We start from the raw sequence: 72,089 nt of genomic DNA, 5'->3' as shown, positions 1-72,089 counted from the left end.
TATTTTAACGATAGTATTAATATCTGTATAATAATTTATAATTCCATTTTATATAGAGTATTAGCGCAAATGTTTACGTAGGTACATATAAGCGTATAACATAGTCACATTTTACTAAATTTAAAAACTTCTTATTTTAAAAAAAAAACTGGTAGAGTGTGCGGATTTGTCCACCAAGGCTAATTAGTAATTACAATAACATGATACAAAAAAAAAGAAAGCCATTAGATTACATTTTTGTCATAAAATATAAAAAAAATCACTAAAGGAAGCGTGGTATATATACATTATACACATACAGTTTTTAAAACGTGTACATATTTTATGCCTTAATTATTATTTTAATTGAACGGTCCCAAACGACGTGATTTGTAGTTATTATTTTTCCACTTCGTGACGTTATGTCGTTATGATAATTTACAGTATAGGTTAATAAAATTCAATCTACCTAGTAGTTATATAATAGTGGATGACAACTATGGGCATTATTTTAATAATAAAAAAAAAACGAAAAAATCATGGACGTTTATTATGCTCTGTAGGTACCACACAAAACGAAATTTGTTATTTTTAATTAAGCAGGAATAGTTTGAGTATATTTTATAGAGTGGGCAACGAGGCACGGACATATTATGAACGGGTCACCTTTTAGATTTTCTTGGCGCATTGTGAAAAATATAGTGGGAGGCGTCAACAGTAATCGTAAATCTTTTTAGGCTACTTAATTACCTGTTTATTTTTAAAACTGGTCAAGATTAGTTTTGTCTCTTTGAATTTTAAAAAACGTAATTGAGCTCGAAAACTGGTCTATGAAAGTGTTTAGTCAATCACTGCACGGGACCAAGGTTAGAATTTTTATTAAAGTTTTCAAAGAACTAGTCATCAACGGATTAAATACACACGGCATGCTTTATAAATTATAACGAACATAACTATATTAACTTCTCAGATCGTATTTGTATAAATAGATTTATCTATATAAATTATTTTAATGTTCAAAGCCTTTAACATGTAAATTCTTATTTATATAAATTTGAATTGCGTATCGATTACGAAATATATTTTACGAATCTACGTAAAAAATATTAGTGTCTAAATTAATCATGTATACAAATAAACCTGTGCCTAATATAAAATATACATTTTATCATTTTCGATTATAAAACTGCATAGGTAGGTACAACAGTTTTAATAAATTATTATATATGACGTATGTCTGCGTCTTGCACTGAATACAATAATTATTATGATTCAGATTTCAGTTGAATTCCATTTCATAATTAGAACGAATTGAACATATGAAGTATGAACACACCTTCAATACATTTTTTCTGAAATTTGCTTTGTACGATTTATGTTCGACTTAAACTTAAGTTTGATATATTCACAAGCAACATGAGCCATACGACAGTTTATACATTATAAATTATAATGTAATAATAATTATACTGAGCGATGTAAAATTTAAGTCCTACAGATTTTTTTGTGTATACAGATATTTAAACGCACGCGCAGTAGATTGTTTTCAAAAGTTTACTTTCCCATCTTCCATATAGACTTCATGCTGATTGTTAATATGATAATTTTGATTTTATAAAGACAATAGTTCATTTCTATTGCAGAGGTGGTTTCTTGGAATTTCGTGATGGGTGGGCCCATCAATATTACCATCATATATTTTATGAGAATCGCTTAATTTTTATCAACTCTAACGAAACCTTTTCTCGGCAAATAAAATCTCGATTCTCAAAAAGTATAATTATTGAATGAAATGCATAATTAAATATTAATATACATACCTGCTGGTAATGAAAGTATGAATACAATATTTTGCAATAGCTTCAGATTGTTGATCTACTTGTCATACTTGCGCTTGAAATTTAATCATCTACATAGACTATATCTAATGATAGAAAATATTTTTGTAATAATTTATTGAAGTAAAAAACGCATATAGAATACATCTATTTAATATTTGAACAGAAAACCCGCATACTATGTAAAAGTGCCATTTGATGAAGAAAAAAGTATTATAATATGATATGAATACTATTATACTATGTTATACTTATCAAGTGCCTACTTAAACATAAACAAACAGCTGTGGTATTATTATTTTAATTTATTTTTATAGTATAAAAGGTATTGAAAATCAAATTGTTTGTAATTAATTTAACTTAAATATTAGTAGTAAAATTATAATAAATCTATAATATATATATAATATACAAGTAATATTCCATTGAAAACTGTTAATCAAACATTTAAAAACTTAATATTTTCTTTCGTTCAAAATTAAAAAATTTGTGAATTAAAATATAACTAAATAAATCACGTTATTTAACATAAATAATAAACATTTGGAAAAAAGTATATTACGTTATAGTATGCTCGTAGCATCGTAAAAGGTTAGGTTGGATACAATACTTTTTAGGTAATTAACCTAAGATATATCTAATGTATTTACAACTTTTTTTTTTATTATGATTAACTTATTTTTCTAAAATATATGTATATTAAAAAGTATACCTATGAAGTATACTATACAGTTAAAATACTCAATTACTGTATTTATACAATATATAGGTATAATGGAAAACAAATTAATATTTTAATATATTTTATTTGTCATTTATTAATTAAATTTGTAATTAATATAACTTACTCCGAAATAATTATTTAAATACTAAATTGTGGATTGTCCAGATAGAATAGTAGCGAATGTTTTAGTTACAAATAACTCAGTTACTGCTGAGCTCTGATAATACAGTCTATACTAAATACTATTGTTTTTTCATTTTATTGACTATAATTTCTGCAATTGACTTAAAAACAGTTAACAGCAATCATGAAACTAATACTCTCATTACTATGTAATAATAATATAAATAAACTATGAATATATTTGCGTAAACGTACCGTACCAGGTATGTAGATAGAATTTTTCAATAGGAACCCCTCCTAAATGTTCTTAAATTACATTTTAACTGGTCTTCAGTAATATAAATACGGTAATATAATATTATAATAATATATACTTATAATGTCAATTATTGTTTATATAGTATGAGATTATAAGTAATATTCTTTTTATACATAGACATTAAAATTCCATAAATTCTTGCATACATAGTTACTATTTCAAAATAATGCCATACAAATACTAATAATCAATAGTCGTCATAACCCACTTAATATATCTAAAAATGTTCTACCACTCTCCCTAACTATCCAATTCTATAACTTAAAGTAAAAATGACTAAAAGACTTCCTTAATTAAATCATTCTAACTAGGCAAACAAATAAATTCGAAAAACATATCTGAAAGTCATTAGACCAGCCCCTTTAACCAATCCTTACATTATACTTGTACCTATAGTACATACAATATGTAAATATTATTAAATGTATTTTCTTAATAAATAAAAAAAAACTATTAACAGTAATAACTCTATAGATGTAAACATTGAGTGAACATTTTATATGTATTGAAAAAAAAGGAAAAATAATTGTTCAATATATACCGAAATATCTGTAGGTGTCATTGTATTGAACAAAAATCAATTATATAAGTATATAATATACAAAGTGATTCATTTATAGAACAGTACTCATTATTTTATACATCATAGTATACTCCAAAAAATATTATGCTTCAGAATATTAAATTTAAAAATGTATTTTGTTATTCAAAAAGTAAGGAATTAAAAAAATTATAACGAAAACAAATATAAAAATATAATATAATTTATATAATAAAAAAAATGGTTTTATCTTGACTAGAAATTATGTAAGAAAAATATTTTCAAAAATTCTAATAAATTTTGAAATAATAAGTGTTAAACGATAAAAAAATGCGCTGAATAATATATCAATAAAATCATTAAATGCATTGAAATAATTTAGTATAATATATGTATTAATATTGAGGAATAAAACTATCAGGTGTTGAACGGAATACAAAATTCACGCGATCTGTCAAAAAGAGTTTAAATATTACATATAAGACCTATACATATATTTAACTCAACTAAAGATAAATAATTGTTATACGATGATATATTGTTTAACATAATAATTGTATTGTTTCATCAATATAAAAAAATGCATTAAATTCGACGAAAATAGAAATGTATAAAATTATGTGTGATATAAGTACCTAGTGTATAATTTCAATCAGATTAAATTCTAATAATATATGCTTAAGACATTTTTGTAAACTCATATTTGCATATAAGTTAATATATAGCCATATTAATATAGTAATTTACATAGCCAACCATTGTGAACTTATTACTTTATTTCTTTATTATACTTTTTTTTTTAACTTATCAACTTATTTTGTTGATAAAATAAATTTGACTAATATCTAATGTGCATTTCTATAGTATATGAATTTAAATACGTCACGGAGAACATATATTTGAAACTGGAATATTTCAAATTTCTAAAATTGTCAACAAATAAATTTAAATATATTTTACATTTAAAATTAAATATTTACACTATTAAAAAGTATTTTAAATTGGGTATTCGGAGTTTGTAAAATAATTCTATTAACAATTTTATACTGCGATTTGTACAATTGATCAAATTAACATAAATTGTTTGGTAATGAGTTTATAATATTTATTTATGTAATAATATAATATATTAAACGTAAAATCTTTAAAATATATAAAAAGGCAGTGAATTAAAACAATAAGAGCCAATATCGATAACAGATATTTATATAAACTATATACAGTCATACATGAAAAGGGAAAGGCCACTGAACGCTTATATTACTAATTTATGTTTATATTCAAAAATAAATTCCGTGAGCTGAACGGTACGGTGAAATAGACGGTTTAATCAAAGAGAACTTAAAAATTAACACTTCAGCAATAAATCGTTTTCATAATATACATCTGGATCAAATTAACTTCCTACACATATTATTGGATATACAGTATACCTTACTTTTTAACGCCATAAGGATTTATGTGTAATTTTACGAGTATAACCTGATAATTTGAACAGTATTTTAGATGTAAAACTACTAGTATAATATATTAATATATATAATAATAAAAAAAAAGTAGGTTGCTTTAGTAGGCACTTAATAGAAATAATAATAATAAATATAATAACAACGTTCCTATAAGATACGATGAGATCTATAAGCAAATACTAAGTTGCGCAGTAAGATCATTATAGATAATTCAATTACACATACTCAAAGAACTCTAGTTAATTAATTAACGACATTATATGCTATTTAAACGAGTAAAAAAGACACTATTGAAGCATTGAACAAAACGCTATTATTGTTGATAATAATAGTAGTGTATTGATGATATCAAAATAGTTACAGCAAAATAAACATTAACGATCATAAAGGCCACCCAGTGCAACAGAAAAAATCACTATTGGACTCATTTCAAAGCTATATTTTGTCTATTGAATTTGACTAGATGCAGTATAAAAGAAACTGAGAGTAAAATTAAAGGCCATCAAATATGAAACATCGTTAAAGTCTCCCTAGCGTAGCGTCGAAATATTAATGTCTACGTATCTTTAAAAAATCATGTCAATAGCAAAGACCAACGAGTGTAAGAAAAACACATGATATAATGTATGTAAATGTGTAATACTATGTCAATAAACTATAAAGTTGTCGTCGAGTTCATAAGTAAACTTATATAATATAATATATTATATTAAATATAGTGTATCCGGTATACAGGTGTATTTGAAAGTATTGTGATTAATTTAAAAACTTTTGACGTTTACAGCACCGATCGTTTGACATAAAATAATGACTGTTAATACACGTTATATACCACGAAACTATAGAAAAAAAAAGAAATGCCAAATCGATAAATAAAAATAGTATACTAAACAAACACGAGATTTTGGACGTACCTACCTATATTTGTATATATTATACGTACAGCGGACAGATCTTCACTATACATTGCAAGTTAATAATCAGATATTAAGAAAAAGAGAACAATTCGTTGCGTGTTTTGTTATGCAATGTTAAGAATTCGTTTTAACCTCTGTACCAATTCCAAATTTATTTTCTCGGGGACATTAGTAATCAAATATAGGTATATAGATATACCTACGTATATAAACATAAAGGTTATTCCAGCTCACGAATCCACGGCCGACAATAGCGACGATCCGCGTAAATATAATTATATACTTGAAAAAAAGCACACAAAATTACGTTAACCCGTGAGCACTGTTTTTTTTTCCTTTCCAATCGCCTGGTTTTTTGTAATAATTCCAATAAACGCCGCCGTGACATAAATGTGTGGCACGCGCTCGTACATAAATCTGTAGGTATAAGGTATGCGTGTATTATATATATAATATGTATAGGTAAGTAATGTAATTTTCAATTCTAAACCCCACGGGCACAGGTGGACGAGATAATATTGGACGTATACGAGGTATAATACGAGAGGTGTGTATATAAAAAAACCAAAAAAAAAAAAAACCGAAAACGTCACGCGATCGTTTCACATATACATAATAATAATATGATACACAATATTGAATATATACATATTGTATATATATTATTATATATATATAAATATATATATATATATTGTAGGAGGACCGTATCATAAAATTATATAATAATATACGATATAATATTATTATATTATGTTTATATGTATACATAATATACATTTTTTATATTTCTATATATATGTAGGTACGTACGGTGTATTTGACGTCTGATGTTAAGTGTCGCGGGCACGCACCGACCACGACGACGTGGTATATATATAATAGCATTAACACGGCAGTCTTTTATTTTCGTTTTTTATACTTATTATTTTTATTTATATACATATGCACATACGTATATATTTTATTTTTGGGCCCACGCGCGACCGTTTTTTTTTATAGTATCCAACAGATAACTTCCCATTACGTGCGACGGACGACCAGACGGCCCGGCGGCGGCATTTTATATTTTTATTTCGTTTTTATTATTATTATTATTTTCTCTCCGCCACCGCCACTGATTTTACTACCAATAATTCCACCTCGCGGCTGCCTAACTGTCTGCCCGCTCTCAAACGCGCCACCGCAATATATAAATGCGCGCATTATATATTTACGCATGGGTCTTGTTTTCTACACGATCATAGCAGCCTCTGGGTTCGATCACTTAGGACCACGACCGTTTATAACAACATTTATGTAAATATCGCACAATACGAAAATTATTATTATATTATTATTGGCGCGTGTTTCGTCTCCTCCCTCTGTCCCTCACCAATACTCTGTTCGCCACATACCTACATAATATAACAAATGCCACAGTAAATCTATAGACGTCTGACGTGTTTAACTATAATATTATACATTATAATATAATTCACACGAAATTGCGTTTTAATAATATGTACAATATACGCGTGCGAAAATAATATCTCCTCGATATACTTTCAAATCATATATTATTAACCACTTGACAGCTACTTTAAAAAAAAATTTAAATATACGATTATTGTTATTACATATAGTCATATAGGTGTTCCTATAATTTTCAACACAATCCAAATACCAACTATACTAAATGTTTTCCTCTTGCGTATGTTATACCTACTAAGTTTCAAATTCCTTAGTCCGTCAAATTTACTACTATATATGTAGTATTTACCTACCTATATTATATTTTCTTATTAAAGTCACGTAATATTATGAAGGAAATATATAAATCTCCAATAGTTAAAAAATCATATCACAATCGTTCTTTATTGTCTATATTGTTGTATTTTTTTATTATTATTATACTTAGATAAAATCAACTAATATAAGTACAATAAAATAAATTACCTACATATTGTATAAATGAAATTAATTAATTAATTAACCCCATTAAATTTAGCTTGTGACCGAGCAGTAAATTAGTTTATTACGTAATTTTAACAGCAAACTAAAATCAATGTATTGATATTATACGATATTATATAATATTTATTACAACGATATATTTTGAAGGTTTTGATAACCCATTGCTAACGTGCGTGATATAAAAATATACAACAGGCAACAATATATAATATTGTTAACAAGTTTATTAAAGCAACGAAAAAGAGGCAAAATGTATTCGAGGCTGCGAAGTATAAATTTAAAAATTATAATTTATTTATCAATGTTAGAATATATGAAAAAAAGGTTATCTTGACGAGTTTTTTGTAGGAAAAAAGGTTTTTATTTTACCTATAAATTATAAACATTTGTAGGACTTTAAGCAACCTATGAAATTTGGGAAACCCATTTGTTGTATTCTTATATAACGATTTTAAATTATTTTTACACAACCCCTACCCCAATTTTTTAAAACAAACTAAAAACTAAATTATAATACATTTTACAAGTATACAATGCTCATAGCATAATTTAGTAAATTGTTATTCATTATGTTAAATTTAAGAATAATATATTTTGGATGCATATATGCAATACTAAACATTATAGTTGACATTTATACAACTATAATTGATGTATATTTACACAACTTCATTAGTTTGTATAATAGATACATTTCTAATTGAAAAAGCAATAAAACAGTTTTATCTATATTCGGACAGTTTTATTATTATTTAATTGATTATTTACTGCATATATACCTATTCCTCATTTTGCTTTAGTTTGTACAGTTTTCCACGTGTCACTGTAGAATAGACAATAGTTATGTGTCATTTGCATAATAACTATTAATCTATCTATATAAAAATTACCTATACTGTTTGTATATAAAATTAACAAAAACCTACCTAGAACACTCCCTTCTTGTGGTATTTTATACATACATTAATGAGTGCCTCATTTTACAGTAATAATCAGTCAAATATTTTCTAAATAAGATCTAATCCAATTTTAGCTTTCGTTATTAATTTATGATTTTTAAAGTGTACGTGTATCTAATCTAGTAATCCACCTATTGTTTTATTTTTTTTCAGCTATTTCGTAATACTTTTAATTAACACAGCTTATATTGAGAATAAACATTTAAACTTTATTTTTTATACATTATACACATTTCAAAAAAAGCACATTTGTATGCAATGTATGTGGAGATTAGATGTAATATCTTTATCAATATTAATATAATGACAGTGTATATAACACCAATTATTTTCTATTTCATATTAAAAACATCAACAAATTGAATATGTACCGCTACAATTAATGCAACACACCGTTCGGAAAATGTAACCAGCTTTAAAACCACAACGTTAGCTAATTTATTATCGTATGTATCATTTTAACGGTATTTAGGTGTTTATAATATTTATAGTTATAATGTATTTTAAAATGGTAAAATGCAAATATCTACAGAATAAAAAACATTGGGCATTTCGAACGATTCCACCACATTGGTCATTACTGATTTAAAATGTTGTAATCCATAAATTCATATTATGAGTTTTATGAACTGACGTCGGACATTTACTTTTGGCACCAGAACATAGACCAACCGGTAATCTATGCAATCAATAGTATATAGACGCACGAAATATGTTTATACAGGTTTAACCATTTAACGTGATTATTTAAAACGTATTGAAACCATCCATAATATACTATAATATTACACATAGCCATATAGGCAATTAAAGACAAAGTATTTGCCGTTTACGATGTGTATTTCTTAAACCAATGATTAAAGTGATTAACTTACTTGGACAACAAACAAACGGATGGCCAGGCAACGATAATAAACAAAAATATACTATATTTTTGTTATTGAATAATATTTATCACAACAATAGTTTTTTCTTACACGCGCGAATGTGTACAGTTATGTACACGTACTTACTAATTTCAAGGCTATACGTATAGTTCATCAGAAAATTCAACAATATTAACAATAATAAATAATAATGTAAACGGTTTAAATAGAAGTTTTATTATTGTCCATATTTCGTTTATTATACTTAACTACGAACCACCTAATTATCTAAGTGTATAGGGCTGTTTATCAGAGGTTATTAACTTACACCGAAATGAAAAAAAGTTTGATTTTAAGCGAAAACGATGCATGCCCCCTTATAAATTATAAGTTTAACTTATAACTTAAAACGACTCTATCTTGGAATGCACATAAAATATGAATATCTCGTATATGAATATATGATATTATACTTAATATGTATGCAATTGAAATTGTATAAATGATAATAAGATATTATTTTAACATGGTGTAATAAAATACTACACCCATGAAATTTCGCATCATTTAAACTGTACAAATTACACGTCTCTGTCATTTTCAATCGAAGACCAGAACAAAAAAAAACATGACCAATAATACAGTTAATTCCCGGAAAAAAAATGTAAGCAAATCACAAATCATTGTTCGATAAAAAAAAATGTTAATGAACTATTTAAATCTATTGATTATCGGATACGTACAATAATTGTGTCAAATTCTATGACACGCATATCCTCGTATTAATCACTATTCTCTAAGTTTTCAATACTATTGTTTCCTCATTCGACTTCTGAGAATTGTGATAATTATATATATTGCGGTTTCACTGTCTCTCTGCGGTGTGTCTTGGCTGTTGTATATTATTGTATGTTACTATATTATGTGTATGTCGCCATATGGACAGGGCGGAGAGTTTCTCTCGTCTCGCTACGCTCTCGCGAGACTTTACAGGTTTCATTAAGGTTTTTTCACTGATTTGAGCCGCACATCTGCGTTTATATTATAGATATTATTATTAAAAATAAATAATTTATTCGACTTTAGATCAAAGGCATAGCCAATTAGACAGTTCTTGCGTATAGTTTCAACAGGTGGATCACCGATATACTCCGGTACAGTGACATCATTACACCACTATGTATTATTCGCACCGAACATCAGGTTTTACAGGAAAATATGATAATAACTCACGATTTCACGTCCTCTTCACTATACCCCCACCCCAACACTACTTACCACCGCTCGACTGCATCACGTGCTTCGCAATAAAAACAACAGTCCACCATCATTGATCATTATCGACGGACCCAACACTGCAGCTGAGTATATTATTTGACTACTTCATTATTGCAGACATTCAGTAATTTACTGCAGACGTACAACAAAACTAAATGTCATCTCGATTTGACCTAATGACCGGAACTTCGATAAAGCAATATAAACATCCTGGTTGATACGGGTAAATGTTACAAGCGAATCCCCGATAAACCTGGACAAAACCTACAAACAATGGATTGACGGGAAATCCTAAAGTCCAACTTTTAACCAATGTGATCTATCTACGTAAATTAATTCGTTTTATCTTCGATAAATTAAATGTGTAGGACTCAAAATGTCACGGCTCAGCTATATAATGCGTGAAGCAATAAAAAAACTAACTATTATATTTCGTTGTTTTATTTAACCTATTTAAGTTTGATAAATCGGTATTTGAATTTGATAATTGAAGATATAAAAAAAAATACTATATATTTATAACTTATGAGTATATTAATCATCGCACGTATAAATTATTATATCCTTAGAAAAAATGCTTTTTTTAATTAATATTCGAAGGAAGTATAAGTTTTTCCCGCAGTAAATATCAATAGGTAATTTATATTCATATGAGAAGTACATAGTTTTCACCTCAGTTAATCTTATTTTACAAAATTAAACAGTTAAATATCTGTTTTAGAAATTACTCTATTCATACGAATCCACATGGCACATGGCCACGTTTGGTTATAATATTAGAATATCCATTTTCAATAATGGATGAATTAATAATATTTTATCGGTTCTATATACTTTATCCAATGTTTGGCGGCATGTCAAAGAATAATATTTAACTTGTGATTCAATATAACCTATGTATAGTATTTTTAAATTTAATTTAAATAAACAAATAATAGTATTAGTATTGAATTTACTAAAAAAATAAATATATTCAAATCAAAAAATAATACCTAAGTAAAATTCGTTTTAAAACGTCAATAATTTAATATACATACAGTTGAATAAAATCGTAGTTGCGGCAGTAAAATCAAGAGCACTTTTTATTTTTTAATGTTAATTTATATCAAATCAGCATGCGACCATGATAAATTATAAACAAAAGTAGAATTTTAAAAGCTTAAAATTGTTTGAATAAAATCAGCATAAAATGAATGAAGAATAGGTTACATATTATTATAATAATATCAATAATTGATATTACCGACTAACCGAGACAAAAATAAATACTCAATGTAATTATTTAATAGCCATATTGACATATTGTTTACATTCAACAAACAATTAAAATTATTGAAGTTCAATTGCAGAGATTCTGTCAATATTTTAAATAATGATTGGCACTTGGTAGTAATTTCGACTACAGCTGCAATTTTCATGAATATTAATACTTAATAATATTAAATTTAATATGGAATATGAACAGTGCCTTCTGCAAGGAGCATTATATAGGCAAATAGGCAATCATCACATATTGAAAAATGTAGAGCTTATAAAATAATATATAAGCTCTAAATTTCGTACTTATAAGTATGAGTATATCACCATGATAGTGTATGATAGGCATTACCACTGATTATAATTTTGAATTATTACTTCTCATACAATCAGTTGTACTAGCGTTTCCCACTTGGCCTCATACAGTCATACATATACCTATAATCCGTATAGGTGTTATATGTATTATATCGAAGAGAAAATAAATATTCAAAGATTTTAATGGTATATATCGGACAAAATAGAAATACGGTTCCAGATACGCGTATGATAATATTATTATATACATTTTGTAATAATCGCGGAACAACGATCGCCGCGCGCCGGCGCCGCCATATGACAGTAAAAACAATATAATAATATAATATTATTATCGTTGGCGTTTATTCAAACGTCGATTGGCGATAATTAGTCTGAATTCGTATGTAGGTATAATATAATATGTTAACGAAACGTTTATGTGTACGCGCAGCTCGTCGACGACACATACACTCACAGTGTATTTATATATATATATGTGTATATAAAATATAAATAGGTAATGTGCACACTTAACCTCGGTATCTGCACTTTGTCACAACTGTCAACTATACACGTATATATGTATACGATTCTCACCAGGGAATCATGAAACTGGTTGGTCGCGATTTCGTTCTTAGATTACACCGCGTATATGCAATGTCCGTTCGTCCAACGATAGTGTTAGGGGACCTCACATTCCGTTTTTTTTTTATATTTTAAATTCCGTTTTTTTCTTTCGTTTACGGTGACCACCGGACCACGCGAGCGTATTCAAAATGTAAATATCCCATATACTTATATTATTATAATAATTTGATGTGTTTAATATTATTGTCTATCTACCTAAATTATAAGTTTTACCTAAGTTTTTATTTTATAGATAATTAAATAATTTGTCTCCACGCATGAGTTGGGTGTATATGTCATATACTATTAATATACAGAATGATCACCACCATGCTTACTTCTATTTTTTAATATAATAATGAATTTATTCAAATTTCTTATTTTTAGAATTTCTCAAATATACTTAAAGACTAATTTTAAATTTCTTAAGATTTTATGTACCACTTATAAGAAGTGTTTTGTGGCGAATGGCAATACAAACTTCCGTTTTTCAAATGAAAACCCTTCTTTTTTTACTGTAAATTATGTAGTGGATAATTTTATTGTTTTAAATATTTCTTAAAAATTGTATAACGAAAACTTAAAATAAATATAATATTGAATCTAATTCTAATATTTATTATAAATTATAAATATTGATAGATTAATATAAAATTATAAAATTTCCAAATTATTTCATATCTTCCGAACCCCTTATATTATATATTATATTATCATAATATTTTATTTGTTAAATAACTCAATTGTATTATAAACCTGTACTTTAACCTATAAAGCGTTAACTTAAATATATAAATTAATAAATTATCATGGACCAATTATTTTTATTACTTAAAGTTAAATAACTCAAAAACTACTCATTGGAAATTTGATTTTGATACATCGGCATTTTCAGAAGAACTATCTTTATATTTAATTGAAAAGATTTGAAAAATAGAAGTTTCTATCTATGCCAGACACTCTATAATACAAATAATTTTAAAAATTTTAAAAATTAGATTTTAAATAACTGCATGCAGTTTTGCAATATTGCAATATTGAAGAAAAAATGGGATGAGCATGATTGGTGTATCACCCTGTATACGTACCGTCGTTATTTTATTAATATTATACAGGTATGTATTGTTTTAATATAGATAAATAGAGATTAACCACCTATATATACGAAATGATACTGAAAAAATATTATAACGATGATAATGAAAACACGCGATTATTACGGCACCGGTATTTTACAATGATTTTCTGTCTTAAACACATATACATTATACATAGCCATACATAGGTATAACCTACGTATATTTATAAGGTTTGCGAAAAATTACAGTGATTACACTTTTATGGATAATACCTATTTAATATTATGTATTATACGTTCACAGTGGAAATAGGTTTTTAAAAACCACTCGTGCAAAACACGGGCCATATAGAAATTGCCGGGTAAAAAAAATCGGTGTACACATATTAATTATAGGTGTGTGCGAAGGAGCGTTCTCGGTGCGGTCATCGTCGTCGTGACGGTCGTCGGTCATTCACAAAACGAATATAACATATTATAAGACATTATAATGGATCGTTAAACGAACACATCAACGAGCGCTTTTCTCGATCCCGTCCCCGTGGACTCGTATATATATATATGAATATAATATATATACATCTGAGTTACACGTACAGAATATTATGATATACATATTATATAATCGCAGACGTTAACGACTTGTGGACGAGTTGATATCGGGTTGATACTTAATTTCAAACTCTATAAATTACGCGTAGTTGTAGGTAGGTATACTCGTACGTACTTCAAATTCCCTCCTGCAGTCGATGAGGTTCTTAAGAGAAAAAAATATTCATTAGGTATGGTATACGGTATACGTGACTTGGTCTAGACCTAGTGTGGGCGAACGGCGGACGGACACGTACGTATACATCTATCCTATTGGTGTTTTTCTCTTTTAATTTTATCGTGTACGTACATCATGTACACAGTTAATTAATACGTATATAATATAATATAATATGGCCGTGTACGAGCGGATAGGTGTAAACGACGCGCGCGCGACTGTACGATTGTGGTGGTGATGATGTGGTTGTATTTACAAGTATATAAATTATAAAATACATACATATTATATATGTGCATGTACCCAACCTATATCTGTAAATTAATTGAGTGGAAAAGAAAAACGATTAACGAGCGCGGGCTGTCGCGTCTGTCGATTATTATTATTAATATTAATAATAATAATATTACTATAATCGTCGGTGTCCTATGGTTACATGTTGCCTGCAGTGTACGCGCCCCGAAAATATAATATTATACACTAATCAAACGGCGGGAGGATTAAGTTGATTTTAAAAGGCCAATGTTTTTGGAATGTTTACAATAATTATTCACGATTGTATTATACACCGCCATCACTGCTGTGTATAATGTGTACACAGTACACATCTAAACCAGAAAACCAGTATCATAATAAAGTATACACAGTAAGTATATCTACGTTTGTTTTAAGTGTACGCCCGGGGGGTCGGATAATATGTGGTGTGGAGTTGTGACAAGAAATAAGTATTTCTTTTATATTTCTCAGAGACATCGCGCGCGCAACAGAAATAAGAAAAAATATCATTTCCTAAATGAATAATTAAATAGATACACATATATGTATATTATAATATAATATATTATACACACGCCGTATCTGATACGTCGACGATGCTCCGAAACAAAAACTATGACAATAATCATGCATTTGAGATAGAAAAACGAGTGACCGACGTCGTATATAATATTACGTAAGTAAACCTAATGCTGCAACAGAATAAAAACTTTCGACCGATTCGATATACGCCTACACAGATATTTTTCAAGCACTAATGTGTAAATATTATAGGTACCTTATAATAAGAGTAGAATTTAGATTTATTAACGATATAAAATTTATGTCAATGATATGATTTTGTTAATTGGTACCTATAATGCGTATAGACAGTAATTTTTTTATAATATCCAAATGTCTAGGACGACATTATTACGATGAAATTAAAATTTTTTTGAGAATATGGTTTATGAAAACCTTTACAGATGGAGAATACCTATAGCTATGAAATCATTAATTATTAAGGACATAATATTCACATTATATATACCTAACTTAACTGAAAACACAAATCAAAACGTACATTATTTTTGCCTAATTATAACTTTTGAAAGAAATACAAAAAAATAGTGCATAATATAAACATCTTGCGTCACGGTATATTCAAAACCATACATTTTCAGTTCATAGAATCAATAATTTTATATTGCGGCTTATTCCGTGACTTCGTGACGTTTATAACATAGCTCAACTCCCCCCTCTCAAAAAAAAAACTAAAAACAATTTAGCGGCAACAGACAATTGAAAGGTAGTAGCTTTCCGATTCTGGATCTAAATCCCCTTACACCTCAATTTCAAGACTCTTTTTATGTATCTGTTGTATCTGAATGTCATATTAGAACATTTAAGCATATTAAAAGCATGATGTATATGTATAACTATATCAGACTTCGATATAAGTATTGATCATTAATGTGTAATTATGTATATTAATATTAAACGTACCTAATATATATTAATATTATTAATTATTATGTATTTAAGTATATGCGTAATTAACACTAAACTGATTATTTTTAATTTATTTTCGATATCGTTTTGAATTAAATATATACCTACTCGCGCTCAGTGGCGTATTAAGAATAGGACCAAAGAGGCAATGGCAGCAGTGGTACATTTTTAGAGAATTTTCACCTATATATATTTTTTTTTAATTATTCTGTAAAAATTATTATTTATTCTTGGCATTAATGATAGTCATCCAGTTACAAATAATTCCATACAGTAACACAAACTCATATCCACGAAATTGGCACAGCAACTTAATCTAATCTGCAATTCGAAAAATGAGACAATATACTTTGAAAATCAATTACAAATAGTTCATGGCAGTTTCTGGTGTAATGTAAGATAGCAAAATATCATTCTTAAAAAGAGAAAATAGTTTTTAGCTTATTTTAACGACTTATTTTCAAATTTCAAAACCAATTTAGAATACATAAACATACTTTTCCAATCAATTGAATTAAGTCGATAGCCAACTTCATGAACATCACTTACTAGGTTATTAGTGAGTGGCTTATTTCTCAGATTTTTTTTCTATAAACTGACATGGCTATGGGTCAGGGAGGGTTGGCAAAATGGTTTTGTCCTAAGATAGATATATCTATATAGATCTATAATTAGTTTAGTTAATTAATCTGGTATCTCATATTCGTCCTCGAATTGAATATATCTCGACAAATCGAGATGTTTTAAGAAAAAATATGACGTTTTGAATGGATATGTTACACATTTCAGCTCTCTGTAAGAATAAACGTTCACAAACACAACTCATGATGTAGATCGGGCGAAGGCAACAACTGGAGTGTTATTATAACTACCAATCATCTACTAGCCGCTGCATGTACACGCTACCTATTAAAATACACACAGACGGATGCTGCAGGACTACGCGCGGGTGCGGCCATCGGCTAAGAAGAAGAAAAAAATTATCATTATTGTTATAATAACTGTGATTGAAAATACATAGATCTTTTTTCCCTTCTCGAATTTCTACTGCGTTACACGGATTAATAAGCTTGTGTGGCCACGTAGATTTTATTATATAGATCTATTATACCGCATATTAAAATACATCGTCGTGGGTAAGTACGCGTGTAAGCCACTACGTGATATAATGTGAGTTACCATAAATCCGAAAATACGCACATGGCAGCAACGAATTAATAAAACGATAATACGTCGTCATTAAATAAATTATACCTACATCGCTGTGAATATTTGATGCCAAATAATTACAATAACTCATTATCAACAAATGACACGCCCAATGGATTCTCGACTACCAAAATTTGTTCTTCAAATGTACAAACGATATACTTATATTATATATATATATGTGTATAAATGCAGTAGGTATACACACACACACACACACACACACACACACACACACCATATATATAGCACGCGAGGGTCGAGCTAAAAACGTATAAAACTCGTTTTGCGAAAAATGATTAAGGTGTAGTAAAATATTATTAATATAATATAGTGGATGACGTTACTCAAGAAGATTAGACACAAAAAAAATTCAGGACCACTGCTGAGCAGCTCTCGTACGATATAATAATATTATACTGTAGAGTGTAGGTACCTATTATATCTAACGGACGCAAACTTGATGCAATGTATATAACATTATAACAACAACCAGACACACGTATATGTATGTATAATACCTACCACCCAATCGCTACCAAACGGGTGCGGATTATTGTACAGATATCGGTTGCGATAAAGCAGGTATAATGTTGTAGGTACAACGTTAATTCGCAAAACGCCACCTTCAAAAAATAGAAAATCTAAAATATGAGTTTCTTTGCATTTAGTATTCCCAATAAACACAATAATATACAAAGTCATGGCTCATAGATCCTTGAAGAAATTTTGAAAAAAATCGTAGAACAATAATAATTATTTTTATTGCAATTGCCAAAACATTCTCCGCATCATGATTAAAATACGTAATTTAACTTTTAAGGACTTTAATCATAGAAAATGTATTAAATTATTTGACTTTAAACATAAGAATAAACGGATCAAACGCGGAAGTACGGATTGACCGTCTAAACCCGTCAATGTTTCAGTCCACCGCGATAAGTGGTAACTGATAACTTACTAGTACGCATAACTATAAGTATATTACCTATACACAAGTGCGTAGCTGGAATTTTTAAAGTTAGAGGGGGTGTTTTAATTTAATATTTAAATACAACTCGGAGAAAAGGGAAGAGGGGCTATTCACACAAGACACAGCCATCATGGATAAGGTCACATTATACAAAATACGTTTAACTTTTGAATATTTCTTAAAACAAAATAGTATACTGTATTTTTTTTTTATTAATTAATCAACATACCTATATATATACATTATAGTATACCATTTAAGAATTAAAATATGATTATTTTACTGTATATTATTAAATATTAACAAAAATAAAAATTATAATAATATTATTATTTTAATTCAACGAGGCAACTTTTACTTGCCAAATCTTTAGATAATAATCTTATCTATAACGTTTCCGCGGGTCGATATAAGAATATCGATAAAATTTCTAATAGACGCTGTTAATTACGCATTTTGTAAAAACCTGAAGCTTTTTTCGTGTAGGTATAATATAATTTTGGATTATATATTTATATCACCAAAGGGGAAATGTTTTACCCAAAATATTCCCCTGGCTACGCGCCTGTAGTCAATACAAAGTCACGTATTATGGTTACAACGTTGCGGATTTCAATTTATTGCAAATGTATTTACTAAGTATAAAAATTATTAAATTATAATTGCAATTAACTATAAAAATATTGTAAATGACAACCAACTGATGTACAAAGATGTATTACATCATTACAATTTACAGTACAATATTGTACATAATATGTCGGTTACGCTAAAAACGTAAACTGCGACACTGCAGAGGCGTCCCACGGGAAAAACCCACGAGGAAAAATCATAATATGAAGCGACGCGTCATATTAGTACATAGTAATATTAAACGACGCTAAAATAATATAAAAATAGGTACAATAAAATCATTTTTCTTACCTTTCCTATAGAACGTTTCGTCGTAAACTTGAGAGCTATAAAAATCCGAAATTGAAAATATCGAATCGTTATATTCTGGAACGGAAAACGCTGGGATATTGGGTATTGGGGTGCATGGCCCTGGCATCTTTAGGTAAGATTTTTGAATCGAAATCTGTTTGGTATTATGTTATTTATTATACAACAATTTGAAACTACAAAATAAATTATCTTTTTCGTAACTACTAACCATCACGCGTAAACCTTTTGCGAGTTTTAAAATGAAAAACATCTTTAACACCTTCACAACTCAACCGTGAACGTGATAACAATGGTAACCACATGGTCCGAGTATGATTGAACTCAACCACACGGTAATACGGTATAAGCGGTAAGGCGAGGTATAAAAATAAAATAATTATTGTTAGGTATAACAGTAACCAATCACAGCTCTAGAATATTTTATGAATAAATCACAATATTCACAGTGAGCTGCGAAAGCCTTTATTGAAACAACGTCGATATTTTATTATTTTTATTTTATTTTATTAAATTCATAGACATTGGATATCATGTGTACAATATAATTATAAAATAACGATCGGGTGGTACTACTGAGTACCTTACAACCCTGTAATTTCTCGCCATTTAATTTATAATATAAAAATTACTCATTGTACAAACAAATGTATATTAATATGCTTCCTTATAAAATAAAAGATAACAATGTGATAATATCAATTATAGGTACATTTGAAAAAATCGTCTAGCTATATATCTACACATTTATAATTTTTTAAATAATTACAGAAATGATTGTGATACTTGATAGATAGTGAATAATGATTGTTATATTGTTATAGTATCCAGTAGCAATCATTTGTGTTTCAAGAATATTTTTAAGTCGGCGGTGTCATATAATATTGTATATTATTACTGGTATTATCTTAGTAATTACAGAGAAAATGTGTTTACAACAATAAATTAAGTATTGCTCTAAAAATTACACGCATAAAATCAATAATGTATCGTGTTCAGTCTTCAGTGCAGGATGCATACATATTATTTACTATTTATTATTTTTTCATGTGCAGGCACACTGAACGTTTGTCGCCGTAGATGAATTAGATTATTAATACGATTTTTCAAAAATATGTTTTACCATACGTTTTAATCTCTTTCTCTCTCTCTCTCTCTCCATCTTTCTATATGAGGTTAGAAATCTCCGCCAAGAAAAAAAATATAAGTATGTTCAATATTTTAGTATTTTGAAAATGGATAGCTGATGTAACGTTCGTCTAAAATATTAGATATTAGATAGTATTTTGTTAAAATAATTTAAATGTTATTAAGTTAAAGTGGGTTACCGAGTACAACAACTTGTGTGCTTACTAATTTTATTTGCATTGGGTCCGGTCACATGATACATTATTAACACGTGCATCGGTTATACATAACGTGTAGCTTTAATTTTTAATTTATTTATTTTTATTAGTTGATTATAATATTTTATAGATACATGTGTACATTGCGTAGCTCACATTTATGTGCTTGCTGTTGGGTAAACCGCCGATAAAATTAAAGGTGTACAGAAATAGACATCTATTATTATACATTTATATTTGTACGAGCATTATTATGATGATTTAATTTTTCTCAAAATTAGCTGCGGTCAACCTTTAAAATAATAATTGATAAATAATACAAAAATTATAACGACCATTTCCAACAAGTTATAAATAGGTATACACAAATCGTTAATCAACATAAATGTGTTTTTTGACTGGATACAATTTTTTTTTTTTGTAGTCATAATGGATACTTTGTTATAAGTTAATAACGTTAAGTTACAATATCACGTTACAGTACCTGAGTTACCTCTAGCAACCGATTCATAATTACATTAGCATAGCTATCTCGTATTCTCGTTGTTACATTTTTTTTACCATAATTTTAAAAACATCTATGATTCAATGTGATTTAGTGCAGCAGAGAAAATATCATAAGTTGCACGCTATGTTTTTTGAGTGTAGAATGTAGACACAAAAAATGGACAATTTCGGAAATTTGACTACCGTTGGGGAGTTTTTCGTTGTATTTATACATAAATATAAAATACTCATACTCCCCTGAAATTGTGGTTGAACTTTTGTACACCTAACCTAATCGTACGGTTTACTTGCAGAGTTTAGAAGCGGCGTTATGGCGCCGTGCTGTTCCTGTACTGTTTGACACTGCAAAGAAACCGTACCTTTAGTTACTTTTTCATAGATTTGGAACTTGTACAGTCAGATTCCACGTAGTAGCTTGATGAACTTAACATAAAATTGTAGTAAACAATAATTTATTATAATAATGTCAATATTGATGTATTGTTTAGTGATATCATACCAATTTCCTAACCTAACCAAAACACACCCTTCCACCAATCCCTTATATACAAATATGCCTTTTGTAGTAGGTAGCTTTAAGTTATAACTAATTAACAACATAATATGATTTGTGAATAATACGTTTATAATATGTGTAAAGGGTGAAACAGTAATAACTTTCATCTATATGACTATATATAATATAATATAAGTATTAGTTAACAATTATAACAATTAACTATACTTAACTACATAGGTGTTTTTACGGATCAGATCACTTTGGAAATGATCAGACCGACGAATTTAAATTGTTTCAAAAATAATTTTTAAAACTTTTTTTATGTAACGAAGACTGAATTTCCTAGCAAAAATTACTCACCAGTTCTTCGAAAATATTTTCAGAGTAGGTACGCCAGTTTGATAATAATATCAACAGTCGAGTACACGGAGTGGTCCGAATTCACAAGTGGGATATTCCGTAAGTAATAAGTATATATTATATAGTATTTACAACGGAGCTATGAAGGTTCTCCTCGGTCTTTCTCGGGTTTCGTAATGTAAAATGTAGGCGAGCTGTAAAATATTGCAATATGTAATCGTAATCGTCATCATCATCATCATCATCATCACCATCGACGCCGTTTAAAACGCACCGAAGCGTAAATGCCCTACACCGGTGCAGTTTTATCTGGACAGATCATCTGCATCACAGCTCTTGACTGTTACACAAAACCTGCACTGTACGATACTATCGCGTACACATTGTACACACTCAATATATATACCTACTTGTAGGCACACGATGTCGGCGGACGGTTTTTTACACGATAATAATTAGTGCCTATATCTACATTGCATATATTTATTTTACTAGGCATACAGTTATACGCATAATATTAGTATTATTGTACCGAAATCAAAAAACTAATTATGATTTCCTCTCGTCTGCAAGATACTATTATCGCGATGACGATCGTGCGTTTTAAAAATAAAATATTAATAATAAGTGGACTTTTCTCCAAAACTCACATTTTTTTTTTTTTATCAATACCTATCATATAATATAATAATAATTGTAGGTAATCGGTGATCTTCGCGTGTCCGCACAATTAACATAAAACGCGGTTAAAACCGTCCATTAACTACAGCACACAAACGGCCGCGTATACACGTATAGAACAACGTGCTACCTGCAACCGCCGCCGATCGACCAATTAATATTATGCTCTGTCGCATAATATTATACAAAACATAATAATAATATTATATCGATATTATTATTTTATAATGGCCGTGTTGTGCGGCGTATCGCGGCGATCCGATCTCGCGCAGGCGGCGGTTATCGATCCGACCGGAAATCATCGGCGACCGGTGTTATCGATGCTGCAGCATACCCACCATGTATATGCACCGCGCATAATTATTATATTATTATTAATTATTATTACCTATATAAATAATATTATTATCGTGTTTTATTCGACACGACAACGCACGTTCGATCACGTTTTAGGAAATTATAATGCGTTGTTGACTTAGAGATGAGCACACAGTTCACCTGCACATTTAATATGTATATCCGGACATCGTGTACGAGTATATAAAGGTAACATGTTATGATTAGAAAGTGACCAAATATTTTATGTTTGTAAAAGTGGGATAGGAATATTGCGAACCTTCCCCAAAGCCGAGAAAGGGATGATTTAACGGAATGGTAGGATTATACTACACGTGACAAGTATATTTTAAAATACGAAAAATCACAGTGTATATGATATTATAATATTATGAAAACAGATATTAGGTGATTAAAATAATAACCTTCCATAAAAATATAAAATATATACCTAACTCTTTACTCTTTATCAGAACAACTTTTTTCATCCCTCTTTACTAAATTAAAATATAGTATGATAATTAAAAAAAAATTAAATTGTTTTATTTATACTAAATTTTACTTAAATGTCTTTTTAATAAACTGCAAAAATGTATATGACCTACGCTGAAATTATAAAATTGGGATAAAAGTTATTAAAATCGCCAATTGATATATTTTACTGTCCAGCCTAGGCTCAAAAGTTTAACAAGCCACCCATTAAACTAGGTATCATAGGGTATCACACTAAGTACGAATCATATCGTAATATGCGAACCTTGGCTGAGCAGCGAAGCCACTTGGGACGAGACGAAATAGAGGCAAACTGCTTCAGTTCCAAATACGGAATTGACTCAATAATAAACAATAATTTGTCGTGCTTAAATTCGAAAAGAACAATATTGTGCAGCTAGTCCCGTTCTTATCATTTTATTTAGAAAGAGACACGCTGAAATAATTATAAAAAAAAGAGTGATACCCGCTAGCCGTACCAAACGTCTTCCCAAAATCGAGCATTATTTTAACTTAATAACTAATACATTAGTTACTGCGACTACGACGTCACCACTTTTATTCTTATGTACCAATATTGAATTTTGTCTCTGTGTAAAAAATATTTAAACAATATTCAACACAGTATAATTTTATAATTATTATATAATTTAGTGGTTCAAATAATTTTTTTTCATTGTAACAACCCGTGAATTATAGGCGCAAATAGATTCGATATTTTTTTTTTGTAGTGTCTATAGGTCTAGTTTCACTAGTTTTAGTTTCGATGAAATCCGAGAAACATTTATTAATATATATTTTCACACCACACCTAACCTCCTATGGCATATTATATTATTAGTTTTTAACGGGCTTAACCCCTTTAGACGCACTCTTATATATGTAAACCTATGCTCTTTATCACATTTTTTCATCAAGAAAATACACTAACTGCATGTTAACATTTTTTAATGGAGGGTAGCAAACAATTTATAACCAGACTTAATATTATAATTTATAACTGATGAGTTTGGTACACGAGGCTTGGCCAATTCGGCCACTCATCATAGTTGCATAATGCATGTATTACCCTTTATTAAATCTGCGATACAATAAACGTCATTCTGCTGCCCACGGAATGCTATAATTGTAGTGCTCTTGATCGTTTGCGATCTTGCCTGACATATTAATATAAATTTATACGAAAAATAAAAATTTTCATAAATTGAATATTGATTTGGACACTATTTATGTTGTAAATCGTAATATTATTAGTTTTTTTTTAATTGATACGCTATAATTAAGAAATAAAGCTCAAAATTCTTTTTGGCATTTTTAAAATCATTATTGGTAACATTAGTGATTGTCCATTTTTCCTTAAGTGTTTACAATGTGTTGCCTATAATATTGGATCGTTAAGTAAAACGATTTATTCTTCACAAAAAAAGCATAAATAAATATACTTACAGGAACCTTATTCTCATTCTATGAAATATGTTTTTTTAACGTCGGAAAAATATTATCAAGAACGACCAATACTGATTTTTTCAATATTGTAATAATCGATGAGTTACGTCTTAAAACTCATTTTGGCTTAGAAACAAATCATAGGTACCTATATATTATTGAATAATATTAAGTAGATGCACAACATAAAATAAGTCATTAACAATAAGTGGTAAAATAAGACTTGTAAGAAAAAAAAAATAATGAGATGATAATCTTGCAATCATAATTTTAATTTATGAAATAATATTATTGGGTTATTCTTAAATCCAGATTATAATAAAATAATGTTGTCAAGAAATCTCATAAATGTATGTTACATTTATTGCATTCTTTCTTATATTTTCTATAGAAGATTTCTAATACTTGTAACACATCTAAGGAGGAGGGAAATTAAATTCCCCCTCCCTCACATTTACGCCAATGTTTGTGATAATTATTACTGTCCTGTAACTGTTAAAATTAAAGTTCAAGGGGAAGGGGATTTCCCCTACTTACATCAAACTGTAGCTATACTGAACAGTGAGTGACCGTGGTATATGGTATAATGGTATATACATGGTAGCTGAGGTCACGGGCACGGTTCTATACAATCTACTGATACGTAGATACACACATTGGCCATCAGGACATTGGTACATGATGTTATTGTAAGGAATGAAAAAAATTTAAGTCACCAGTTTTTTTCTTATAAATATATTTAATAGAATTGTTTTTTTCAATTTCGTCTCGCGTAAACAAACACAGAGCGGCACAGACATAATATTATAAACGAGTAATGATTTTACGATGGTACAAAGATATGCAAAAAAATTGTTCATTAAAAAAAATATATCAAACAACCGATGAAAAAACAACATTGCGTTGTAATTCTTACGATTTCTGTTGATCTTCTCTTAAAACATGGACTTGAGCAAAGCTTAACATTATTACGACAGCGAGTTTCGCACGTCGCACTTTAGTAAAAATAAAAATAGACATACACGGATATAGGACGACACTTACTATACTACGCTGTAGCAGTACATATTCGAAAATAAAAAAATCGTTTACAGGTGCGTCGCGTACGTTACATATAGTATTATATAAATATATTATATTCATAGGTGTATAAATATAGTGTTATACATTGTAATGGAAAAATATAAAATTTATAATTAGTTTTTTTCACGGACAATCTTTTTGCGTCGTTCACTATTGCGATAAAAAAAAATTACAGTTTTCAAATATTATTTACGGTTTGAATAGAAATAAATACGGTTTATATTATAAATATATATAAATAGGTATGTTTTATACAAATAAAAATAATATTATGTCCCTGTTTTACCGTTTTCCGTTTAACAATCTCGCGACGGTTTTAACATTTCGTTTCTATCACATAATGCACGTTTTGTATAATATAATATAATATTACAATAAAAATAGCATTTGACATTAATAATAATTCAATCGTCCGTATATAATATTTATGATATGACGTTATATACTGGCGATAATCGTTTGGAGAGAAAAAAATTTCGAAAGATATGTGGTTTCCGTAATAACAAATGTTCGTCTTTTTTATATTATTCATCCGGCTAACTTTTATTGAGACGATAGTCAACAAGAGCGTGTAAGTAAAAAAAAAGTTTGGTTTTTTACCGAACGACAAGCGAGCACGCTTCATTAAAAAAAAAAAAAATTAATAATAATAACAGTCGCTTCGTATATCGATAAATTTTTTTTCCCGTTAGTCGCGAAACGTTAATTCCCATAATCAGGTATATATATAGGGTGATATTGTTATTAAATTTGAGCAAATATTCGCTTCGGCGCAAAGTAACAAAAAAAAAAAAAAAAAACAATACCAACATTATACGGATAATGACGGATGAGTGTAGCTGGACGACCAGAGTGTATCGAAAACCAAGCCAGCAAATCTCGCGACGATAACAATGGTACAAAAAACGAAAAAAAAAATGGTAATAAAAAACGAACTTACGTAGGATGGCACGTCGCAGTACAAAATACATAATAATATACAAAATAATAGTATCACACACCCTGTTTACACTTAGGTATTTGAAAAATAATTAGAGTAGAAAAAAATATATGACGACGTTCGTGTTGATAATATACGAAGACTACGCGACAACGATGATTGTCGGTGTACGAAACAAAAATGTATGTTGTACACGAATAATATTCCGCGGACGAAACACTTTGTTGTGACGTGCGAGATACGGTAAGTATAGTACAAGTCGGAGTCGTATGTCAACGGCGAAACGAAAAAAAATGTATACATAATATTAATAATAATAATAATAATAATAATAACAACATAATAATAAAGTATTACGATTATATATTATTACAATCAATACACATAATATGACTTACCTATACGAAAAAAATTTAATCGTTCAGGAAAACGAACGATCAAATACGACATATAGTACATGCGCATAGACTTAGTATTATTTTATCTTTGGTTTTGACAAAAAGCTGTGTGCGCACGCACGTTTGTAGTGTGTATGTGTGTGTGTGTGTGTGTGTGTGTATCGTTCTTAAAATTATAATGTACATTATACAAATAATAATAATAATATCAGCTAATACGATATACAAATTTAAATAAATAATATTATAAACATATTTTATATTTACTATTAAAATATTATTACAAAATTGACGTTAACGTTATAATAATATGAAGACCGTCCGCACGATGCGCAGACACCGCTGCTACTGCGGTTCGGACTTACAGAGGACCTCTAGCGGGGGCGACAGCAACAGTTGGCCGCCGGTGGGCGAGGTGGGCGACGGCGGGTCCAGGCCGAGCGCGGCCGCCATGGCCGCGGCACCGGACGCCGACGACGACGAGACCATCTCGTACCGGGAGTGGGTGCGCATGTGCCGGGTGATCATGTCCCGGCGGCACGCGGCGTATGGACACTGCGGACACTTGTACGGTTTTTCGCCGGTGTGCGTGCGCTGGTGCGTGCTCAAGTGGTCGGACCGCGAGAACACTTGCCCGCACACGCGACACGTGTACGGCTTGACGCCCGTGTGCAGCCGCATGTGTCGGGGTGAGCATGTCACTGCGCGCAAACGACCGATTGCACACCTCGCACGGGTACGCCTTGGCCGCGCCGCCGGACGAGTCGCCGCTGCCGCCGTTTTCCGTCGACGAAGACGCCGCGGTCCCGGTGCCGGCCGACGACGACGACGCCGACGCCGAGGTCTTGTGTCGGGATGCCATGTGTTTGGCCAGCCGATCGTGTAGGCTGAACATCTGGCCGCACACCGGACACACGTACGCCACGTCCGAGCCGACGGGCATCTCCTCGACGACGGGCGACACTTCCAGGTTGTACCGGACGGCCACCGAGGCCTTGGTGGTGCGCGACGCCACGTCGCCCTTGACTACCGGCACGGTGTAACCGCCCGCGCTGCCCGGCCGGCTGTAGTAGCCGACCGACACGACCGACGTCGTAGGAGTAGCAGTGGACGAGGCGGTGGCCGGGAGCGGAGGTGACGGTGTCGTCGCGGCGTTCGCGACCGTGGTGATTGACGGTTCGGCGGCCGGCGGTTCGGGAGCGGTGAACGGCCAAAATCCGTTCTTCATGGACAGGTCGAGCGGTGAGTCTTGGGGCGGTTGCGGCGGCGGGTTTGCGGACGACCTACAGCCGGCGGACGGGCCCCTCTTTCGGGCCGGCTTGTCCAACGGATGCGGCACCGAGAACGGCCTCTTACCTCTCCGGCTGCCGGTCCCGGTCGCGGACGACGTGGTCAACCGGACAGCCGCGGCCGTCGACGCGGTCGAGTCGTCGTTACTGCCGCCGCCGCTGTTGCAGTGTTCGGCTTTGGTCGCTTCGAACCACATAGGAACATCGGAATCGGAATGGCTCCGCCGCTTCCGGAATATGTCGGGCAGGTACTTGGTGTGCAGGTAGTGTTCGAATGTGTACATGGAACCGGCCAACAGCGATGCCGGAGACATGGGCGTGACCGGTGGCTGCTGCGGGTTCTTGTCATGGTGCATGTTCCGGTTCAGGTGGTACTGCTGCTGCGACGGGGGAGGCAGCATAGGTGGTAACGGGTGCCGGGGCGGCGAGGTGCCGTCGCCGCCGCAGAACAGGCAGTCGCACTTCGGGTACTTGAGATAGTGATGAAGCGGGTGCGGCGGTAGCGGTGGCGGCGGGTGAAACTGTTGCTGCAGCGGTTGCGCGGGTAGATGCGGCGCCGGTGGGTCGTCCGGCCTCGTCCGGTTCGGACTGAACGGCGAGTCGGTGTGAGAGCTACGCGGCGACCGATTGCACGACGACGACCCGGCCGGGCTGAACGGTTCCTCGTAACTGTCTTTGCACGACGACCTCCGCAGCGACTCGTCGCTTTCGTACCCGACGCCGTTCGATACGTGGCCGCTATCCACCACCACCATGGCCGTTACCGATCCATCCTCTTCTTTGATCGTCGGCTCCTCTTCTTTCACGGCGACGACTTCAATGTTGTTGTTGTTGTTGTTATGATTACTACTGTTGTTGTTATTGTTGTTGTTGGGCGAAGTCGCCTGTCCCGCTAACCTGTCCAACACTTGGTTCAGGCGTTTCCGCTTTTTGTGTTTGACGACCACCGGACGCGCGCTGGGAACGTGGTGCAGATGGTTGTTGTTGTTCGTGGCCAGCGGATGGTTATTGTTGGTCTTATAGATCGTCGACCGGCTCGCCCTGTCTGTCGGCGGCTCCATTTCTACCTCAGCCATAGTCATTCGTGCAGCTAATCGAACGAACGTTCAATCACCGCAAAACGACGCACGCGCACAAACACGGTGGTGACCTAAAACGAAAAAAAACATCAAATTATAATCGATCGTCCAAAATTTTTAGTGTGTTCAAAATTTAATTTGCAAAAACAAATATTGTTGTTTTTTATAAGAACTGCGCATGAGCTTATCTTTATAGGGAAATTTTAATATTAAAAATGTGTAGACTAATAGGTATTATATTAATTAACTCAAAATACGTCCATGCAATGTGCAGTTTTTAATTATCAGATACACGACTCTGACACAAAACGATTTCAAAGGTCGGAGAAATCGAGACGGTGTAGAAAAAAAGTTCGTGTATAGACGAATATATTTCCAAAGCTTGTCTTGACATTTTTTCCTTGACAAAGAAAGTTTTAAGTGAAAGTTTGGATCCTCCACGAATGAGTCAGTTCCAGGCAGAGAACGTGTTTAAAACAACAGTGTCAAAAACTCGAAAACACCCATGAATAAAGTAGGAAGAGTTGGTATAATGTTGTAACACAAAAGGGTATACAAGGGGAAAGGGGGACGAAAATCACATTTAAAGTGAATATGTTTACAGTATGTGCAGTGGTGAAACCAATCTAAAATTTAACCACTACCTAAATAAATAAATACACTATACATTGTAGTTATTACGAAATTTAGTTTTATAGTTGTTTTTCCTCCTAAATTCTAAAAACAACTTGTGAAGTTACTGCTTTTCAAAGACCACGTATGTTTTACCACTACCGTTATATACAAAAACTATGAAATCCGTACATTTATAAGGGAATAGACATCATAAAATGTATAGTTATTCAAAAAGTTAAGATATTTAAAAAAAACCTATGCATTATATTAATTTTGTATTATCTTATATAAATAATAATTATTAAAAAATCTGTTTTTAATTTAAAATATTAATATATAAAAGAATATAAATGAAGGCTCTTTTTTAAAAATTAGACTTCTTTTTGATTTATTAACAAAAAAACATGCTTTGATTCTTATTAATACTTAAAATATGCAAAAATATGCAATATACGTTTTTGGATTTGAGTTGAATATGTATTACAAAACGAATTTGTGCCAAATCATATTTATAATATGCAAATGAATAGACTTCCAAGCCCTGATTATTATTAATATTATCATTATTATCATTATGTAGATATTTTCTGACAGCGTGATATAACGCCGGATCGAGGGAGGGCGACGGCGACACAGAGAACCTAACCCGTTCACCGCCGCGTGAAAAAAATTGCGCGTAATACCCGGTACGACGGGCGGTTACGGCGGCGACGTTTGAGGACACGACGCGTCGTTAATTAGTGCTCTCGCGAGCCTGGCAAGGACGCCAGAGATAATAATACTATTAATATTATATACATATATATATATATTATTATTATTATTATTATTATCATTATCGTGTATGGATATATTATAAGAGACGCGTTTATTATATATTGTAATATATATATATATATATGACATTACGCAACGTCGTAGCAGATTGTTAATCGACGAAAAGAAAAAAATTATTAGCAATAACACACACATATTATTATAATGTATGTGTGTGAGTGTGATATAAAATTACCCAACTCTATATATCGGACACAGCGGGGGAGTCTCGTCGGCCGCAGAAAAGTTGCGTGGAGGTAAAGTGCGTCATTTTGCTGGCACAGACGAGAAATGACACCTCGTAGATACCTATAATACTGCAGAATCATACTTGACGTATTTACATCGACCGTAGAGGCCTCAGACAGGTAACGTCGCCAGATTTTCACCTGCGGCGACTGTCCGCAGTTTTATTCGCGAGACCATTATTCCAATTTACACTCTGTAGCTAATAAGTGTATAATAGGTATAATACATTAATACGATTCACTCAGATTGAACTCCACGATCCCGTCGATGTCGATGTTAAAATATAGAAATAGTAAAAGTGCAGGTGGGTGAGCGCGTGTTTAGAGTATTTTATTCGAAGGAGCTACAGTGATTATTAATGTGTATAATATACATCGAACTATTAAATAATATTTTAAAATATTTTAATTTCTGACGATTACCCTACACAACAAAAATATTGTAATGTTACATAAATATTATGTGAAAACTGAAAATCGATTGATACTTTATAGCACATCTCAAAAATATTTCACATCGCACATACATTGATTATTGGTAATTATATCTTAAGACGGATGGTAGATGGTAAATGCATTTAAACTGTACGCCTTGTGTATACTTAAAAGAAAAGAGTTATCAACACGCTGATGCACTTTGATCAGTATAATATATCTAATTGACTAATTATATAATACAGTAACTCTTTGCTGTAATATATATCGTATATGTACATACAGAGTATTGCGACCAACTATACGCGATTTGAGGCGAGCGGCATAACCTTTTAAAAATCTATAAAACTATATCGACAATATAAATTGTCCGAAATCAATTGGCTCAAATTTTATCCAATCTTCCGTACTTACTTCGATCTTAACGAATCGAAAACAGCACAGTAACTGCATGATATAAATGCGCGTGTACAACGACGACCACGACGTCTCGGTGACGATTTTTTTTTACACACACATATTATATATACAGGAATTTTTGGAAACTCGACTGACCGTACCTACGCACAACGTCTCACAGCCAGTAGTAGTAGTAGTAGTAGTAGCGTAGTAAAAGAAGTAGTAGTACTAATGCATGGAAGCGGTGCGATCGCGGTGTTAACGACATTTAACCGGTTTTGCCAGAGGATTATGGGAGACGATTTTGTTTGTTTTTTTAATTTTTTTTTTTATTAGGCACTGTTGACGTTTAATTCTTGATATTATTTTATTATTCGTTTCCAAGACGCTTAGACTGACCCGATATAATAAAACGATCAATAACTGAAAATTCATCTCGACGACGACCGTAATGTTGTTATTATCATAATATCATCTATGAGTACCGGCCTGGACCATTTTGTCGTGTGCAGCGACAAAGACGATGGGCGGCGTATACACAACGATTATGTTCATAAATTTCAACGAAAAAAATACGTTACTCACGACGGCGGCGGTGACGATCATCGACAACGGTCATCGATTAAAACCACATTTGCAACTCTCTATGTATATTATAATTTATACCTAATATAATCCGCGCGGCGTCGGCAGACGACGTTTGTATGAATTTAAAATATTTCCACATAGCATACGTGTGTGTATATAAATATTATAAAGTTATTGGTACGAGTTTTATCGGCGAAATCGAAAGGTCGTTTGAAATATCGCTTCACGCGTCACAATGATTGAGCGCTTTTATATATAATTTACGCGTGTAAATGTATTCCGCGAGGAAAACCTACAACTATTTCATATTATTATTTTACCTTCGATAAAATGTACATAATATTATATAGGTGTATAACAAATCAACGGTACCGAACGTGGCGAACGTTTCATTATACGGCCATTATTCCAAAACGAATCCAATATAATATTAATATGTATAATAAATTCGCGAGGTGTGTAGAATACCCTGTTACAATATGTAGGCGTAAATATACAGATGTATATTATGTAATTTATACCCGTTATGCCTCAAGTTTTTCAAGTTCGGAAGTGATGATTACTGTGAGTTTGAATTCGAAAGCAGCGTCGTTATTGATGAAAATGGGAAGCAGGAGAATAAAATTACTCCTCCTCCGACCGTATTATAACGAATGGTGGCACTACAATACAAACAAGTTTCACGACGACAGCGACGTCTATATTACACACATTTTACGTACAAACGAATAGTGTATAGATTTTCGGACACTTACTGGCTACCACACACGATGATGAAAAAGTCTGATTGTGATGTACATTTGAAGAAGGCTATCAACAATCACCATGATGATTGACAAAACTACATAATATTATTATATACCGTTAAAATCTTAATGCAGTTTACGACGGATCGAAAAGCACACCGAATCGATATTAAGTAAGGTGAAAAACGATAACATACTAAAATATAATATTATTACTCGTATAGACAATTATTATGTATTTGTTATATTATTTAGTACATATATTATTTTAGTGACGAGCAATGAAAATAAAGAGGAGCGTGCGAATTGCTCTCGCGCTGCCATCCGTTGATATACTACAGCGATATTATGTTACAGAGTGCATAATGTATTTAAGAGTTTATTGTGCGCTACACGAACAGCAAAAATAATACTTATATATTATTATAAAAGCCTCGGCAACGGGGTGGTATAAGGGGAAAATATTAAATCGAACGAACTTGCGATACGCCATATGAACTGCGGGATGTAGGTAAATATACGAGTATATATAACGAAACGGGGAGAGGTGGGTCGGTCGTCCTTGACATTGGGTCGGTCAAGTGTGCTCTACGCCAGAGCTACCGCGGCTGATATAGTAAAGTAATCGATAAAATACGACAAGCACGCGTAAAGCATACGACGACAAGGGTAGTTTTCGCAGAAACATGCAGAGTGAGCGGTAGAGAGGAAAGCGCGCGCGCGCTCGTGTCTGTGTATATATGCTACCTGTTGCTACGCGGGCGCTGCTCTCCGCGGAGCCAACAGGTTAACCACCCGATCCGCCACCCGCTTTCGTGTTTTCCCGATGACCGTGAATCGCGACGTCATTTCGATTTCTATACTCACGCTCACACGCGCACACACAGAATATCATGTCGAGGCCATCGACGGCAACAACCACCGCCACCACCGCTTTGACATTAACCCCCGTTACTCCAATATATACCACCCCATCACACAAATAAGAATCAATAAGGTTTTAGGACATCGCAATAATAATAATAGAGTAGGTAACGGGTGTTTTTATTGTTGCATGAACGACCCAGTACAATACGCAGTTTAACGTTTCACAGCATCTTTGGCGCTACCAACTCATAAATATAGTTATATCAACTGAATAACTGTTCCAACAAAAATTCAATCGGAAGCTTGCTAATCCTATCGTATTTGGTGAACACTTTATCGAATATTCCTTATACTGACATGACGACACACGATATACGTATTACAGTAACTGCGACATACACGACAGGCCGATTTTTGCAAAACGTGTACATATATACAAATTACAAAGACAACAATTATTTCAAATTTAAGCGTTATTATATTATTATTGTTGTCGATGTGTGGGCGTAAGTGGGCGTAAATTGTGGGAGCGTTTCGCGCGTAGGTCGCGTCCTAAACAGAGGACGGCGCGTGGGCCCCCCCTCGCGCGACTATATACTCATATATATATATACTCCTACGCCACTGTTTTCTAGAGCAGTTCGCGCGGACTCTGGTCAAAATACAACATAATAACCGACGGCGACGGCTTACGTCTCGTAATATTACCCGATATGCATGCACTGCGGGGTACTTACAGTCATAAAAACTACGGTGGGGGATGATGATCGATTTGATTTATGAAATGTATTACCTTATTAATGTGAAGACTAAGTGTCGCGGCATATTTATTACATACACACAATCATATACAAATACAATAATTACACCAATCGCAGTATATCAACCACATATAAAAGCTCATAATATTATAATCGAATGTTTCGACCGTGAGTTACACCTATTTAAGTTATTGCAGTAGAAAAATCAAAAATCCTATTCGACAAACGAGTCGCCGTGATACGTAATAATTTATAACATACAATAGCGCGTACCAAAATTTAAAAAAGAGGGTATCGGCACAGTGAATATAATATCGCGTACAGTTGGTTTCGTAACACGCATGCACGTTGAGCAATCACAAAGCCCTTGTACAGTCGTACGTTTACTAAAAATATATACACCTTTATAGGCACGTCAACCACCGTAGGCGTATATATATTATTACTATTATTATTATTAGTACAATCATATTATCATCTTCTCTCATCCCTCAGCGGTACTCGGACGAAGAGTTTTACACCCCTTCGCACGGACCCAATACTTACGCCCTCCGTCGGCGACGCGTCGTATTGTGTGTGCAGTGTATGTATTATATAAACGCACGGTACGTGTCATCGTCTGTGATGTGCAATAAGGAACCGCACGTGCTAAACTACTATTGGTCGCTTGCGTCCAAACGAACTAACGCCGACCCACTCGCGCAGCACGTACCAAAAACCCAGGACCTCATACAACCCTTTACTCTCGACCACCGTACAGTGGATACGGATTAGGCAACATTCGAGATACTGTGACGGCATCAGACATAAATTAGGGATCTTTGTACAGCAATCTTGTATGTCGATGATAATGATAATAATGGTTAAAATTAATAATGTGCAGAAGCTATCATGAACTGTCATCATGCATATTAAAATTATTATACATAATAAGTTTTTTTTACGAGATCACTCATTATATTTCACATGCACGTTACATGTAGTGGGCGGTGAAGTCGTTTGAATTGAACCAAAAAAAAAAAATTGTTGAAAAATGCCAACATCAGTTTTTTGTTTTTTATAATATATAAATTTGTAATAATACTACAGTAATAAAACGAAATACTACGACCATAGGTGCACACAACATAAATGTTATTATAAGTACCACATATAGCGATAGCGACGACGGGTCTCTGGCACCAATCCGTTTTCTATTTACTCCGATAAATTAACCGATATTAAAACCATAATTCCTAGGTTTTATTTTAAATAGAAACTACGATATTATTATGTATGCGCGTACGTGTTTTGTTACGTCAAAAGACGCACGGACATTTGTGCATAATAATAAAAAAATACGATTGTTTTCTTCAGTAACATGACCTATATTATACATTACAAAAGGACTTATGAGTTATTTTTCTTTAATATTTCAAAACAATTTAAATCCTACGCGACATATAATATTTATAAGCGTTTAACTTAAACCTGAAACTAAAGTGTCATATTTTCAAGGTGTATAACAATAAAATATAATAATAATAATAATAAATTGTTGAAATTATTGTTGGGATTATTGTTTAATTTAATTGATATTTTTGGCGATGACTGTATAGTGTACACAGTTATTGTTGATACTTAAACCCTGAAATATGCAAATACGTATTGACGGGAGCAAAAGTTTTTTTTAGATTAACCTGTATAACTTATAAACGGAAACGTCATATTGGAATTTATAAAAAAAGCAACAAAAAAAACTAACTGTCTGGTAAACAATATTTAAAAATTATGTATTTTTTGACAATGATTACGTAACGGGTTTGCGCGACACAATGGCAGGATGCACCTTTTTTTCTTTATAATTCACCCACCAAATCTGTTCAAAGGTCATCAGTACATCCTTGGCAATTATTAATTATTTATCCTTGAAAAATATTCAACATTTGAACCCGTCTAGCGCACGCACGTTCAGTTCACCTCCCCCATTTCGCATAGTATTGTAAACAACATATTTGAATATTCAGCCTTTGTGTACCTATGTATTATTTATCGATATTTTTTTTTTTTGTATTTCAATATTAATTTCCTGTAGGCTCAGGTTAATTATTTAAATTTAGAAGAAGACTGGATTTTCTGTAATTTTTTTTTTTATCACCAGGACTAAAATTTTTACTTATACATTACATTATATATATATATGTCTTATAAATATATAAAACGGTAATACTTTTCATAATATGTCGATTTTATTTTTCCCGGGGGACGTCAATAAAAAAAAACATTCTCTTTTAGATAATAAAAATTATAAAATAATAAATGTTGATCGTAAAACAGTGTCCGGCGCTATTAAACTTGACGTCGGCCGTAAACGATTTGTTTAATAAACATACCTAATATATAAGCATAACTACTATTATACGATTCATTTATAAATTATAGGTATAACCGTATAGAGAATTTGTAAGTATACGTCGAATTAATTTTATTGGAGTTTTATATTATGAGCTTTCAAGTTTACACGTCAATGACAATCTCATCTTACGATTCATATTATTTTGTATATTTATAGATTTTTCAATTACCTACAATTGCATAATCACGTTGTAAAAATAACAAACATTTTGAAATGAATCGACAGGAAAAATATTTGAATACAATTATTTTTAATTTTATAAATTTATGTCAATTATGTAATAATTATTATTTTTTTTAACAATGAATTATTATTATTATTACTAAATTATTTGCCTTGTGAAATTGATGTCCGGAATAGAATTTCATCGGTCGGGCGAAATTCACAACATACGCGGGTGTTTAACTTGGTGTGGAGGGGTAACTATATTTTTGCACAAACGCATTTTCTACCGGATGTGCCATTCAAACAAATTAATGTTCTTATTTCAGTCATTGCTTTATCCAGGCAATTCTGAACGCCCGTAATTAAAACACGATTAGGACATCGACGACGACACTTATGCACACAACTACTTATACCGAAGAATTTTGACCACACCGAAAACACGATAGACCTACGGCCTTGCATTACCATATAGGCAGACAATCGATTTTTCGAATTCATCGGTCACTAATGGGTTTCTTATTACAATAATCACCGGTTTTCCTCTGAACTTGATTTATTAGTTATAAGTCGAAATTTAATTGAAGCCCTTGTGTTCGACACATCGCACACATACACTACTGTTCTAGTTCGATAATTACATAGGTAGGTATGAATTTCAAAAAATCAACGTGTTATTAAAGTGTCTAGGGGGACCAAAAACGTCTTAACCGTAATATCAATCGTAAAGTTTAAATATTTTTTCGACGCGTAATCAAATAATGAAATATACCTAAATGTACACACACACAAACACACACTAGCTAAGTCGTACATTCGCCGCAACCATCGGAATGTCGGGCGTAAATGTTTTCGATACACGAAAAAAAATTAATAACAACGCTAGTGGTAAAAAAAATACCTCGTAAATATTATTATTATAATAATAATAACACCGGGATGAATATTATATATTATACTTGTACGATAAAGTGCGCACGTTAAAACACCGGTAAATCTGTTCACGGCTAAAACGACCATTATAATAATACCCACTACAATATATTAACGATAAAAACGATTCTGACCTGCTGAAACCTGAGTTTTCTTTTCTGTTATTTATTGACGACACGAATCCGACGACAGCAGAAAACGTGCGATTTTTGAGAACACACGGTCGAAACTTCACGACGGCCGCCGTACATCGTCGAGAATATTATGGTAAGTCACAACGCGTTAAGTATTAATCTCGTATCGTATAAAATGTGATATTATACTTGAGAAGAAAATAAAATGCACAACGAGACACCGCACACAAGTTCGATTTTACAACGCATTCGAGAAAAAAAATGATAAACAATATATTTATCATGTGCGTGTGTGTTCGCGTTTACGTAGGTACTGCAACGACGGAATCACGGCGCGTGTGCGTAAGTATAAAAGAAAATAAAACGATATAAAATATAAACGACGACGGTGGTTATAAAAATATCGTATAATATTTTTGTATGAAAAAAAACTCGCGGGCGCGTGTTGATCGCGCTCGATGCTATAAACTCGATCGTGAGACACGTGATCGTTGCGCGGGACGTGTACATTCGTGAAGATGACACACGACGAACGTCCGGACCGCCACTGGCTGGCCGGAGAGCTCCGCGATCACGTCGCCGACCTATACCTGGCGCACTCGTGACGTCCGGCGCTCCGCTCCGCGGTGACGGCTGGCGCGCACACACGCGCACCGCCGCCGCCGACCGCGCACGAACGGACACGAAACGATAGCCACCTCCGCCACCTCCGCCAACGCCACCGTCGCGTCGACGACGACGCCTCGGCGGCTCGCCATCGCATCCGCGCCCGCGACCTCCCCGAAAATTTCACGACAAAATTACGTGCGATTATCTTTGTGTTGCCACGTGCCAACCATCTCATTGCTTTTACCACAACGATAATAATAATGTTGTTCATTTAATTTTAGTTCACTAATATTTAATAGACCGATCGTGTTTGAGGGATCATCATAGCTCACGCACCACTTTTATTGATTCATTAAAATATTAGTTAAAGTGTATAGTGATTGCTCACGCGACCCGGTATTGCTCGGTATTATTATTATCATCACGTAATAATATTATTGTTGTGAATAATAATTATTAATTAATTATTATTATCGCCGACCGAATTGGTTTTTCTCATCAATATTTCGGAACAAGCAAATCTGTTTGGAGTCAAATTAGTGTTCTAAAAGATAAAGCGCACCGAGCTCCCCACCAACCCCAACCAGCATTTACACACCATACACTACCCCACCACTAGTTGCGCCAATGTCGCACACCCCTCCCACACAAACAAGTCATACACTCATACAAAATAACTGGAACACGGTTATCAAAGTCGCCACGCGCCGAAGCCTAAAAATAACTTATTGACGTAACGACCGTATAAATTGTCTTTCGCATATCTTGTTATGTTTAAAGTAGGTACATTTGTACATAATAACAACGTACGCGGTACGCCTATTTATACCTATGTACGCATATTATTCGTATTATTATGAGTGAGAATACGGGAGAACGACTATAGTCAATGTAGTAGAACAGACAGGTATTTTTCGAGTTTCTTTAGTTATTTTGTTCGGGACGTTATCTCTTCTGCGTTCGTATGCATATTATATAAAAATAACCGATGTCGAGGCAATCTCGCGCGATTATTATTTTTCCCGGCTATTACTCAACCGTTTTATCGATTACACATTAGACGTTATATTGATATCGCGTACAACGCGTCACAGGCTCCGGTAAACAACCCGTATGCACTATACATGGCACTGGCAGTGTGTATAATATTATAATATAACATAGGTATTCGATTTTATCCATAACGGTTGATGCCGCGTACTCGTAGTCGAATAGTCTGTTTAATAGTTTATTTACCGCCACCGCCGCTGTTCCTCATAGCACTATTGCATTATTTTCTTATTTATTTATCGCGAAGATTCCGTCGTAAATGACATAATATAACACGATACGACCTATTGTAGTAAATAATAATAATAATAGTATATGCGTAAATGGCTTTGGAATTCGGATAAGCTTGTAGTATGATCATTTTCGACTCGATATACGAAATACAAAAGCAATCCACATGTTGTACAGATGACGGATTTCCTTGTAATACTTCCAACCGGAAAATTCGGTAGAAGGGTCCCGTCGTATATAATTATGCGATTTGTTGTTGCCGGGCGCATAATAATATATGCATTGGTTTCCTAAACCAAAGTAGTTAACCGTACCATAATAATAATATTTTGTGGAGAACATACACATGCACGGTGTTAGTTCTATCGATTTTATCCTCGTTCGACGACAGTGCGATAATAATAGCTCGATTATAATAGCGTCGTAGTTGAGTTGCAGAGAAGGGCGAGTGTCGCACGTGTCGTGCACAAAACAACAATCAAAGTGCGTCAAAATATCTTAACATATCCTAAACCATCCACAGTTAAAAATTATAATTATACACGTACACAGAATCGGTGATTGTACTATGTAACTACTAATACTAATGATTATCGGAGTTTCGTAGTTTTGGCATGCAACGTGACAATTTTTATAATTTCCAATTGTTTTTACAATTTTAAATGGTAATCCGTTCTTAATGTCAATAATTGTTCATAATAATTAATATAAAAAGAAAAAATCATAAACCATCGTCTATCGGTTACTTAAAACGTGTAATCGTGTGAACGTGATATAAACCTAACTACCTAACTTTACTTATAATCTAACCTATAAGGTAAACAGAATCCATCACCATTTCTCTGACGATCCCAAATATTTGACAAAAATCGAAAACACAAGATATTAATTTTGAAATTGTCGTAGATAATATGACACGCGCTAGCGAATAAAGCGACTGATGGTATGGCGGGGAAAGGTGGTTTATTACAAGCACGCGCAATACAATGTATGGTAATATTATACACGCATATAATAATAATAATAATAATAAAATCGAAAAAAAAATTCGTAGATAGGTATAGGTTTATTATTAATCGTTATTTTTCTTTTCATTATCCGCTGTGCAGGTAGTGTGCTATAGCGTATAAGCATCTGTGTGTAAAATAATATACAATATCAATAGGTGTTATCGTCATCGGCGATATCTATACCTATATAATGGTGTACGGCTATAGCTCGCGCACGCGAGCCGTCGGAAAGGAGACGCGTACACAAAACCGTTACGAAATCGATTATAATATTATTATTTTTGTCGGGAAGCGCGGAAAAATCGACCAAAAGACGGCTGAGGTGGCAGCGGCGGACACACATTGACTCACGTCCGACGCCGTCTCGAGTTTGACTCGCACGTAAAAGAGTGACGACAAAAAATATAAAAAAATGATATTAATAACAATAACAATAACAATAATAATAATAAAAACGATTTTCTTTTGGACCGGTCGACGTGTGCGCGCAAAGACGCGAGAGACGAGAGGGTGACGTCCGCCCGTCCGTCCGCCGCCGCGCCGGATCGCCACCGCCGAGACTCGTGCCGCCCACGTGAGTCGTTTTTCGTCCTCCAACCCACCCCCCCTTGGCCGACAGACAACGGGCGGCGGCGCACGGGACGCGATAGCACGTGCCCGTCCGTCTTCTATTGTACGCGATCGCACGTATAATATATGTACACAATATAATAATAATAATATAATATAGGTAACCCCCACACGTGTATACACATACAACATTATATCTATTATTATTATTATTATTATTATTTATTATTGTCGTGTCCGGGGGTTGGTATATGTGTGTGTATACGTGCGGCCACCCTCGCTTTTGTAACGCACCGGGTCGCGTGTTTAACAAGATTTCGCGCCGATACGAACAACACGCAGCCGCCGCCGTATATAATATGGTAGGTGGATTATACATTATTATAAACGTTCGTGATTTATTCGTTTGGCGTTTAGGCCGACAACGACGATCGGGTATCGAATAGCCGAGGAAAGGAGCGTGTATTTGTTGCCTTTTTATCGGTTTCACGTATGCACGGTAAACGGTAAACGAACGCGGCACCGTCGCGCCACGGGGTGCCGTCGTCGTCGTCGTCGTGTCGTCGGAGTCGATAAGTCGCGGTCCGGAAGAGTAGTTACTACTGTAGTCGGCGGTAGTCGTACCATTATTGTATATAAATATAATAATTTATTATTATAAAGTGCGACCACACTCGCGGTATACACACCGCACGAACAATAAACGCAGCCTTTATACGTCATACTGCTGCTGCACGTCTGCACACATTTTATACGGATGTAGTACGTAATGTAATATATTGAGGTGTACGACGAAGACGAGACGTTTAGTATATTAATATTAATAACGACCGTTATTGTACTGAACCGCGGTGAACGTGTAATTATTTGTTATTGGCTGTTTATATAATATATAAATTAAATATGCGAGGTGGTCGTATTACATATTTATGTGTGTGTGTGTGTGTGTGTGTGTGTGTGTGTGTGTGTGTGTGTGTGTGTGTGTGTGTGTGTGTGTGTTGGGTGTCGCGTTATAATAAGGGCGAGCTACGCGTTTTATATACAAAGTCGACTGACGGACACGGCGACCGTTTTTTTTTTTTAACGACGTCCCAAACGGGAGAGAGAGATTGTAAAACTGTCCGAATCCGACATTCGAACACGTCTACTGACAACTTGTGGCGGCGAGAACGAACATACATTATAATACACATATAATGACATAAACAATAAGATCGTTTACGAGCAGCTGCTAGCGATGGAATTTTTTTTTTCAAGGGTGGTATATAGGTAATCATAATACGCGACGTCTTGTTTTGCTCACGGTTGACGCGTTTTCGACGGATTTCTTCGGTTTTTTTTTTGCGACAACGAAACCCGGGGTCTCCTGATAAAATCGCACTCTGTATAATATGGTGCTTGATATTTTCGTTACGAATGTTATGGTTATGGTAATTTTGTGATGCAAAGATCTTGAAATCACAAGTCACTGAAGTTGTATTGTATACTTAATAATAATAATATATGGGTATACACTAAATGAAAATGTTCTTTAATATCCTCTGCTTTTTTGTATAATAACCTATATAAGTAGATTTTACATAATATAGATTTTATGACGGTCTTGTCTATTATTGTCATCGTGTATATAAGTAATTAATCATTCAAATCATATCGGATTAAAAAAATATGTCCATTAGCAACAATTTTAAATATATTTAATCGCACATGTAGAAAAAAATCTCTTTACTTTGTCGTAATACCGACACGCCCACCATAATATTCTAATTAATAAAACCACTTCAATTATTGGTAGAAAAAAGTAGATAATCCGATTCTAATATTATATTATTATATGTCGATATACCATGGTGGGTAGATAGATACTTAAATAAATGTGTTAGTTTTCAACCGATAAGACATTGTAGGAAATAACGTGTCTCGAACCGTGACCGTAGAGCTACGACACCTCATCGTAAGGATACTTGAAAAAAAAATAATAATCAATAAAGACAGCCGCAACGTATTTGTAGAAAAAAATGGAATTTGGGGTCTGGATGTGCACAGATGCTGGAACGCGTGTCGGCTAGGTACTCGGATTCTTATCAAAACGATCGCACCACGAGGACAGTATCTATTGAGGGGCGTGACGGGCGTAACAATGCGGTTCTTTTATGTACGAAAAGAAAATAGCTTTAACGGTTTTTTTTTTGTAAGAAGAAAAACAAATATGTATTTACGTATTTTAATCCTTATACATAGTATGTATTACATACGTCATCTGAGGAGAATAGATTTTGCACGTTGTGGACTCGTGGTATATGCACAAAAAAAACCTCTTAGCTAATCGTTGCAAGTATACGCAGTATACCTACTACAATTTATAACAATATGGTGTCCGTGTGTACTTAGCATACGTGTACATACATTATACACACAAATATTTCTTTTTCAAAGACATAATAATATACGTGCGTGTATTGCGAAAAGATATAATCGTGATGTTTAAAATTTGTTCGTATCAAAATGTTTATCTCACTTATATTATGTTTATTTTTTACTTTTTATGCATTTTGTTATACATACCTACCATTCGATATACGCGGTAAACGTAAACGGACATAATGTGAAGTGGGTCTTAAAGTCTCTGTACCACCTATAAGCTACATCTACGGTAATGCGAGTAATCAAACGCGAGTTCTAAAAACGTTTTATTTAAAATTTTAATTATATTAAAAGCCGTTTAGCCGAGTTTAGTTTTAACGAGAAACTTAAGCTTATGGTATACGTAGTTGTATACTTATAAAATTATAAATAGGATAAACGTGTATAGGTATTAAGCATCGTATAGTAATATTATAAATCTCTTTCTCGTGTAAAAGCGATTTATGAGAAACGGGGTTGATCGATCATCACCATCACCATTGTGCAGGTAGACCGTTATCCATGTAACAAAATCTTATTTTCAAAATATAGTTATGACACGTGCGACCGTTTTTTTTTTTTGGCGCATTTCGTCTTGAACGTCTCGTCAACAAAGACCCGACCCAAAGGAACAGCTGCACCGTACGACAAACAACAATCGATGACGCCCCGTGCGGCTGTTTGATCTCGTAACAACCCAAACGAAATTGGATTAGAAATTATATTATATGCAAACACAGTAAACGGAATCGTACACATAAAATATAACAAGACCTTTTCTCATTCATAGAATTTCCACTCGATTTGATCCGTCCGATCCACAAGAATATATTACATCGTACCAATAAACTACCAAGCGTCCCACTACCGGAAATTTCTGTCCGGTTTTATAATATTATTATATAAATTTCAATTAATATCACTATATTACAACGTGTCTAGACTGTTATCTTACAGTGGTCGGGCGTATTAATTTCAACTTTCGTTTTCATATCGAAAATAGATAATAATGTTATAATATTATGTTATCGCAGCAAAAATTGCGTCTACTATATAAAGCCCATTTTGATAAAATTTTTGCAGTACGTGGGCATCAACTTAGTCGGAAATGAATGTATGGACTACATTTATAGTTATATAAGTTTAAACGTAAACATAAAGGCCATAAACAATTAAATTTTTTATGACCCGCATATTATAAGATTTCAAGTATCTTAGAATGAATATAAAGCAATTATTTTGCGAAATCAACCCTACATACGAAAAAGTATATATTTTTTTTTTTAAGGACATTTCAAGAGAATTATTATTATATTATAATAATTATTATGATCTATATATTATGCATTTTAAACTACTCACGTCTCATGTACACTTTTATTACCACTGATTGGACTCGAAAACATTACAAAATCAAAAAGACTAATTGTGTACACCAAAAATTTAAATAAAACAAATTTAAATGTTATTATTTTAAATTATAACTTACACGGGGTTATAATCAAACTTGATAAATAACACGAAACATTATCATTTATAATTGTACCTATAATTAAATATTTCTCAATGATTAAGAATTTACTCGAAATTTATTTATTAGCCAAATTTTTAATAATTGCACATGTTATTATCATTTGAACATTTAGCTAAAGATTTCTTTGTTAAAATTAAAACTTCTTTTCAAATATTCTATTTATTTTATTTAATTATTAAGTTTAACATTTATCATTAGACAGTACCTAAACAGTTTGTTAAATATCATTAGTATTATAATAGTATAATACTATAATGTGATGTTAATAATGTTCTTTATTAAAGTATTAAGCATATATTATTATAACTTTTACAGTTACACATCACACTCAATAATAAAAATAATAATTTTGAATTTCTAACTCAAATTAATTTTTCTTCGCATAACTAAATAATCGTCAATTTGATGAACATCGAAAATGGCCAAGTCCTTACATAATTTTAGGAAATTTCTAAATAGATTGGAATATTAATAATAGATTGGACATTGCAGGATAACCAATATCTATACATATGAAGTTTAAGAATATCGTGGGTGAGACTATAAGTGAAATTTAATAATATGAAAAATACGCACAGCCGCACAGGTATGGATAAATAAGTTGGGAATGTAAAAATTAATTAATTAAAGTTAATTCTCAAAATGCAATTTAATAGGTCTCTTAAATGCTTAATATTAAAATATGTGAAGGAAAGTATCAATAATTATAATACGATGATAATGTACTATCTATATATAAATAGTATAAATAACATGGTTGATATGAAAAGTAAACCTTTTTAAAAAAAAAAAAAAAACGGTTAGTTTGAACATTTATATGTGTGAAAAACAAGTTTACATAATAATGTGTATAACATAGATTACAAACAAGGCGTGAACGATGGACTAAACCTATTTGTATTTGATCAATGTGTATACTTACTGTATATTAAAAACCAATTTATTAAAAGGTAAATAGAAGTTTAGAGGTCTTTGATGATTATAATATGTTATGTAAACCGTAAGGTTCATGCTTTGTTTGATAACACTTTTAATGGAATTTGTTAAAAACCAGTCAAATGGAGATCTACAATGCAATTTTAAATCGTTTAGCAAACATGCGTTATTTGGCCAATTAAAGTTTTATATCAGTCCAATGAAGATTTTATAGTTTTGCAAATTGTTTAACACTACTACTCTAGCAAATAACTCCCTATACGTAGAGTAGACTGAAGCGGCGGCGCCCACGTGTGTCACGAGGTCAAATCAGGACGACGCGTAATATTCGACACCCAAAAAACTTAACGGTTTATTTATATGCCTATTTCAACTTAATTTTGTATCTGTCCGATGGCCCCAAATCACCAGCTCGCGCTTTGAGAATAGCTCGGTTGTAAAACTAATTGGTCCGGTCGGTTATTATTCATATCATCATCGGTGCCACAACGACGAATTTCGTACTCAGATAGAAATAAATGTTCTCGTCTGATATAATATTAAATATCATAAAAAAACATTCAAAAAACACAAAAAATAAAAATAATGTGCGTACGTCTATCGCGCGCAATCCAGTTTTGCATTTATTCCGGTTTTAACGTCAAAACCGATAAAAATAAAACCCCACCAAAAATATAAATAGATAAATAAATAATAATAATAAAAATAATAAAAACAGAATAAAACTAAAAAATAAATCAATTTACCTTGTGAAATCGTGGCGTGGAATCTTGAACGCAGACAGACGCCCACGAGACGTGTCGTGGGAGAAGATCGACAAAATGAAAAAAAAAACAACTAAATAATAATATTGTTACGAAAAATACGCACACTACAATACACACAATTCTTAATAAATTACTATGTATTAAATACGAAACGACGTAATACGAATAACGTAGATTTTATTATTATATTATTAATACGCGAAATGTTTTACCGTGTGGTTATGAAATAATTTAATAAAAAGGATTACGATATTAATATTATACCAAAGTAAGTACAACGTTATTACGAGATGTGCACGCCGAACAGTACGATACCGTAGTGTAGTGCAGTTGTCCGGGCGACAAAGCTTGATTTTTTTTTTTATTTGAAAAAAATATTTTTTCTCGCGTCGTATATTAACGTATATATAATGTTACACGATTACAATGATAATGTTATTACGTGGTACGTTCCTGCAACAGGTCGTTCGGTCGCCTGTTGCTGACACACTGATCCTTCTTCGGTTCCGCCGACGCCGCTTTTACTCGCGGGCGTCGATCGTCGTCGTCGTCGTCGTCGTCGTAGTAGTAGTCGGGTCTTCCCCCGAAGGGCGGACGGATGGACGGACGTCCGCTGTGTGTGGGGGGATCCCTGTAACCGGTGGGCGGAGTCGTCGGGTTAACGTCGGCGGTGGTGATGTAGAGGGGTGGGTGGGGGTAGTTGAACACATACAATAGTATTATAACGTATTATATATATGTGTGTGCGTATGCAGCGTGGCTTACCTGTACGCGTTTAGATGGTTTCGTACATATTATATTGTAGCGAATGTTCGTTGCCGAAACCGCAAATTATTGTTACACACATGAACACATTAGGTATAGCAGTATAGGTTAGGTCTTATGGTTTGTTTTTATACTTTTTATAATATTATATATTTCTGTTATAATTATATCGTCGGCGGGATTCGGCCCGGGGGCTCATCATCCACGGCGGCCCGATGGTCGCTCGAGTTTCAGACCTACGTCAAAAAGAAAAAATATCATCCCCGACTTGATGATAATTGATAATAATTATAACATTTATCGACCCGCCGCCGCTAATTGCGCACGCCGGCTGCCGCCTCGCGTTGTCTATACTCTATAGATAGGTATATAATATTGTATGTACACTGACGCGGGCGAAAAACCCGTTAAAACATCAAAACAACGACTCCGGTCGGAGGTGGTTGTACAACGACTTCGCCGTACGGACTCAGAAAATGATGTAGTGGTTTTTTTTGTTTGGATTCTCTTGGGACAAATTTTTTTTTTTAATAATAAACGCTCGATCGAATCGGGGGTATACGCTGTAATTTGCCCACAGAATCCCGCCGCGTACCATAACGCGCGGTATATTTTAAATATAATATTTAGAACACGCTGCAGTAGGTATTATATACATTTATATAAGTAAACGGCGCCGCACACGGGCACACGAAACATATTTAAAACCCTCGGGTTAAAATTTATCTCAGACCCCTAATTATATTATATATACGATGCCGGTCATTCCTAGGCCTATTATATCTAATAATATTATACATATATATATACATTATAATATATTTATTATTATATTCGTTTTTTATTTTAGTTTTTAATCCAGAACAATGTACTTATATATATATAAAGCGAGGGTATACACCATACTCAACTGCCCGTAATATATGCGTTCAATTCGTCAATATGTCCGTTATAATTTATAACATTATAATATTTAATATATATATTATACCTATACTATATACATTACTTGTACATACACCAACATCATAGTGCATAATTCAGGGATTCCACGAAAAAATATAAATAGTAAGAATATATTATAATTTACAAAATATTTTAACCGCATTTCGCCACGGGAGCTGAAAACTATTAACATTCTGACACGATAAACTTTTTGACTTTTGACACGCGCGGTGTAATTTTATCAAAATAAATATTTCAAAGAAATCTGAAGAATTTCGGCTTCCGTATAATACAATGTATTACAAATAATAATGATCTGAATATAATAAAAAGGGACAATTAAAAAAAATTATTTGTCTTATTAGGAATTGTTATCTGCAGAAGAGTTATAAAATAGAAAACGATTAACACCCGGTTTATAATTTAAATTAATTATAACAACATTGGATTGTAAATTATATTTATACATTTTTTATGTATTTGAAAAACTTCTATAAATTATTTAATTTAATTAGTAAAGACAAATTTATGAATATAATACTTATTAAAAGGATCGACATTTCGAAAGGAAATATTAGAATTGAATAAACATATATAATATACTTGATTAAAACTATTATGGAGTGGAAATAAAATATATTTGAATGTGATTTATGATTAAAATAACTATTATAAGTTATAACTAAATTAAATTGTAGAATACCTATACTTATACTATTTGCTATACATATCATTATAATAAAAATATACAAAGGTATAGTAAAATTTTGAAATTTTAAAAGATATAAAATTACTTATAGTTGCATTTCTGTACCTACTATTATAAAATAGTAAATTGGAGGTTGTTTGATGCTTTTAAATTGTTATGGTTATTATAAAAAATAATGAACTTAACTATATTTCTTTATCATCATGAGTGAGTTGTCAATGTTTCGCAAACAATCTGGCGTAAATGTTATGTCTGTGTTAAATTTCTACACGAGGTCGTAAACTATTTTGTCGGCAAATTAAAAGAAAAAAGATAAAATGTGTAATTTACGGTATATATGAAGATGAAGTGCAAGATTCTGCATAGATTTTTCCCATGCACTTGACGGCCTCTGCTTTCTCTATTTATTATATTAATTTCCCGTCCAATAGATTTAAACGAAAATTATTTCACTAAATTCGATTCAAGTCTATTGTTGACCTAGAAAATTATAATACTTAAAAAAATAATCATATACTTTTAAAAGACTATAAATCATCGGAACGTATACGTATATACCTCCGTGTATGCGGTAATTGATTGTTTTTGCATCTCATGTACAGGCTAATAGCTAGTTTCGGTTTGTACGACAGCAGTGATGAACAACCGGATCGAACGTGATCTCGCTATAAAAGTTTTTTTTTGGAAAAATTAAAAATGTCCTAGAGGTTCACGAAATTTATGAAAATGCACCATTTATTCCAGTCTTGCGCATATATACGCCCTTTGATACCTAAATATAGTTTATTAAAATATATGTGAATATAAATATATTATATTATATAGATTATATATTATATTCACATATTCATATATAATATTATTACGGATCTAATGGACACCTACTCGCGGATAAATCAAAAAATACTATGTCCCGAATAATAGGTCAGAATATATTTTCAACGTGAATAAATCAAGTCAACGTACCTATATACAACATATACACGTGCCCATATACATATATAATAAACTTTAATTTATCCATGTGTATAGGTATAGTATATATATATTTAGATTTTAGGTATATAAACGCGTATTATATTGTTGGTCGCGCGAAACATGACCGATGACCATATAATACTTATATATATATATACCTATTATACCTATCTATGTAATGTATGTAAATATATATATATATGTATATATTTAGGTATATACCTAATACGATACGAACAATATGTGTGTAGACTATAGGTTAGGTAACTCCTCTAAGTCGTTGGAGAGGTGAGGGGAATACACATTTTATATTATACACGACTGATGCGAACACGCGTGGTCCGACGTTTGAATACCGTTCATTGTTTGAGACGCGATATTATTTTTCATATTTTCATTCTTTTAATAATCGAAATTATAATAATGCTCAGCAGAACAAACGCGGTCGAACATACGAGTATGTATAATACATAATATACTTGATTGATATAGTCGGTCATCAGTCAATTCTGCACAATATAATTATTATATTATTTTATTACGCGCCTACATGTGTTATTATTATTATATTAATATATGCATAATTATTACTATAACGGTTAATATACATCAGCATCATCTTAGGATGCAGACTGCGAACGTTGCAGAATTATAATATTATAAGACGTTTGAATCGTTTGATTAAAAGTTACAAACAAAATTATACGCGTACAATAAATAAAAAAATAAAATAAATAAAATGATTCTCTGCATCTTGTGTCCAAAAACCCACCCGTGTTTGGCAATAGTTATATACCTAAACGCCCTAAACTACAATATTAAATAAATAAATATTATTATTATACATATTAGTTTTCAAAAAATACTATATTAAGACTATTGTTACACTCGTTCGATTCACATAAATATATTATATTGATCTTTCGTTTCTTTTAACATTACTAGAGCGTTTCAATTTATATCATTATAGTATTATACACAATATAATATAATATGCTTGTTGTTGGTTCTGTATCGCCTACACAAGGATCATAGTGGATAATTTTATTCTTATACATGAAACACACACACAATAATAATATAATAATAATATATAATATGATATATAAATGTATGCACCATAATTAGTAATTACATATAATAACAGCATGGACCTGCAGCTGTACCAATAATGATTATTCTATTTCAATACTTATATAAATGTATTAAACAACAATTTAACAATAATTGCTATTGCAAGACAAGACGTATACTTAGAAGTTAGAACTTTTCAAAGGGATGTTGTTTGGTTTAAATTTTAAACAAATACAATGTATGTTATTTACCTACTGTATTTATATAACCAGCAATTTCTGTGGTGTGTGATCGGATTTATAGACTATAGACCGTATATAAAATATGTGTATTGTACGCGAACGAATTAAGATGATACTTATTAATTATAGTAATTATTATTTATTAATTATATAATATATAAAATATTGTAAAGTAGTATGCGCTTAGCGCTTCGAGTGACTTTATAACCATCTAGACCATCTAAAATCTAAAATAGTACCCACCTAAGTACTTATTTAATAAGCAAAACAGTTTCAAGTTTTCAACAGTTATAAGTGTTTATGTGTTAAAAATTATAATAAATTAATAGCTTATATTTATTATTTATGTACTTACTCGATGTGTGTACGATGAGTACATCATATTATTATTTTTTCAATAAAAAAGTATACTGCCAACTTTATTGTACGGTCTCTAGCACAAACATTTTGATCGCATCAGATTAATGATAATCATTTATATTTTTTTATAGTCACTATTTGACTGCTACATTACGTAGGTACCTAAGTGCAGCTATTACGTAGCACCGACAATCGTAATATAGCAACGGTTGACATGCAGATCGGCAATCCCGATTGTACAAATGATAATTATAAGGACTCCGGGACCTGGGCTAAGTATTTATATTTGTAATATATTATTTATATTACGTGTATAATGTATATATGTATATTTATATTGTATATTATATTATTATTGAAAAACTCGAGCCGGCTGCAATCGCTTGCGCACCGCATCCGCCAATGTTTGTTTCGTCTACCCATTAATATTCCGTATATTAAACAACGTTTTAACAACGTCATTTGCAGTTTGTAATCTTGGCATGCGTTTTACGTTAGTAAAGTAAAATATTATTCACTTCTTATCTCTCATCGATATTTTGCTTTCCAGTATTTTTTCTTCTTTAGGTACAGTTCATTTCGTATATTATAACCTTTGCATCAACAGCGCACTCGTTTAAATCAGTTTGTATAGGTATATACACGCGTCAAGCACTCACACATACACACACTTGCAGGCAGCATACGTATAACGAACATAATATAATACATAACTATTATCACCCGGCTCTACAAAATAATATCTACCTATTTATTTCTATTAATGTCGTATTACTCAATAATTTATTACCAAACTAACGTAGATTTATGAAAAATCTAAGATAAAAAACTATATATGTTGGATTTTTTTTATAGTCGTATTTTTCCAACCTGGAAATCGAGTCGATTAACTATTTATACTTATTTGATACAACTAGGTTTTTTTATAATATAAACGTAGGTATACTACGTTTTAAAGACGTTTTTAATCAATTAGAATAAAACACTAATCGGCGCCTACACGTAACAGGTCTTCGTAAAATAAATAAACATGCATACATTTATATTTATATAAATATACATTTAAAGAATACGGGATTGAGATGTTTTCGTAAAAAAAAATGTTTCTATATAAGAATTTATTATAACATATCGGCGATAACACAGGTGTATTCGTCGCAGTTACAATATTATATAAGATTGTATTTTTCGAATTTAAAAGTGCACATTACATTATGCGCTCTATAATATGCTATTGAATTAGTTGCATTATACGTATCAAAATCAGTCCGAGTGAAACTAAAAAACACGAGCATTTCATAAACAACGTCGCGAAGCATTAATTATTAATAATTGGACTCGGGATTTATTACGTTTTGTGTATCCATTTATACAATAAACATATTATATTATACCCCGTGTATACAAACTCGATAATTTTAACCCAACGCGGGGTTTAATAACACTTAATAATAATAAGTATACCAGCTATATAATTATAATATATGTATAATATCCGTACAATTTACATTATAATATAGTACGTACTGCAGGTGTATATATTGTGTGTGTGTTTACAGCCTTGCTTACCTATCTATATTGGGTGGTTATATATTTGTTATGCGACTGCAGTAGCGCGAATATGAGGATGACTAACGAGATAATGGTCGCCCCAAATATAATAATATAATATTATATTATAGACGACATAGTCTGAGTGTATCTATAGTATATACGGTATATACGTTTAAAATACGACGTCGACGTATTGTATACATAAATGATTATTGTATTATAATAATAAAACTAATAATAATAGTGATAAGCGTATACGTATATACATTAAGTGTTTTATATTTGATACAAAATGAACCCTGGTAAGCCTCATCGCGCACGTTTCGGTTTCTAATAATTAATTAGATACAATAAATATAATATGTGTACGCGGTCGTCTTATATAGACGCTCATTGACGTCATATAGACGAGCACCTTTGACCCCAGACTGGCCGTCCGACCATCATCAATTCGACATTACTCCCACACGGAACGCGTGCACCCTCTCCTCTCCTTCACACTCAGCGTGTCCGATGCCACTGCCGCCACTGTCTGCAGTGGTTTTCCTTATCACTCTCCGTATCAATACAATAGTTTATATATATAATTATATTATAATAATATTCTAATGTTCTATATATAATGTAAATCGTTGACGTCAAATTGTTTACGCGAATACAGAATAAGGCCAAGACTTATCGGTAATATACTTATACTATATTATTATTGTTATTATGATTATTTTTAACGAAGAACATAATTAAAGATGTCAGTGCACCATTTGTTTTCTCTCTCTAAACCATGCATAATATGGACAAAACGCATTCATGTAAATAGTTTTTATGCTTTTTCGGATGTTCTGAGTTCTGATAGTAAAATAACCCATTACAAAAATTATAAGGAATAATATTTTTAATGGCTTTGCATATTATTATAGTTGTCTAAATATTGTCTCAAAATAGTTTTTATTTTTATTTTTATAACCCAATATTAAAATAATATTTTATCGTCTTTCGGGAAAATTTCGCAAGTGTGGTTATTATAATATTAAAATAATAATTTGAATACAAAACTTTATCCCTAACCCTCTAAAATATTATTTTTGTACTATGTGATTTTATTCTTAGAATATATTAGGTATACTCAAGAAACCATGAAAAACGATTTTGAATGAATGCAAATTGTATGCTGTATAGTTGTATTTTTGTTGTATATTAGTTAGATAGAGGATATAAATATTAAATAGTACGCTGACTTTTCAAAACGTGTAAACTCGATCGAGTGCACGTTACAATATTTTCATACGCAATTTTTTGCATATCGCATAATTTACGTATATTTAATTATTGTTCAAGTTCCTCGATCCACTGCACATGCAGCACAACATATTGTATTATACGTATATACGTATAAGTGCATATAACCTGCAGCAACATCAAAAATTATACGATCACAATAGTACAAACAATAAAATTACGTCATATTACATTTTATTATGAGTTTAATCGGCTGGTTAATGCATATATTGTGTAATTCGACAATATTTCACCCTAAATAATAATTATGCATGTGTACCCTTCGCTCAGTGTTCTATTATCCGCACTCCAAATGAACAAACGAAAATATACTCGGGGAATCGATTGTAAATCGAAGAGGTCTTCCTCGGTGGCAAACTGCAGGCCTAAAATTATAAAATAAGTCTACAACTATTATAATATATTCTATATACCTCGGTCGAAATAAATTATTATTGGTATTGTTAAATATACAATCCCGAAAACTGCTGCGGCGTTTTGAAAACAAAAACTATATATTTGATTTAAGATAGAGTATATATATATATATGAGGAAGGCGATGGGGGGTTGAATTAGTTCTTGTCGTTCGACGAATCGCAGTATACGTCCCGTCGACCACTGAACCATGCATTAAATCATAGTGTAAAAATACAATATAATATAATTTATAATATGTATCTGAGCGCTGCAGCGTTCCCCATATGTTATATACACACGGCTAGGCGATATTATACATTGTACTTGTATGTAGTAGGACGCATAGACCCTCGCGCAGACAAAGACGACCAAAACGAAAACCGTCACTGGCGCACATATACTATCAATTATTATTCTGCGAGGCGCAATATAAATGTAGACAAGTCGCAGGCCGAGCGAAGAGCAGCCGGTTTCGTGGATGAGTATTTATGTAGTAATAACGTACGAGGCGGAGACGGTGGGAAAACCGCTTGCGAATCGAGAAAATATCGTGTACAAAAAGCGGCGGCGGCGGCGGTGGCGGCGGCTGCGCGTCCCACGACGGGACGACGAATATACGTCATATTATATTATATAATGCATGCTGTCGGGGGGCGGCGAGCGGCGCGTCCCCACCTGGAGACCGTCCGGCTGTGGGAAGAAGAACCAAGAAGCCCACAACGACTATACGGTGCGGGATAACGACACACACGCGCACAATGCTCGCGCGTTACGTTCCCACGACTTTTTCGGGGGCGCCGTTTGTCCCGGCCCGGGACGACGGCCGACCCCTCCGCGCCGCATTGTTGTGCGCGCGCGCTATATACGCGGTGTCTAGGGGGGTCCCGTCCCGTGCGTGGAACCCGGTCCAGGTGACGCCGATACTGCATAATCGCACACCGATTGTTTATGTATATTATGCTCGCGTTTTATTATTGTTGTTTAATTTTTTTTTTTTCTACAGGAATTGCGTGCGCGGTGACCGCCTACTTTGCGCGTGTGAAACGCGTCTTTCGGGAAGATTTCGCAAGTGTGGTTATTATATATTATTATCAGGATGAAAAAATATTAAACACGTCCGAGGGGAGTTGCGATGCGCGTATACAGACATAATTCCGTAATGAATACTATTATACGAATTACGCCGTTATATTAATAATATAATATACAAAATGACTTGCACATATAGCCGCGGTATAGTGAGAATTAAAAGGCTACAATTGTTTTTTTTTTACGTAAATACATTTTTAAACGGCTACCCGGGCTGCGGTGAGACAACTGTAATTTCGGTAGTACAAATGAGCTGATCATAGAAATATAGAATTATCAAAAACAATTCATGAAAGTATAGAAACTAGATTTCAGGGACACATATCACTGACATTATAAATTGATATTTTCAAGTAAGCACATATAATATATACTCCAGGACCTGCAAAACTAAAAAAAATAACGATTTTGTGTATAGAAGTACAACAGCAGAAACGATATAGCATTTCATTCAAAATAATGTGCATAATATTGTAGTAAAATATTTTACTATATGACGCATTAATTATTATTTTAGTGCAAACAATAAGATTATATCTCGTATAAGTACAATGTAATGTTTTTTTTTTGTGAAAAGAAAGATTAATGCAAAGCACTATAGGTTCCTAGATATTCAATATTGTATGTACTAAACAGTATATGATAAAAATACAGTAATACTATTATACCAAGGGATAACTTTATTATTACTGGTATGATAATATTATATTAACCAAAATAGTTGTCTCTATTATATGGTAAAATATTTAGGTATTTATAATATTTTTAGAAGATATTTTATTGTATTGTATATAAAAAGGGTCACCAAATGGCGGCCTATAGACAAAATTTATCTGGCCCTCCATACATTTATGTATAAAAATGTATACACACACGAAATTTTTTTTACTTAATATGACCTTGTGCATTCCAACGTAATAAAAAAAAAAATGTTATATATAACATTAACAGTAACGTCGTGGTGGGTTCATAATATTATTATATTATTGGAGTTTTAAATTTTTTACGAGTGTCACGAACGATATACCAACTTGTGCGACGAGAGAAGCTGAAATAAATATTTATTTTTTCCACACGGTTTTTGTCACGTCCGTTTGCGGTTAACGAGATAAGATCTCGCAGACAACAGCCATCCGTTATGGTTGTTTCACTGTTGCTCACACGCCCCCGCAGCGATTAGGCCGCCGTCAACGTATAAAAAGTAATCGTGAAACGCTTTACTAAAAAGCACGTCTAATAGATATTATAATGCGTGCATTTAAAAAGTCTAAATACCATAATTTTACTTGCACATAGTGCACTTTATACTTCATAGTTTATACTATAATTATTTACGATTAGGAAAATGTCGAATGATAAAAAATTTGTAAACTTCATATACTTAAAAAAACATATTCTATATAATATATATATATATATATGCAAACCGTTTTTGATCGTGTATTATATTGTTGTACCTAATATATACTATATATTCAATAACATAATTTGAAATAATAACAGCTTGTGCGGGGGCGTTCCTGAGATTTTCTTAAATCCATATTTTAGTATAAACATGTACAATTTATGTATCATAATTTTGATTTTCAGAAATGTAAAATTAAAATATTTTGATATTAGTAATTTATTGAGAATAAGATTCACATTTTAATTTTATATTTGTGAACCGATTTCCTACTGAACGCGAAAGACAACGGTCTGCGATTGTTGAAGTATCGGCGGCAAGGGTGGTCTATTGTTTTGTACTCTTTAATACGATTTCTGGTTTATCGTTTTCTTATGTCCCATGTGGCCATGTATGATTGACATTGACACATATTAAATATTATTATGTGCTGGATTCGAACGTCGAATTTTGGAGTTTCGACTGTTAAAGTAGAAATATTTTTGAATAAAAAACGACATGTGAGAAAAAATTAAAAAGAAACAAAAAATAGGCGTGAGCGCTTACACGGTCATTAGCCCGGCCGAATGCGTCGAAAATGTGTATTGAGTGACACGGTCCGACTAATGGAACGGCCAACAACATCCAGTTTTTTTCGCGACGCGTTAACATTATTATATTTCATCCAACAAGCGTTGGTATAATATAATAAAACACGGGCCCAGTCGCCCAGATAACGTTTAGGTGTATAATATATATACGCGTCAGATAGATTAAAATGTACAAATCTTGTTTACTATAAAATGTACATTATAGATTTCATATATTATACACACTGCACATAAACACATATGTATACTGTATAGCTATTGACTTAATAGTTCTTTTAGTGTATCAATCATATCTCATTTTCCTGTTGTATTGTTGAGCAAACACACACAGACGTTTTATTTGTAACACCTAACTTAATCAGCATCTTCGATACATCGTTCTCCACCTCGATCAAAAGGCATTACGGTCAAACATGTGCGCTTTAAAACTTTGCACTAACCATAACGTAGAAAAAAAACAAAATACAAACAATTATTATTCATTGTAAAACCTGCGATACAGCTTCCTGGATCCAGTCGGCAAAATCTAAAATTACCAAACAGATCGTGTACCATCATAACATTATGTGGCTTATGTAGTTATGTGTAAAAACAACGCGTACCTCAATGCGGGCCGGTAGTAGACTAAGTTCTAATAATAATAATATATGTATCAAAATCATTATGATTTATCGTTTGTTCTATATAACGCGGGCACAATGATTATCGGCGTGATATTGCATTATATTGGTTTTAATAGCACGTTTTTTTCTAAATAAATCGTAAATATAACATTTGGTCGTAATTTGTATGCAGACGAACGGGTAATAGGCAACCATATAACTAGATACTAGTAACTATACATATACCCATAAATAGCGAAATGTTTGAAAAGTTAATATTGCCACCGCCCCGCACAACCGCAACCGTTTGAAACAATTGCGTTAGCAAAAAGCTTTTAATATAGGTATGCATTTAGATCGATACTATAATTATGTGGAAAAAAATTAACGATTATTTACTTCACTGTGGAATATATGTATAATATTATTATCTGTCTATATGTAAATATATGAAATAAATGCGCTCGTATATTATTGTACCTATATATACATTCATTTCTTCGATATTGTTGTTTTACTCGTGAACTGCACGAGATCTGTATTATTATCTTATGAATTATGACGGTAGACCGACATACGTATACCTATAACCTATTATATAATAATAATATATAGATTGCTGGTATAAAAAAAATATGAATATTTCGCAATAAACAACTGCTGCACATTACCCTAACTACAGGCCTAACTGCCCAAGGACTAGGACAAGATAATATTATTATCTAATAAAATAGCTGGTATTCTGATAATAAAGTATAATATTTTGTACACGAAATAAATATCGTGTTTGAAAGTATTATTTGATATAAAATTTATTTGTTGGTTAAAAAACAAGAGCTCTATCGACGAACCGAACCGGCCAATGAGAGGATCAATCACGCCTAGATATATATCACAAACAAATTGTAAATAATACAAATGTTCGCAAAAAGAAACGTTTTGAAAAAAATGACCTATATACATTAGCGTGATGGCAACATTTCCCCAATTCAAATAGATTAATAATTGGGAGAGTAGTTATTAGTCACTATAGTCTGATAAAATATAAACACTACCTCTACCATATACCTACAATTTGCTAAACGTTTAAAATGTAAATATTTTAGTCTTGGCTATCCGCCACTAAGTGTAATATTTGGTTTATGTTAAATTAATAAAATGTTCTACTACCGTCGTGTTCGTACATTTAATATTAAATTTATCATATCACTTATATTTAAATAGTTGACACCTTAAAATATAGTCAATAGATCACTATTCACTACTATGGTCTATGTTATTATTTATAGGTACACAGATATATTAGCTAATGCACGAGGCAACTAATTTTTGTATTCATAAACGAATCATAGTACTTGGATCATCGTCGTGTCACACAAAGATAATACCTACAACATAAAATAAACATCACGAAAATGATCACATAATAATTTAATAATCGAATAATCAAATATCCTATACTATATTATATAATATTCTCCTGACCAGTTTACCCTCGAAGTTCGTCCCCGACATCTTGTAGCATGTGCTACTTAAGTGATATCGGTTTTTTTTTTGTCACAAAGTTAAATATTAATTAGATTTGTCGAAACAGATTATCTGACGAAATCTCTCTTTACGGGAATTTATCGGGTTTTTTTTCACCGTTAAATTATTATGATAAAACCTATCCGCTATACTTCGCTGTGCATAAACGCCATAAACGTTTTCGACTGTCCAACAAATTTACATACAAATAAATAAAGTAATAATAAATAAACCGGACTGGTTTGAACATTTTCACATATAAGAGTATTAAGTGTTGCGTTATACAAGAACGATGTTGATGTTGTACGAATAACTTGATTTGGTAAAATAATCATACATACACCTGATTAATTTTAAATTCGGAACAATTTAAATACGATAACTTTGATTAAAAAAAGTTAAAACGATCACCTATGATGTATAGCGAACTAAGCTATAGGTTATAATATTATATTGTGTTGAAACTGCAGTTAATATTAACTATCGCTTATTGAAATGTAATACTTATTAGAAAATGTGTGTGATTTAATATTTTAATCTATTTTAATATTTATAAACAGAATAATATAAAATCATTTGGTCCAGAATTAATATTATATATTTTCACTAAGTGATAAATAAATATTATTAAAATTCTTTGAATTTAAATCACATTGCAGGCTAAAAAGTATTACCTTTTTTCAATTCAAACAAAATTGTATTTTTATTTAAAATAATTATAGTAATATTATAGTATTTACTATTTAGAAACTAAAACTAATTACAATCAGTAATCATCTATGTAGTTGAATTTGAAATTTAAAATTAATATCAATATTATTTTTGAGATTTTTAAAAACTAAAATTACACAATATAATAATAATAATTATAATAATAATAATAATTGTAATTAGCAAATCAATTATATATGCATAGTTTAAATAAAATTGAAAGAATATAAGATTGAAATTCTCCTATAAGAATAATTTATGACGTGAAGTTTAATTTGAGTTTATTTGAATGACAGTTTTAAGAGTTATAAAATTAAATATACATTTTATAAGGGATTATATACTATTATTGATTTGTGTGAAATTTAAAGTTTTTATGAATAATTTGCATTATTAAAATAAAAAATTTTGATTTTAAGTACTCTATGCAATTTAATTTCCATTTAACAAAGCTTTTCATGTAAAATTCCTTATAGAAAATAAGTACAATTATTAAACAATAATTGACTTGAAACGTGAGTTATGCATGTGTGAGATAATGGTAATTTAAATAAAAGTACTATATCTATATGAATATGAATAAAATTATTTACCTTTCTCGTTCATTTGAGTTTAATTATTGTTATAAAAAAATAGTCATATAATTTACATTTACATGTTATAAATTATATATTCATACATCATAATACTTTATTAAATCGCCCATAGTGTTTAATGATTTAATTTGAATTTAAAAGTAAACTATATTTTGTTAAAATGTTTTTTACTCTACGGAAACTAACATATAAATTATCAGTTCATAACATTTAAGTCGGTATAGAAAGAATCGCGTCCCTGTAATATCGAAGTGTGTTTCTTTATTTTAGTTTTTTAAATTGTCATAATCGTTAACAATTTACGAGCGGGCACTACGGAGTAGTTGTTAATCGAAAAATCGAATCAAATGATTCATACGACATAAAATAATCATGGCACGTGTAGTTTTCGTATATCTTATATCATATTATTCTATTTTTATAATTATATACCTATCCTTACGCTATTTATAGTACCTATAACCGATGATAACATAATTAGAATATCATTATTCATTAGTAATAACGATATGATATTTCGACGGAATGCAATAGTCGGGCAAAATACGTCGAAATTCGAGACTACGAGACTACGCGAGAGTTTAATATACTTTTTGTAAATAACCTAATCTATATGAGCACGATAGTCGGTTTCTTAAACCAACTACACGGCGTTTAGAAGAATTATTTCCATGGGAGTTTAATATTAATATTACACGTCATGTTTATTTGCTCTTTTCCAGCGGCCATGAATATCCAATAATGATACTTAGGAAAATATTTTTAAGTATTTACAACACTTATGCAAAATTATACAGTATTTACCTCAAGGAAAAACGTTAAAAGTTAAATAGTAGACTTCTAACTAGTAATTAGACACCTCAGATCCAACACCTCTATTCAAAAAAACATCTTATTTATAAAAGTCTCCTTCGTCCCATTTGGACCTACGGCATCATACTCTGTAGTCCAGTCAAAAAATTAAATATCCAAACGATTCAAGCTTTTAAATCTATTTGTCTACGTATCATTGCAAAAGCTCCATAGTATGTAATAAACAAACCACTTCACGATAACCTCAAAATCAGAACCATCCAAACTCCAGCCATCTCATCTTACAAATGGCCTTAGACACTCCCAGACAATCACATAAGACGTCTCAAACGCAACTAGTGTAGACTGTAGAGATCTACTTAGATTATCAGATATACTGTATACTGTTTAATCCATATTCAATCATTGTAAATAGTGACTCGACTGCGAGTCTTCCATTATGTCATTCACAACCAATTTATTCTTTTACTATATTTATTACTTATTGTACATAATATATAGATTTTAAATTTTTAATAAACGCCACTCATTTAAAAAAAAAAAAATTCATTGTTTATTTGAATAAATCCGATTGGATGACATACTATACATTTATAACTTATCAAATAAAAATAATAGGTATACCTATTATAGCTTTCGTCGTACAGCTGTAATCTATTATATTTTGTTGTGTAGAATGTCGATCAATGGAGTATTATAAATTAAAAAAATATTCAAAGCTACATCAGGCACGTATACAAAAATATTTTTTTTTTTTTGTGGGGGGGGGGGTTTACAAAATATAGCATTAAAAATTGTGCCGCAATATAATAAAACAATTTTTTCCTTGTTACTCGAAATATTTAGAGGGGGGGGGGGTTGAACCCCTGCAAAGCTATAATAAAGAAGTGATAATTACTTAAAAGAAATTTAAATACTACACACCAAATTAAAAAAAAAAGTTTCTTTTATTTATTTATTTATTCATTGTTTTAATACCTACACTGGCTACACTTAGTATTTTTACAATATCACTAGTTAGTAATTCGCAAGTTTATAGACAAACAGTTTTATAAGAAGTATCGTTTTATCAATTAAATGGTTTTTACAAGAATTAGGTACCTAAATATGCTGTTTTTTTTTAATTAGTTGTAACAGGTACTGTAAGTTTAAGTGTAGTTTTGAGTTATTTGATTGACCCTCTTGAGCTTCATATATGTAGAAAGATATCTCGAGGTAATTGTGGTTTTAGTCTAGGGTTGATATAGGGTTTTATTTCCGATTTTACAGTGAAGTACTCCTTTGTAAAAATTGTAAGTATTAGTTTGCTGAATATTCGTCGAGAAGTTTTACGGTCTGTTCAATAATAATAAATAACATCTCTTGTACCCAAACTCGTATTTGAATATCGGAATAAAGCTATATAGAGTTCCGTTTTGTTGAGCTACATTTTACGTCTCTCACGAAGATTTACCGATTTAAAACGGCACACTATACTGTCTATACTCTTATCCCAGCGGGGGTCGAATGGGGCGATCAATGACTCCCCTCCCCCTGCCCAGATTGATCAAGTAGAAAGAAAATAATCAACAAACGTTTTGTATTAACGTGTTTTATTATAGGTATGTGTATTGCGTACGTCTCGTAGTATTGTCGCTTTTTATAGATTTTTCGAATTTTCCGATAGAAAAATAAAATAAATAATAATCAAATAAGTTTACAATAATATTAATCGCAATGTATTTTTTCGTCCCTCCCGAATTCTTAGACCAGATACCTATATACCTTACCGCACTTAAAATTAAATGAATACTTGTGTAACCTAATGGCTTTCACAGATTTTTCACGAACCAGTGCAGTGATAATTAAAGGGCTCTCAAGGTCTCAAATTTTTTTTGGTCTATATTCATATTCACTTGATTCAAATAATTTTTTCCAAATATTATAGTTTATGCCTAAGCATCTAAACGCATAAACGCATCTCAATTTATCATGCCTCCTTTTGATAAATTTTAAAATATTGCAAATCCATAGCCAAAATTTGTTTATGTAGACCTCAGGACTTGCGCGAAAACAGTGCAATTGCACTATACTTGGTACTCTACGTCGACACCACTGTTGTTAGTTTTGAATATTGGAAGTCGAGAACCATGCTCTAAATCTTATGATATATGTATACGTCTATGCGTTATGCAGGTGTCATTTATATTAAATGTATAAGTGATACGAAATTTAACGAGATAAGTAAATTATATATTTATACAATTTACGACGAAACCGGAAGGTTTATTATTAAATCGGGAATGCTTGGAGTATATTATAATATATATTATGTATAATAATATTTTAATATAAGTATGTGCATAATTTGTATAAGTATATGCAACTTTATATAAACCAAGATAAATAAGATTAGGTAGGCACGTAATTAAAAATACATAATAATATGTTTAGTAATGGTAGTAATGTCTATAGTTGGAGTACCTATATATTGCATTGTTGCACGCAATTCACTAAAAATATTTTATTTGTTTTTAGTATGCATTGCGTCGCACGTTTTAACAATTTTCCATACTATCCTACTTACAATTATTAACGCAGCTAAGTTGCCATCTATATACGATAGTATATGAATTATATTATGAATGACTGTATAATATAATACATTAAACGATTTCATCGATATTATATTATTATCCCTAACCAGTTGCACTACATATCCCCCTTTTTTTTTTCAAAATACAGCTCGTACCCCTGTACGACTGTACAACATTGTCTCATATGCAACTATTGTATGATATTATATATTATTTATTATTACAATGTACTGTAAATGGGAGATACCGAATTTCATAGTATACAAATAGTGGGGATTGTATTAGGATTTTACGAGAACCTCTGTAATACACTATGTACTATGGATACTTGGAAGTTAAACGTGTAATGTAAATGTTCGAAAAAAAGATTAATTATTATGAAAACATATAGAATACTGCCGACGGACCACCGTACTGCGAGATCATATTACATAGATTCGGTCGAACCACAAAAACCATCGTCATTACTCATTACTTCCGAGTACATTTATATTATACATATATATACCATAATAATACTTTAATATTATTTAACACATTAATACATACTAATTATTACAACGGTTGTGAAATTTTCAACGAAAATATTTGTTGGTTGCAATTGTCTATGTATGAAAATAATCGACTAATATTTTGCGTAGTAAGAATATGTTTTTATACATGGCATATTATCGGCGTAGTGCACATCACATAGCATATATTTCAAGCTACGGATGCAAAAACGAATATATAATATAATATATATCATATATTATTATATACTATATATACAGGAGACATAGTAGATTTTTTTTTATTTCACTAAAAACGTGTTTTATTTTGTTGGTAAAAAGAGACCGGCGAATTAAAATAAACCATTTCGATCGCGTTGGAGTCGTGCCTCGCCTTCCGAGTCAGCACTCGGGTCTCCGCCGCGCCGAGTGTTGCGTGGGCAGTTGTTTGATTCTCACTAAATGATCATATTATATGCGTGTGTAAAAAAATACACACACACACACACACACATACACACACACATATATACACATTTATAAAATGTGTGTATATAATCTATACATCGTTGAAGGACAGCTCAAATCGGTAGTTTGTCGAATGTTTACATAAGATTAATCCAAATCCGGTCTAAAAGTATATACATATATATATATATGCTTAATGCTTAAAGAGCAAAGGAAAAGAAAAAAATATAAAATAAATATATGTATAATAATATTATAATGGAAATATCGAAAGTTATAATCGACGACGTTTATCCGCCCCCGAGGGCGATACACAGCTAGTTTTTAGACCAGTAAGTGTAGGACGACGGCTAATTGTTGGGACGGCGGTTGCGGTGCGCACATTGTTAAGCCAAGACACAACTATGTTATTACAATTATTATTACCATTATATTATTTTTTTTTTAACGGTTGACATGAGATCGTGCACTATGATTGCATTGTACCTAACACGTATATTATTTCTCGCGCGTTTATAGATAGGTGTACACGTATATTAAAACCTTCGACGAATCGTCTATATACGAGCGTAGATGGTGTTCAGATTATCTGATGAGGGCATTATTATAATTGTTGTTGTTATGAAATTGTCACTGCAAGTTGCAACGTACTTATATTCCTACAAGTTTCAACCTACAAAAATAACAACACAGTTTTATAATACGCAATTTACAATGTTAAAGTTTCAATACATGACTTAAATATTAAACCCAAATATTATATTTTTGCGAATACCAAAGGAAATAGATAATATAGATAACGTTCCAAAGCAATATTGTAAGTATTAATTCGTATTATGATCATTAAGCTATACAGACCATGTGATTTGAAACGTTGCTATTGTTAGGTTATATTAGATTTGTCTTATGATAAATATGTCTTATAATACACATGATTTTAAGTTATTTTAAAATAGGTGCAAACAGTGGAATCGAAAAAATTATTTAGGATGTGTATAAACTAAAAATTATAGTTCACGGGTTCCGCTATTCCTGGATAAAACCAAAAAACATCCGTTCAATAAATGTAAAGCTAATAAACGAACACGCATTTTATTATGTTTTCGAAAAAACATTATGTATTAAATGAGCTCTAATCGAACAGCTTTCTTGGTAAATTACGCCCTCGCATTTAGGCTCACCCGGAATTAAACGTTTAACATTTTCTGCTTTATTATATTGAGCTAATATAGTAATGTAATTGAACGCCTCCTAACAATCCTGTACGATGTGTAGTACCTAGTAGTTAGTAGGTACCTACTACCTACGTATATTAAAGTTTAGTTTATATTTATTTTTGTCCATTTGACGATTAAATTACTTGTGGGTATTTAATATTTAATATTACAATATAGTTTGTACATCTAACAGTTTTTTTTTTAAACGATTATTATTATTGTTATTCATATTATTTATTATTGTTACTATTAAAATATTGTGTTTATATAAAATATTTTAAAGTTTATAAGAACTTGCACCGACCATTGACCGACTATACTAAAATTATACAACATAATACATCACTTGATGGAACACACGGACGTATGTGTATCATTGTTACGTGATTTACTGATATGTTTTCATAAAACAGTAAAATGTATAATAAGCACAATATATAATATATACATATATTACGCGCGCGCGAGTTTGCTTGATCGTGTATGTGTAAAATACTATAAATCACGACAACACCTACAATATAAACATTATAATATTATAAATGAAGCTACACAATATAATATATATACTGTGCATGACTCGTTGGTCAACTACAACTATATTTCATTCGTGTTAAATTGTGGAACAATTATAAGTAATTAAAAGACGATTTAAGAATTGAAACGCTTTGCTCGGCATTTCCTATACGTACAGCATAATATATACATTATACAATATACATACATGTTGGTATGTAATAGAAGTCAATTAAGATATTAGTGTGATATTCTCGAATAACATACGACTATAATCTATACAGTCAACTGTTTTAGTTCAGATTTTTTTTTATTTAAACGTATATAATAGAACGTTAATTTAATGATAATAATAAATAATAATATATTATATTCCATATATAATATTATTGGTAAGGTGACATTTTGATAAGAGCATATATTTTTCCATTGTGTGTACTCAAAGCTGAAAAATCATATACCTACATGTAACACATGATTACGCGATAGTGAACTATGTAAAGATGATGAACTCTGTATAATATATAATATGGGTAGTGACAAGAAGTTATATAGTTATATAATGAATTGTATTATTGTAACCACCTTTATTGAGCATATTACACGACCAAATACCAATACGGGTAGGTAATTACTTGATCACAATTTATTAATGATAAGATCTTATTTTTAATCGTGAACTGATATAACTTGATAATATATTTTTCTTGGCATAAACATATAATTGTATAAGTATTACGTTATTCGTTGACAATATTATTATTTTGAAGTGGTTTCAATTATTATCAGACAAATAAGTGATAAAATTAAAATTTGTGCGGGCCGGCACCTAGATTTGAAACGACCACATAAACAATAATGAAATGAGTAAATTTATCTCTAAATAGGACGTCTAAATGTCTGAAACAAGTTCGCGCATGGAACAGTTATCATCGAGTCGTGTTGTCAAATTTTCGATAATTTTTACTCGCCCGTAATCAATAATAATAATTATTATATCGTTTATCGAAAGTAGGCACCTACATGAACACGTGTACATTGTACACGTGTCGATGGCTTGGTCACGAAAATCCGATATAAATCGTTCTAATATCACACAGTTATCGTAGTTTTGAATTTGGGATACCATATTTTTATTCAACCTGAGAATGTGTTTTTAATATATATTTTACACGTACCCAGTACCCACACAATATAATATTGTATTACAGTAATACGTCTTATTTATTTAACAATTATCGTGAATAAAATAAATTTACATAAAATTGGTTTACTGTTGTGTCCCTTTGTAAACGTGCATTCATATCCTAATAATAATTTGCACCATCGTCGTCATCGGAAATCCCCGAATAAAAATGTTAAAAAAAATCCGTAAAAAAAGTCTCAAATTTAATAATTATTTTTACTTGAAGGTGACTTGATTAAGTTGGTTCCTCTAATATTTACTTATATTTCAGCATTAACCATATTATACATATGTTATAGATTATTATTTTCAATGGAAAGTCGTAAATTATAAATATATTACACCTAATCTTTACTGTTAAACGCGTTATACAAAAGCAATGTAGTAATTTAGATCCTTCTAAACCTACTTCCTTAGAAGATTTGAAATTGAAGATAAATATATATATATATACTATGACTATGTAGATTATTTGAATAATATTAAAGTATTGTTGCTTTATATTATAGGTCAGTATTAATTATTCTAAAATATTAAATTTAAATTTAAATAGATTATTGTTTATTATGATTACTACTTTTTCTGTAACAGATTTATATTATTATTTTTTTTTTCTTTTTTCTTTTTATATTTCTCGGTTTTTGGACTTTTGGTATTGTATTTTTTACATTTTATAACATTGTTTATAAGCTTATTGAAATTAAACTATAAATACATTTAAAATTTATTGCATTAACAATTAAACTTTTGAGTTAAATTTTATTAATATAAATATAAAAACATTATTATGTACCTATCTTGTGCAATATTAATGATATTTAATTTGTATTTTAGGTGATTGGTCATTCGATGAAGGAAAACTATTTTTGTTATTTGTCAACTTGAATTTGAACTATGATCAAGTTTAATGTTCGCGTGGAAGGACTTTGTGTTTTAACAGAAGAAAGTAGTTGGTATTATGACGCAAATTTTAACCTTTGTCCTGATTATTTTATGCAGTTATATGTTATACGAATTCCTAAAAATGACTTTTTTTATTACTGTTTTATATTATTTTTTAGAACGTAAGGCAACTTGAATTTATGAGAGTGTTTCAAACCTTTCTCGAAAAATGTAAGCAACAAAATTTGTCCCTTGACCCCAAGTTTTTACATGTCGATTTTAAAAATAAAGTAATTACTAATTAAAGTGGCTATAGTAATGTTTTTGGTTCAGAATAAGTAATCAGAGGGTGCTTTTATCATCCTTGCCAAAATGCATTTCGGAAAGTTTGGTAATTAATTAGGCTTACAAAAAATATATATGAATGATGAAAAATGTAGTAATTTTTATTCAATGATTGATTGTCATTCATTTTTTCCCCTTGAACAGGTTTATGAAAGAATGGATTTTTTTAAACAAATAAAATAAATATTCCTGAAGC

At 31.8% G+C, this 72,089-nt stretch overlaps 1 protein-coding gene across 1 annotated transcript; it reads right to left on the bottom strand.

Moving 5' to 3' along the window:
* Positions 1-26,277: 26,277 nt before the first annotated feature.
* On the bottom strand, positions 26,278-40,080 carry LOC132920969 (early growth response protein 1). Its single transcript, XM_060983741.1, is given in 3 exon segments — positions 26,278-28,666; positions 28,668-30,418; positions 39,450-40,080. Coding segments are annotated over 2 exon segments (2,025 nt in total). The 5' UTR covers positions 30,351-30,418; positions 39,450-40,080; the 3' UTR covers positions 26,278-28,324.
* Between the last annotated feature and the right edge of the window lie 32,009 nt (positions 40,081-72,089).

The sequence above is a fragment of the Rhopalosiphum padi genome, chromosome 1 (genome assembly GCF_020882245.1).
Source record: "Rhopalosiphum padi isolate XX-2018 chromosome 1, ASM2088224v1, whole genome shotgun sequence".
In the NCBI taxonomy this organism is placed as follows: Eukaryota; Metazoa; Arthropoda; class Insecta; order Hemiptera; family Aphididae; genus Rhopalosiphum; species Rhopalosiphum padi.
This window is presented reverse-complemented; position numbering and strand designations above follow the sequence as displayed.